The sequence below is a fragment of the Panthera leo genome, chromosome B1 (genome assembly GCF_018350215.1).
Source record: "Panthera leo isolate Ple1 chromosome B1, P.leo_Ple1_pat1.1, whole genome shotgun sequence".
NCBI classification, from domain to species: domain Eukaryota; kingdom Metazoa; phylum Chordata; class Mammalia; order Carnivora; family Felidae; genus Panthera; species Panthera leo.
In genome coordinates this window covers 65,025,258-65,097,346 of record NC_056682.1, presented here as the reverse complement: position 1 = coordinate 65,097,346, position 72,089 = coordinate 65,025,258, and positions in this window count along the sequence as shown.

Genomic DNA, 72,089 nt, shown 5'->3' with positions numbered 1-72,089 from the left:
AGAAATGTCTGTTCTATTGGGCAGAATTCCCTGTTTATAACTGTGACTCCTAATTTCCTCGATGTGATGCTTTGTGTCCCTAAGAATGAGAGCATGTCATGTCCTTTCAACCTATGGCCACAGTTTTCTTCAAGCTTTCCTAACTTCACCTAGATGTGGGCAGATCAGAGAGACAAGAGAAGAGGCAGATGTCAAACTAATTTTTCTAATGACTTTCTAGAATATAAGCTCAACCAAGAAGATTTTATTCCATCTTCCTCACTGTTCTCTCCATGACCTACCACATGCTGGCAAATAGTAGACACCGTAAATATTTGTTAAAGAAGTAAACTAATTAATGACTTAAAGGGATTGAGGAGAGTTATGGACATATGAGTTCCTAATTGTTTAGTACCATTTGGAGGTTTTAACTTTCCTCTGTTTCTGCTAGCATAGTTTGTCTGCATCTTGCAGCAGGCTAAGTGGGGACATCCATTCAAACCACCCCAACTCCAAAGATTTAGCCCCATTCTAGAGACTGCTTTGCTTCCAGCTTGAAGGTACTGCTGTCTGTCTTGGCTACTATAGCCTCAAGCACAATCTTCTTGTAGTCCCCTGATGAAGGCTGATTTTCTAAATTGGCCCTAGGAACTGCCATTAGATATATCGTAAAGTTGGGCATTTTATAGCTGTCATGTTTATATTGATGGCACTTAAGCTCAATCTCTTTAATTAATGAATACATCATTTGAGTAGATAAAGTAAGATTGAATTTAGTCTTTTCTGTGATGTTCAGCTATAACTTGAACTCAAGGGAATAAATGTGGAAACAACTTATCTCAATTTTCCTGTGATTCCTTTTTCTAGCCTTCAAGTTCAGAAAACTACACATAATATGAAAGCATTAACCTCCCTTCAGAGCTTCAGGCAGGTGAGGTCATAGGCAGTGGTTTCCTGTGAATTATGCAGTTTCTTCAACTCTTGAGTAATGGTGGTAGCTTTCTCTGATTTCCACTCCCCCTTTCTTTCTAAAGATTCTGTAGCTATCCAATTCCTTATATTAAATTCCTTTCCATTTAAAATACCTTGAATGGTTGCTCTTGGACTAACTAAACACTGTTAGTACAATTTGTTAGTAGTTTGGTCAATGTATATGGTTACCCTGTGGTCAGAATCCACTTAATTTGCAAATATACTGCCTCAAAATCTAGTAAAAATTTACTAGATTTTCACACCAGGAAAGATTATTCCATCTGATATATAAGAAACTGCCATGCAACCTGAAATAGCTCTCAATTCATCTCACCCTTTGGTTCCAAGGATTATAGCTATGGCCATATAAGTTTTAATTCAGTCTCTACATAATCATTCTGAGTTGTATAATTTATTTCAGTAATCAATATCTCTGGTATATAAGAAAATAGTAAAACCTCAAACCAGTATTAGAATTGTTGAGTACTTCCCCACCAACAGAGGTGGGTCTAACATGGTACTCACAGTCCCAAAGAGCAAAACTAGGTATTTTTTCAAAATCTTCTGTGAATCTACTCCAGAGTTCTTGAATTAAGCTTGAAAGTAAACTCAGTGTGAATGGGTGGTACACATCTGAACCATGCTAATAATTTCAGCAGTCCCAAATAAAATACAAATGTCGACAAAAAATCAAATCATTCCATGGCCAGGCTTTTTTGAAAAACCACCTCTTCATGAGACACCAGGACATGTTTAATTTTTCCCCAGATTTCTGTATAAGGAAATAAATTGTATTCCTGAATTCCAGTTCCAAAACATACAGGTGATGTAAAGTGGTATGTCAGTCTTTGAGCCATAAAAGCCATTATCTGAAGAAGGGTAGAAAGGGAAGAAAGAAAGATTTTAAAAAGAAAGAAAGAATTAAAATAAGGGAGAACTTAAAGGGAATTGTGGGGAGCAGGAAAGAAGGAAGGAAATACAGAAATAAAGTATTTTCATTGACTTTGACAGCAGTTATGAGATTGTTAAGTGCCACTGTGATAAATAAGTGCTCCCTGTGACATCGACTTCTTACCTGGAGCTCTTCCATTTTGGAGGGCTTTCTATATGAAATCTGATTTAAACGAGATAGGAACTATGGCTCCATCTCTGTGAAAAAGAAAATTGGTGCAGGGTCTCTTAAGCAGAACTGGAAGTTTCTTTTCATTTGCCCATCTGTCTGTTAGAGCCTAACAAAAAATTAAATATTTGCAGCCAAAAAGAAAAATATGAGATCTCATGTAAATAAAGGCAATTGTTTGATGTTTTAATTTTATTTTTAGACAAAAATCCAAGGTCTTGTGCTTTTATCAAAAGAATATAGAAGATAACTGTCTAACAAACACAATCATTTTACGGACAAATGGCTCTTTTTTTAAATAGATGACATAAGTAGCAACTCTAGAACAAAATACGTATCTTTAATACTGTTTTTTTTCTTTTTTCAGTTTTAGTGAGTTTATAACTGATGAATAAAATTATAAGATATTTAAACTGTGCAACATGATAACTTGATATATGTATACACTGTGAGAAGATACCTCCCATTGGGTTAATTAACACATCCATTACTTCACATATTTATCGTTTTTGTTTGGTTTGGTTTTTTGGTGAGAACATTTTAGTTCTACTCTCTTAGCAAATCTCATTCTATATCCTACCATGGTATCAACTATAGTAACCGTGTTTTACCTTAGATTCTCAGACCTTATTCATCTTACAGCTGAAAGTTGGCACCCTTTGACCAACATCTTTCTATTTCCCCTATCCCATTTCTCTTGGCAACCACTTTTCTACTCTCTTCCTCTGAGTTTGACTTTTAAAATTCACTTCATTTTTGATTCCACATGTAAGTGATACCACACAGTATTTCTTTTTCTTTAACTGGCTTATTTAATTTAGCATAATGCCTTCCAAATTCATCCCTGTTGTCATAATGGACTTCAATTTTCTGGGGTGGTCTTCAAAATCATGAATTTATTACAAGTTACAATTATAATATTTCAAAAAGACAAACTAATTTAAATGCATGATCTTATTTCATTAAAGTATCAGAAATCCAATAAATATCTTGTGATAGGTAACTCAGTTTTTAAAAGCACAGGAACTTTTAAGAGAGTAGCATAAAATCATAGTCATGCTTTGAAGTGTAGGAGAGGAAAGCAACTTTTCCTGTTTCTTCATATTTCAGTACCTGAGTGCCTGGGAATTAACCTGACAAAAAAATCAATATACAACTGATTAACAGGGGTGCCTGGGTGGCTCAGTCAATTAAACATCCCACTTTTGGTTTTGGCTCAGGTCATGACCTAGCTGTTTGTGAGTTCCAGCCCCACATCAGGCTCTGTGTTAACAGTGTGGAGTCTGCTTGGGATTCTCTCTCTCCCTCTCTCTCTGCCCCTCCCATCACTCTCTTTCTCACTCTCTCAAAGTAAATAAACAAACAAACAAACTTAAAAAAAAGAATGATTTTTAAAAAATGGGACACCTGTGTGGCTCAGTTAGTTAAGCATTGGACTTCAGCTCAGGTCATGATCTCCTAGTTCATGGTTTCTAGCCTCACATCAGGCTCTGCACTGGTGGTGTAGAGTCTGCTTGAGATTCTCTCTCTCTCCCTCTTTCTCTTTGCCCCTTCCCCACTTGTGCTCTAAAGAAACAAACAAACTTTTAAAAACTGCAGTATTATAGATAAGCTTTCCTGAAATAGTCCATTACCATTGTTTATCTCAATTTAAATAACTAGGTAAATAGCATGACTTCTATTGGCCCATTCTAATCTACTTGCAGGGGAACATATACCTGTAATTGAAAGTCCATGTGGCTGACATTTGAATCAAAATACTTGTAGTTCACTCTTAAGATTCTTTTTTACCGACTTGGAAAAAAAATGTTCCTGATATCTTTTCTGGGTTCATCAGAAACTCCATAGAGCACAATTCAGCTATTGATAGGTGATCCTTGTGGATTTTGATACCTATTGAATGCAAACATTAGGGATTCCATCAGAGTAAAGAATTGTCAATACTTTTAAGCTGTACAAGGATGGGCATTTAGAGTAGGCAATGTAGTCTGAGGAAAGCTGAAGAAGAATAAACTCTCTTTATTTCTTCAGAACTCTTAACGTGTATTTCATTTTCATCAACAAACTCTTTGTCCTCCATTCCTCTCTCCTAGTAATCTTTTTTCCTCATTCCCATTGCCATTTCAACTTCTCAGAAAAAAAATAATTCCTTCTAACTGGTTTTTAAAATATACAGTACTAAACTTGAGATGACTACCTAATAATAAACATATACTAACCACATTAAGCCTTTTAGGTGCCCTCTGGAGACCCAGAGCTAATTTGAGAATCTTTTCATCTCTGACGTAAACCTTGGCTACTTCAGTGTCCCAGAGTTTGATAACTAACAATGGCTGGGGAAAGAAAGAAAGCACTCTGCCTCAACTCTGCTCTGCAAAGACACTTCTGAAACTCTCACGGGGTTACTTCCAACAGACTGTTTGACAGTGTAGTATTTTCTGAGAAGTTAGAAATAGGAAATGACAGACATGTTACAGGAATTATTTAGGCTTATGTTAGCCACTTTAGTTGTGGGGACTATGAATGCGGTCTCCTTTTAAAAGTAAATTAGTGGGGAGCCTGGGTGGCATAAGCATCTGACTTGGCTCAGGTCATGATCTCACAGTTCATGGGTTCGGCCCCGCGTCAGGCTGTGTGGTGACAGTTCAGAGCCTGGAGCCTGCTTCAGATTCTGTGTCTCCCTCTCTCTCTGTCCCTCCCCCACTTGTGCTCTATCTCTCTCTCAAAAATAAATAAACATTTAAAAAATAAATCAATAAAATAAAATAAAAAGTGAATTAGCAATTGCAAGAGTCTAAATGTGAATAATACTGAGGGAAAGTACCAGCACATCTGATTTACTAAATCTTGGTTTCCAGAGTGATCTGTTTTCGTTCCACAGGAGAGTCTCATCCTTATGGTAACTTTAATGCTAGAAATAAGCAAGGGAAAAGACATCAGAAGCGAGAATAGTGAAGGCATGTTAAATTTTGAGGGAATCTCAGGCTGGAAACTGACATAGACAACCATCAGCCAAGCTTTGCTGAAAACAGTATGTGGTCAAGCATGTGATTCTTACACTGTCCCTCAAGGAGTTTGGTCTTTGCAAATGTTCTATTAAAAAATAATAATAATAATGCCTTTTTGCATTCTGTTGTTTTAAAATATCTTTAAAAGGAATTAAAATGTTTATTCCATGGATTTTCTTTGAAAGAAAATGGAAATTAATAATTAATGTAGATCATATATATAACTGACAGATATTTTTGCATATAATTATAATACATCAGGTTCATGCATCTAGCCATTTACCTAAAATAGAGGGTACCTTCTTTTCCTTATTCATAATATTTTTTTAAATCATATTTTCCTTAATAAAAGTAACTTTGCAGATATTCTATCCTAGAAGCCATTTTTATATCAATTTACAGCTGGTAAAACTAAAGCAGAAGCTACACGCCTTGTCCCAAAAGAATACCAGATTAGTTATAGTGTCAGAAATAGAAACCAAGTCTCATGACTCTCTCCAGTGTTCTAGTTCATAACGAAATTCTGAATTATTAAAAATAGTTCTGGGGAAGAAGCACTCTTATTTGGGCTTATCTAGTTGAAAAAGAACAATTGCCCCTGTGCTAATCTACAACTGAACAAGAACTCCATTCTCGTCCAAGGTAAACTGTAATTAAAAAATAAATATAAGTATTTCTTCTATATAAGGGTATTATGAAGTTATTTAAACATTAGGTTCAAGAGGATCCAATAAAGTTTTTTTTTAAAAAACCAAAACAGTTATCCTAGCCAAAGCAACTAACTATGTAATATCTGCAATAATATTATGCCATTCTAGCTTGTTAAAACTTACAAAATGCATTACATGAGATGAATTAAATGAATTCCCTAAAGCCAGGCTGTTGGAGAATGATATATTGGTGACTTGAACCTATTCTTTCAGCTTTGTCTAGGGCTCTTCTTAAGTAGAATACCCATTTCCTGGCTTTATGATTCAGATCATAAGATCACTATAAGACTTACTTATAAATGATCTATAAGTCATTATGGCAATTTATATGTAGATATAACGCTTGAAATTTTCCAATGTTTGTTTAATTTCTAACAGGAGGGGAAAAATGAAAAACTTCATACAACAATGTAAGATGTATAAAAAAAAAGTTATAGAAACAATCGTATGTCCAAAGGAAAATAAATTATGAGTGGAATCACTACCCACTGGGACATTTAAAGACATTTATCTCAACCAATATTTATTAAGCACTGTTGTATGCCAAGTCATAGCTTCTCATCTTCCTCCATCCCTGTTTTATCTTCAGAGACACAACCCTTATCAGGGCTTAGGTCTGTTTTAGCTGCCCTAATGTGAGCGTACACCTGTGCATGGTAATGTTAGCACAAATTATCACTAGGGAAATTGGTGCAAATGAAGCATCAAGTAGCAAAGGGACAGATGATTACTAAGTCGAAAATCTTAAGGTAAGAGCTTTGTCAGGCTGGCAAGGCTTCAGTGGATTTGGGCAACATCAAAAGCCTTCTTCAAAATGAGATAGAAACATGAAGTGGACTAGTTAATAGAAAGTTACTTAAAACAGGTATTCTCAAAAGAAAGATATACATATCCAATTTTTTTTTTTTACTTAACATCTATGTATTTACCTTTAGCAATAATCTTTAGATTGTCAGGCCACTTTTTTGGCAATAAACATCTGTGATCAGACTTTCAAGTTGTCTTTCTTGCATAAACCGTAATTATAATGCATTATCAAAGATTTTTAGTTTGTGGTTCCTAAACCATAAAGAACACTAAGACCTTTACAGGCGAAGTACAGAATCCCTCTGGATTTTGTATTTTTCATGATCTTCCTTTTATTACTTTAGAGTTGTCTGGCATATACCTAAGTTGAATGCATTTATTAAGTTTTCCAAGGTATTAAACTTAATGAATACCACAACTTTTTCCAATTCATATTTTACTATATTGTGTAATATCTAAATTATATCATTACAATAGCAATTTCACTGGCATAAGCCCGTCTAATTGTGAACACAATTGATTCATGGTAAGGCTGGTAGGAGAAATGCACAGGTATGCTTAGAAGTTGCATCCTATTGACAGTCAATATGCATGGTGATCGGTCAGTATGTACAAAGACAAAAAAAGACATTAGTTCAAATGAAGGATTCAACTTACAATGTCGAATGAAAAAAATATACACAAAGCAATGATTTCAATAGGGAAACTTAGTACTCGACAGTCTTCTCTCCAGGTCAATTCAGAACTATTTCATCTTTCCTGAGTTGAATGGATTAGAGTCAGCTAAATTAGCTTTGATATCCTTCAAAGGGAAATGGTTCTCATGAGTTAGGTTGAAACCTTCAGTCTACCCAAATAATCTCCTAGCTGCCTCAGGAATGTGCTTGGGGAACTTTCACAGCTATCCCTTATGTTTTCCAAAGAAATGTTCTTTTCATAATTATTATATTACTGAGTCCATAAAAGATAACACTGTTGTGCCTGTATTTAAGATGTTTAGTGGATTTTGGAATACCAGAATAGCAATATAATTTTAAATATTTGTAGAGATATTGTTCACAAAATCCTTCTGGAACATAAAAGTTATTCTCGTGTTCTCTAGCTCAGTAAATTAAACACCAACAGTGTTTTCCACTATGCATCCTGAAAGCTTTTCTACATGGCAAAACTTCCACGTTGCAGAAGGTTTTAGGTAGCAAATTGTTAAACAACATGTTTAGTATTTTATTATCCAGGAAATTCCCTAAGGAAGCTAGCAGTCATTCTGAAAGTTTTTTAATGAAAATATGTTTCATCTATAGTATGGTTCATAAAAGCTCATTAAACTCTTTCTGAAAAGACAATCAATCAAGTACATTGCACATAAAATATCCCACTTCTTCCTTAGTGCTCTGAATGACCTTATGTTTCATTGATTCTAAAATCAATAAATTAAAAAGATTACATATACCATCTTAACTTTGTTAATCAGACTTGTTGGTATTTTTAAATGTCTTCTTAAATATTTGTCTAGGTGGGTGAAATCTACCAATTTAGAGCCACTTTTGAATTGAAGCAAGAGAAAAAAAAGATGTATTTTCTCCTTTAAGCATTAAATTTTCCTTAAAAAAATTGAGTTCAATATCTACCATGTCATTAATAAACCATTTTATACTATTAAAAGTAAAACAGTAATTTTTAAGGCAATAATTGTATTCTGGATTCACATAATATAGAAGCTTAACTGTATAAAATGCTGAGTAAATGCCAGGATTGCTTTTGTTTGATACCTCTTTTTTTTTTTTGAAAAGTTTTTAATGCTTATTTATTTATTTATTTTGAGAGAAAGAGAGAGAGAGAGAGAGCATGTATAAGGGGCAGAGTTGGGGGGGGGGGGAGGTGGAGAGAGAGAATCCCAAGCAAGATCCACACTGCCAGCACAGAGTCTGATGTGAGGCTTGAACTCACAAACTGTGAGATCATGACCTGAGTTAAAATCAAGAGTCACTTACCCAACTGAGCCACCCAGATGCCCGATATATTTTTTAACATGTGTTTAAGTGCAGTAGAACAAAGGAATTCACTCAACAAACATTAACAGAATAAACATTAATTTAGGATACAGATTGCATTAAGTCCATTAGAAATCTTATAAAAAAAGGATGACTCTTAGCAATGTGTTCTAATTGCTGTATTCAAAGAATTATTTTCAACATTCTTTAACCTGCACATTTTGTGATGTTTGATATTGCTCATTAACACCCTCTTTAAAGTACTGCCATCCCTTCATTTTTATTACATTACTTTTTCTTGGTTCTTTTCTTAGACTTCTGACTGTTCATTATCATTTTCTACTGTATATTCTGTTCCCACACCTTTATTGCCGCTATTCTTAGGGTTCCCTTCCATCTTCAGACTTCTTCTCTTCTATGGCTTACTGGATGACCTAATGGATCTTAATGACGTCAATCACTGCAAATCCAAAATCTATATGTCCAGTTTATTCTTCTCCAGATATTATTCCCAGCTTCCTATTACATACTTCAAGTATCTCATCCAAATTGCTCCATTTTTTTTTTCTGTGATAAATACTGCATAATTCATGTGGCTTAATAAGCACAAACATTTACTTTTTGTTTGGGGGATCTGTGAGTCAGCTCTGGTGGCTCTGCCCCAGATTGTGTTGAGGCTTGAACCATTAAAGGATGGCTGAAGAAAAACATCCTAGGTTATGGTGTCCTCATGGTAGAGAGCAGGAAAGCAGAAACAGTCATGGAGAGTGAAAATATGAAATGTTTCTTAAGGCTTCTGCTTGGAACTGGCAAACTGAAGCTCCTACTCCCATTTCCTTGGTCCAAGAAAATCACATGGCTGAGCCCCAAATTAATGGGGGTAGAGAAGTATACTGGACCCCCATTAAGGCATGACAAAGGATAGAAAAGAATAAAAAATTGTAAACAGGAATGCCTGGCTGGCTCAACTGATAGAGCATGTAACTCTTGGTCTTGGGGTTGTAAATTCAAGCCCCATGTTGTGTGCAGAGATTACTTAAAAATAAAATCTTTAAAAAAGAAAATTATAAACAAATTTTTCAGACAGTTATATCTGAAAGTAATAGGTTCAAATTGATACTAATTATCTTATCAAAATATCTTATCCTATGAATCCTTGATAACCATTACCATTTTTACTCTTACCGTCTTCCAATTGTCCAAGCTGAGAAGCTGAAATTCTCTATTTCTCCATTTACTTTGCAGTAAATCAATCATATCCAATGCTACTTCTATCTGTCTAAACCTCTATAGTAAAAGTCCACTTCACTATTTCAGGATCTTGTCATCCCTTACCAAACTCTCTGTGGTTTGGTAATAATCTGATAATCTCTGTGTTATTTGAAAGAAACTGCTGCAACAGATTCACCTCAAAACCTCGGTAGCTTAACACAAATTTTTTTTTACTCAAAAAATACCCAAAAGAGCCATTTTAGTTTCATTGGGTAGCCCTTCTTCAAATAGTGACCTAGACACCCAGACAACTTCTACTTAGTGTCACCAGCATTTTCATATATCACTTCCTACAGGTAAAGAATATGCAGGACTAGTGTTGATGGGTCTTGGGTGCCAGGCCTCAAAGTGCCACACATCACTTCTGTTATCCACTTTCCTTTAGCCAGAAGCTACCATATGGCTCTACCCACTTTTAAGAGAGCCTGGAATATTCATTCAATCTGGTTGTGTGCTCAGGAGGAAAAGAAAATGGACCTTGTGAACAACTAACCAACGAGTCTCTGCTACAATCTTCTAGTGGATGTCTTTGCCAACAGGAATGGCCGCCATTGTCAGAATAATCTTCCTGAAGCATAAGTGTGATCAGGTTATTCTGCTGCTTAAAATCTCTTCATCACTCTGCAGTGATTGAAAATAAAGGCCAAACTTGTTAGTGAGATATTCAAGGTGTTTCATGTGAAGACAATCTACTCTTCAGTCACATCACGTTACTTCCAGTTCGGTGAAAATAACATGCTGAACCCTTACTCCGCAGTGCTGTTGCCATAGTCAGCTCCTTCCCTGTGGGCCACGCAATGAATGCTTAATCGTATTTAAAGCTTAATTCAAGCAGCAGCTTCTCTATAAAGTCCTTCATGACTGCTTTAGCTGTCATTTAGAAATGACCACTCTTCCTTTTATTTCATTTATCCCACACATTCTTTTGCCGTGTTAACTATAGCACTTTATATACATTCTGCCTCTCCTTCCCTGCCACTTCCTTATCACTAGGGAAAAAGACAAGGTGCAAAATACTCCTTGGTATAAAGATTTTTATTTATGAATCCGTCAAAAATGAACAAAACTAGGCAGATGCAATAATATTCTAATGACAGTGACAAACTCCAGCTAACTTTCTTGATGGAACCAAGTGACCGGAACCTCCAGACAACCACATGTACTCCATGATTTTACAGACCTATTCAATCAGGTCTAAGCTACTTGACTCCCTAGATTCTTATTTCCTGCTCATGAAAGGATGAGAGTGGCTGTACCATAATTCTAGGCATTTCCACATATACTGAGCACTTTTCATTTCATCAGTGAAAATAATCATAAACATTTACTGTGCCAATTACAGATAAGTAGAGTTAAAGAATAGGAAGGACGGCTTCTGATTACAGTGTTTCAAAGGTTATCAAACCACCTGTAGATTGTTTCTGCTAGAATTTATTTTTAAGTTTTATTTAAATTCCAGTTAGTTAACATGCAGTGTATAGTATTAATTTCAAGTGTAAAATGTAGTGGTTAAACACTTCTGTCAATACCAGTACTCAGAGGATTTTAGATAATTCAACTATTAATTAACTTCCTCAAAAGTCAGGATCACAGGGGCATCTGGGTGGCTAAGTCCATTAAGTGTCTGACTCTTACTTTCAGCTCAGGTCATTATCTCATGGTTTGTTGAGTTCAAGCTCTGCATCGGGCTCTGCACTGATAGGCAGAGGGCTCTTGTCCCTCTGTCTCTGCCCCTCTCCTGCTCGATCTCTCTCTCTCTCTCTCAAAATAAATAAACTCAAAAAAAATTTTTTTAAGTCAGGATCACAGGAGTTTTCTCCCAGAATGTGAACTAAAATTTTAGTTACAAGAAACTGTCTCAGTAAAATTTGTACTGCTAAATAACCGAGTGGTGATGAGGGTTACTATAAAGATTCAAAAAGGAGTCATAGATTTTGCTATGCTAATTCACAATGTGAAACATTCACCAAACTGCCACCTTATTAAAAGCATCGATGAAGATTCACATGCCTGTATCAGAAAACATGGGACCATTTTTTAGACTATTTTCAGTTCCTAATGATTCTCTCATGTTTAGGAAAATAGCAATGAGTTTGCAAGTCATTTTTGCAACTTGGTTTAAGGACGGATATGAATGAGCCTCAATAGTCCTTTCATGAGGTTTCAATTCTGATTTACAATTTCTTTCTCATCAACATGAAATAGACTAAAAGTTAGAAAACCACTTCTGCTTCCAGTTAAGATGAAAAAAGACAAGGACAAGAAGAATCTGGACAAAATTTTAAAAACTCAAACTTCTTTCTGCATCTAGTGAAAATCAGTGGACACAGGAAACACTTACAGAATGGAATTCTAGAAAGAATGATGCTTTTCAAAGATGAGCAGAGAATCGCAGCACATCTGTATGTTGGGACCGCTGGAGTACAGATAAACAGGGCAGCCATTGGTGGAGACTTTAAGGAACAAAAAAGATGATAGAGCAGTTTGGAGAAGCAGACTAAAATCTCAAAGATCCCCAAGTACAAAACCAAATTGTTTGGCCTAACAATTGTAAACTCTAACCCCCAGTTTTGTTCTGAAAATGACAGTGGAGGAAGGTCTAGCAGTGAGTCATGCGTACTCTTATAATGACTGGATTTGAGAGCCCTGTTGGAGGAAAAAAAGAATTAAGAACATAATACTGACAGTGCAGCTCTGCCATCTTGAATCCTGCCAAGATCAGAAGTTCAGTAGGTCAGAAATCTGTGGGTCGGACTGAACACTAAACACTGGTGAACTCCATTTAGTTGAATGAAGGGCAGCTCTTTAGAACTAAAGCCTCAAACTTGTCATGGGGCCTATTGTTCGTAGAGAGTCATCAGATGAAGTAACATTGGGATATTAAGGATTTATGATCACTTATTGTGTTATGTTCTCAGAGGTGAATATACCTTTAACATAAGACAATACCATATCCTAGAAAATCAGCTCCAATTGTTAAATTAAAGATACTACTGCAGGACCAAAAGGGAAATAGATTTGAATTCAAGAGGAGGGGAGATATCATTCTTTGGAATGTCCTTGAAATCCCATTACATATGTTCTTACAGAAGGCTGAAGAAGGAACAAAGTTGGGAAAACACAGGTGGATGGTTTTCAACTTGCTATAAGAAAGAGCTTTCTAATAACACCAACTTCAAAAATACTAAGACCTATCATTTACTGTATGGTTCTATATGCCAGTTACATTCTGTGGATTATCTCACTAAATCTTCAAAACAGCCCTTTGTGAACCATTGGAGAGGAAAGGAAACTGGCACAAGGAAGTTAAATAAATTGCCTCACATTATATCTGAAACCCACACTTACATAGTCTGATCCTGGAACCACAGTTTTAGTAACCATGTCATACTATCAGTACCTGAAATAATTAGATATAGTCAACAATGGACTCAGATGTTTTATGAAGCTCTCTTATTTTTTTTAATTTTTTAATGTTTATTTATTTTTGAAAGAGAGACAGAATGTGAGCAGGGGAGGGGCAGAGAGAGAGAGATACACAGAATCCAAAGCAGGCTCCAGGCTCTGAGCTGTCAGCACAGAGCCAGATGTGGGGATGGAATCCACGAACCGGGAGATCATGACCTGAGCAGAAGTCAAACGCTTAAACGACTGAGCCACCCAGGTACCCCAAAGCTCTGTTATTAATAAATCATTTCTCCATACCTGCCATGAGCAAAAGATATAGTGCTTTTCACTTAAAAAGCAAATGATTTAAAGGCATTTGTTCTGTGACAATGTTTACTTTGTACTGTATTTAACTTTTTTTCTTGGTTTGGTATGACTGTTCACATAAAAAAAGATATGACTTATGATAGTAAAAATGAAGAAAAGATAGCCTTTTATCATTCTTGGAATGAATAAGATAGAGTGGACATGATAACATGCAATCGTTTTTAACTAAGATGATAAATATATTTTGAGAGACCAAACAATAGAGACTGAAAATTGGTTATACCAATGCTGTTTTCTTATAAAATCAGAAATGTTAATGTTATACCTACAGCTATACTTTGATATCAATTTGTTGCCTTCTCTACAAATTGGAATGAACTGGAATTCAGAATATCTCATATAGCATTCACTGTACTCGATCATATAATTAAGAATGGAAATCAGTGTTGCTTTACTGAACCATCAGTGAGAAAGAAATCAAGGGAAATCAATGAAAGCAAAACTAGAATTGTAGAAAGGAGCTCTCAGACACTAGGAGCCTGAAGTAAAGTATGCAACTCACCAATCGATTATGGAGCTTATCCTTGAGGGTTGTCAACAGCCCCAAGGAAATCTTGGAGAAACTAAAAAGCATTGTGAACCAAATGGAAAAAAGTCATTGGAAATGGAACATGGGCGATAATGCTGCTTTTACATCTAAAAATCTTAGTGTATGAGTTTTCATACCATTTCTTCATTTTTTAAAATGTAGTTGTTGCTTAATCTAAAATATGTTCTTTTAAAGGCATCTGCATTTTGCTGAGCTATCATGAATAACTGACTCAGACCTTATAAGTAGACACTCCAAGTGGACAAGAAATTTTAGAATTTGCATCCATCCTCCATAACACAAATGCACTGAATAATATGTTAGGTTATTTAGATAGACATAGATCTCTTTGCCAGCTTTTTTCTTCCCATAAAGCTATATAAGCAAAAAACCTGACTCTGTAAGCAGTGTCGTGCAGTTATATGGGTGGCATTCGGTGCATTAACAGCACTTTCCAAATAAATGTTAGAATTCAGTTCTGAGGGCAATTCTGTTGCCGTGCTGTCACTAGTAGTTGGCAGTGCTAGGCAATGTCAAGATTCAAGAATAACTTCATCATACCCATCTCTGAAGTAACCACAGAATTTAACCTGCCAGGATCCTGATGTGCCAATGAGTGCAGCTCAACAGAAAAGCTTGGGTTAAATGAACGATGCCCCTTGGGGTGCCTGGGTGGCTCAGCCAGTTGAGTGTCCGACGTCAGCCCATGTCACAATCTCATGGTTCACAAGTTGGAGCCTCATGTCGGTCTCTGTGCTGACAGCTCAGAGCCTGGAGCCTGCTTCAGATTCTGTGTCTCCCTCTCTCTTTGCCCCTCCCCTACTCACACTCTGTCTCTCTCTCTCGCTCTCTCTCTCTCTCAAAAATAAATAAAAACATTAAAATAAAAAGAATGCCCCATATTCATATCCTTAAAACTGAAGGAAGATGAGGGTCCCAAGAGATTGTGCTTATATGTGTAAAAAGCTAAAGAAAACATCCTTTTCTAGATTGTGAGGTATAATATGTACTTTATGAGTTTAAGAAAAATTACAGAATGTAATTCCGATATTTACTTATGAGTAAATGGCATATACTATATATTATCGACAATAGTATACACACTATAAATCTTATATTAAATGTATATTTTAAAGTGATTATGCTTTTTAATTTTAATTATTAATTGTGTAAAGCATTTACTTTCTCTGAAATTCATTATGGTATTTATATGCTCAATGATAGCAATGTGGATAACTATATTTCCTTATTTTTTTAATATTGGTTTGCTAATTTGTGATTTTGGATATGCAAGTCAGTTTCTAAGTATAGTTTACTTAGATACTGGGTTTTAATAGCTCTCATAGCTAAAAATGTATGCGTATCTCAAAAAGATTCACCAATTCACAAATGGAAGAGAAGCATCACTGGCTGTATTTTTCTACATCATAATTTAAAAAAAAAAAACATTTAATTACAAGTTTTCACTAAAAACTATTATTCATAAGGATTTAATTATGAACAAAGTGTTTTCTGTTTATGAAAACAAAAACATTTTAAAATTATTTTTCTCTCTCATAATTTTAATTTGTGTTTTTATATATAGTTTATTAATAAAAGCATACATAGTTTATAAATTGTAATCAATCCATAAATATTTAGAACTCATTTTGAAAAAGTTTAATGTTTGGTGTGTTAGTTATCTATTACTGTATAACAAATTACAAAAACTCAGTGACTTAATATAACACACAATTCTCACTTGTTACACATCCCGCAGTTTCTGAGGGTTAGGGTTTTGGACACGGCTTATCTGGGGTCCTCTGCTCAGGATCCCATAAGGCTGCAGTCAAGATGTCAGTCAAGCTCTGTTCTTATCTGAGGCTTGACTGGAAAAGAATGTACTTCCAAGTTCACCCAGGTTGCTGGCAGAATTTGCTTTCTTGAGAATAAGGATATAGCCATAGCAATAAAAAATAAAAACCATAGATGAATGAGGCCCCAGTTTTTTGTTGGCTATTGACTGGAGGCTGCCCTAAATACCACCTTCATCTTCTTGCCACATGGGCCACCCAATGGGGACACAAACTTCTTCGAAGTCAGCTAGAGAGAAAAAGTCTCTAACAAGAAGGGTGCTACAATCTGATACAATGATAGATGCGCTGTGCCATCACTTTTGTCATATCTTACTGGTTAGAAGCAAGTCACACATGCCACCCGCACTCAGGGAGCGTGTATTATATAAAGGTGCAAACACCAGAGGCTGGAATCTTTGTGACACCTTAGACTTTGTCCCTCGCAGTTGTGTTGTTTAAGAAAAAAATTTTTGAAGGTTTGGAGATCAGTAGTTTAGACCAATATGAGACGATCTGGATATGCCTATTAAAAGTACTTGAGAAAATCATACTGAATAATTCAATTAACTTTTCTTTCCATATTTTAATAGATTTTTAAGTTGCTAAATATTTAAGTTCATTGGTTTTAACATTCTTCGGTGACTTAAACAACCTCTTCATTCTTCCCTATACGCGTCTTTAGCTTGCAAGATTATTAATTAATCCAATGTGATTCTACTAAGAGCTCAAATCATATAAAAAATTATAAATGCCTTCACTACTTTGTCAGTTATCTACTGTTATGTAACAAGTCACATAGAACAAGAGCAATTTATTATTCTTCATCATTGTTTAGGTTGTCTGAACCCATCTGAAGGGATTTTCTGCTGCTTATGGCTGTTGCTAGACTGGAGTTGGAAAGTCCAAGATAGCCTTTCTCATATGTCTAACACCTCAACTGGGGATATTATTTAAAATTATAGATTTATTATTTTTATTATTTATTTTATATATATTGTCTCATAAAATGTTTTTTTATTTCATTGTGGATATATCTTTTCATGAAAAGAACATAGCCATAGTAATAAAAAATAAAAAGAAAATAGAATTTTTGGAGAATAACACTTAATTTAAAAACCCAGAAAGTAAAAATTGGTTAAAATACACAATATTTATGTGCGTTTATATAGGAGCCAATGTGTCATGAATGACAAGAGCTAAGATCCTTTCTTAATCAATAGGTATAAGAGAAAAACAAATTAATTTTTTCAGGATGCTCAAAAAGCATAAAAATCCCATGGCTTAGGGAAAAAAGAAGAGAAAGTTAAAGAAAATTCTACACACTAGAAAAGAACTCTAAGAAATGCTCTATGCCCTGCCTCCCCACCTTAGAGGCTTAAGCTCCAAGAGAGGAGAGATAATGAAGGTTTTATTTGATTCTTGGATTTCCCAAAGTGGAGGAGATCTATATAAAATTTTCTGTCTGAAACACTGGTAATGAGAAGCCCCACAGGAGCTCTCCACCATAGCATAGCCTAGTGGAAAAACAGGTAAATCTTCCCGTGTTCCTGGAGTGTCCAGAATTTAGTGAGAAGTTAAATACAAGCCTAATAGTGTGTCTCCACAATGAGGGACTTCGAAGTGGAAATTGGCATGGATCACACAGTCAGATATAGCTGCAAATGAGAATGCTTTAGAAATTGACAGTACAGAGAGTAATTTTGTCTGAGACAGAGGGTATTGTCTATTTCAGAGTGGAAAGTTACTCATCAAAGACCAATCACTTCACCCAATGCTAGCATACCATTTAAGCCCCCTGTGACCAGAATTCAGGTGGTCTTCCAAAGGAAAGCCTGAAGGACGCACCTTGAATTAGATATGTTTTTTTATCTTCTAAACATAATTTATTGTCGTTAGCTAACATACAGTGTATACAATGTGGTTTGGGAAGTAGATTTCCATGATTCATGGCTTACATACAACACCCAGCGCTCATCCCAACAAGTGCCTTTCTGAATGCCCTTCACCTATTTTCCCCTCCCCCCCATCTCCCCTCCTTAAGCCCTCAGTTTGTTCTCTGTATTTAAGAGTCTCTTAGTTTGCCTCCCTCTCTGTTTGAAACTATTTTTTCCCTCTCTCTTCTCCCATGGTCTTCTGCTAAGTTTCTCAAATTCCACATATGAGTGAAAACATATGATATCTGTCTTTCTCTGACTGACTTATTTCACTTAGCGTAATACCTTCCAGTTCCATCCACGTTGTTGCAAATGGCAGGATTTCATTGTTTCTCAAACTTGAAATGTTACTGTTTTCCTGGAAGCTGCCTTCAGATAGAATAGAAACTCAAAAGTAAAGTTAAATTAAGTGTAGAAAAATAAAGAATATTATATTCTTCATGTACCTCAGTTTATGGCCTGTATAGGTCAAACTCACTGATCTGTTTATTCACAACATTAAAATTCAAAGCTGTGAGTCTTCTGAGACAATTTTTTGATTATCTGTTCAACTCTGAAAACTGCTGATTTATGTGTCATGTTTAACTTTGAAGGCTTAAATTAAGAGGATAATCCTAAGAGTATAATGATAAAATAAATAATTTCAGTTATTGATTCTATAACTTTAGGGCAAATAAGTGTCACATGCAGAACATGTGGGGGTGGGGGGGAAGCTCACATACCTGAGCCCCACTCCCAGGAGACTTTGATTTAGTGGCTCTGGAGTGGAGCATGGCAATCTGCATTTTTACTACTTTAATATTTCAGTCCAAGAGAACAAGTATTGGAAAGGATGTGGAGAAAGGGGAAGGAACCCTTGTACACTGTGGGTAGAAATATAAATTGGGGCAGCCATCATAGAAAACAGTATGGAGGTTACTCAAAATGAAAAATGGAACTACCATATGATCCAGCAATCCCACATATGAAGAAAATGAAACCACAATCTCAAAGAAATATCTGTGCCCCCACATTTATTGCAGAATTATTCACAATAACCAGGATATGGAAATAGCTTCCATTGATGGATGGGTAAAGAAAATGTGGTATATATATACATATATACATATACATATATATATATGTATATGTATGTATATAATATATATATATATATATTCAATGGAATATTACTCAGCCTTTAAAAAGAAGAAAATCTTGTCATTTGAGACAACATGGATAAAGCTGGAAGACATTTTATTAGGTGATATAAGACAGACACAAAAAAGATAAATATTGTATGATCTCATAGAAGCAGAAAGTAAAATGGTTGTTACCTGGGGCTGGGAAGTGGGAGAAATGGAGAGATATGGTTAGAGGGTACAAAGTTTCAGTTATGCAGGTTGAATACATTCTAGAGATCTCACATCCAGCATGGTGACTATAGTTAATAATACTGTCTTGTATACTTGAAATTTGCTGAGGGTAAATCTTATTTGTTCTCATACACATGGAAAAGATAACTATGTAAGGTGATGGATATGTTAGCTTAATTGTAGTAATTGTTTCACAATGTATACATATATGAAAACATGATGTTGTATACCTTAAATATATACATACACATGCACACACACACAGACACACACACACACACACACATAATTTTTATTTCTCAATTACATCTCAATAAAACTGGGAGAACAAAAGGCCAACTTAACTTATCCCCACACAAAAAGGCCAACTGAGCCCAAAAAAAAGTATAATTGAATGTTTTGAGATATTCATATGACTGTGCAACCATCAGCAATATCTAACTCCAGAATATACATTCTTAATCTTATAAATACATTACAATAAACACACATGTGAAATTTTTAAAAATGATGCCAAGCTCAGGAGCGCCCAACTCAGCAATGACCTTTATCTGCATCCAGGATAATTCCAGATGCCAAAGGCAGCACATGAAAAACATCTTCTGGGATCTTTTTTGGGAATTTCTCTAGATTTGCCTTCCTTCTATGTCTTTACAAGCACTCTTGTCTTTAGTTCCCAATCTCTATGGCCTTACATTTGGCTCCTTTTTAAAATATTGCCTCACTTAGGTCATGAATATTTTTTGGAATGTTGGTCTTGATTCTGACCTAGCAATCCATATGATGCTATATATATAATTGCCCCAAGCTCCACATAGTACAAAGTCCCCAAATGCTGACTTCACTCCCTCATTCTCCATTCCAGGGAGATCAGACAAGATACTTCTCTCTAAGCCATCTGAAAATAATATAGACACATGGGGAGAGTTTTTGTTTGTTTGTTTGTTTGTTTGGTTTTTACTGATTTATGCCTTAGACTTTCTGAATAAATCCTTCAGTGATTAAATGTCTGTCAGCAATAAACTAGTCTCCTCACACTCAGTCTCTTAATTTCTCACATCATTTAGTGGGCAAGATATTCAGGTCTTCTTTGGAGCACATAGAAAATTGAGAAAAATAAAATTTTGCTAACAGTGTGGCATATCTATTTTTCTTAATCAGTCACTTATTAAGTTATTCATTCATAAATATTTCTTTATGCTAAAGCATAAAGAATAAACATGAAGCAGAGGAAGAAAGGCAGATAATAACTATGCAGCATGCCAAGAACTGAATTAGAGAAATAGGAAAAGTGATATGAAGTGTTCTTTTCCTCATTGCTCCTGTGTCTCTGAGATATCATTAGGTGAAGATGGAGAACAGGCAGTGGTAATTAGTCATGTTATATACCTCTGTTTCTGAAGGATTTTGTGATTACAAAATCATCATTTACTATTCACCAACTTTCTTTCTATTCCATTCTTTCAAACTACATTCATATGCCTAATGGAAAATTAACACTTGCTCTTGTGTACTTGATCCAGAGCAAGACACAGCTCCTCAGTTTTTACCTTAAGAGCTGTTTGGGGGGACTTTTTAGATTCCCTATCATTCACTGTATGATTCCTCTCTTTGGTTTTGCTCTTAGCACTAACTGATAGACATAATGATCAATGTATTTCTTCTTTTGTCATACAGCAAAGAGTCATTTATTTTGCTAAGAAAAGACATGTTGTTTGGAATGAAGTCCCATATCTACTTACTTGGCCTTTTTAGCCATGAATAGTAGCATACTGGGGACTCCCAAGCTGAGAGACAGCACAGATATTTTGCATTTTTTCTTCAAACTTAAAAAGAAAAGGAACAAATGAACCAGGAAAGAGAGATAAGTAGCTTGCATTATTTCTGAAAATCAATCACTGGATTTCACTGTTGTCTAAAAGGAATAGAAAGAGCAAACCCACTAACAGGAATCCTTTTTTCGGTGTAAAGTAGATCATAGAAACAAACACTTTCTCTTAAATGTTAGTGGGGAACATGTGACCATAGGGAGAAAGAATAAAATTGACTTTGGTACAGGAGCTGAGTATTGTATTATGCTGAGCAAGGTTGATGTAACTATCCCCATTCCTAAACTCACTCCTATTCATGTCCAGATTGTTATGTCAATAAAGAACTTAGTGAAAAATCTACAGAAATGTGATACCAAGGCACAATAATAGTATTCCAAATGTGGATCTTTGATTGCACAGAATTGTAATATACCACTGGAAACTCTTTTTAAATCAAATCAGACATTACAAACCATTTAGACCAACCATCTCATTTTGTAGGGGGAAAAAAAAATCAAGGAAAGCTCAGAAGCTAATGTCTTGAATTATACACCTAAAAACTACATAATATAAACCTTAGAACCAGATGTCAGCTTTCTATTCTTTCCCTTCAGTGATTTTTTCACATGTTCCACACTGGGGTAAACTGACAGGTTACAGACTAAATAATATATATTAGCCATATACTTAAGGTATCTTCTTTAGCTAGTAATTATGATATAAACTAAAATCATTAAAGTATGGCTTTATTTAGCTTAACACTTATCCAAAAATAAGTATTAGTTGTGTAATATAATGAAAAAGTATTATAATAATAAGTATTTCCCACAAATTCTGCTGCCAAATGTTGGTTAGTTACATTCTCTCAAAACATTAGGAAATTCTAAAAATATTAATTTAAAAATTTTGAAATACTTCACAATGCAAATAATTAAATGTCCATAAATAAGAATATTTTTAAAATATAAGATATAAAATAAGAATATTTTTAAATATGCCACTGCTAACAAGATGTTATTTATATTATAGCAAGATATTTGCTACTTATATTGTAAAAGTTATTAAAATTTAAACTGTAGAAGATGCGGACCCACGTATTTATTTAAATGTTGTATAGGCAAGGAAGAGTGTCCAGAAATACAGATAGTTGTTTTTAAGCATAGCAATATAGGATTATTGTATATAAAAGAAATAAAATAAAATAAAATAAAATAAAATAAAATAAAATAAAATAAAATAAAATAAAATAAAATATTTGGAGATCCATAACATCAAAATAACTACCTACGGAACATGAAAAATAAGTAAATTATCTCACCTTCTCCTCACCTATGAGTTCCAATTCATCCATTTGTATACTACTTCCAGGTTTCTAAAACCTTTCATTTTAATATGTAATTCCTCTTCTGAAAAACATTTGTTGATTCCCTATTTCCCACAAAGCAATCCTACATAATCTTAACCTCTACAACCAGCACCTTCCAATGTTTCAGTGATATTTCTCCTTCCCACCCAATCTACTCCAACATGTTGGTCTTGTGGGAATGCATGTCTCCATGCCTTTTCTATGGTTATGTCACTCACCTACCTCATCAGGATCGTCCTCATCCTCTTTGGTCACTTCCACATCATGTCTCTCTGTGAACGTTCAGCTTCCTGGAAGCCCCTCCTGACCATATTATTGACTTGCTTTAGTGATGTTATCAACAATAATGTTACTTTAGTCATCATACATAGCTATCCTGGTGGGTGTCACACCTGTTTTGGGACAAGAACTGTTTTTACTCAGTCTCAAAGGATGCCTTGTGTAGCACTGTGAATATAATAGTCATTCAATAAATAGTGAATACATAAATAATATGTTTTCAAAAGGAACATATCTTCAGGTGACCAGAGAAATAATCTTTTCAGTTGTCAATTTCACAATTGAAGCCCAGCATTTATCCTGATTTGTAAATTTTAAATTCTCATCTCTTCGTATGGGGACTGTAACATAGGCACTAAAACACTGAATAAGCCAAGGACAAGAGATCTAAACTGTATCTAAATCTAAAACTAAGATGTTGGAGAAAAATATCTTCTGGGTCTTAAATCAAATCTAAAGAAGACAGGTAATATGACTCAATGGAGATTATTTGCACAAGAAACAAGGTAAGAATACACAAACATACAGACCACCGTTAAGCTTTTTCAGATTTTTACAAATTGTTCTTCACAAGAGAAGTAGCTAAACTGCCTTCTGATCTACAGATATCAAATGATTTTTAAAGTTTTGCATATGAACGTTAATTCAGTTTTTAAAATCAAAGCAATTTATGTGGGAATGCAAGCTGGTGCAGCCGCTCTGGAAAACAGTATGGAGGTTTCTCAAAAAATGAAAAATAGAACTACCCTACAACCCAGCAATTGCACTACTAGCTATTTATCCAAGGGATATAGGCATGCTGTTTCAAAGGGGCTCATGCACCCCAATGTTTATAGAAACACTATCAACAATAATCAAAGTATGGAAAGAGCCCAAATATCGATCAATGGATGAATGGATAAAGAAGATGTGGTATATACATACAATGGAGTATTACTCAGCAATCAAAAAGAATGAAATGTTACCATTTACAACTACATGGATAGAACTAGAGGGCATTATGCTAAGCAAAATTAGTCAGAGAAAGGCAAATATCATATGACTTCACTCATATGAGGAATTTAAGATACAAAACAGATGAACATAAGGGAAGGAAAGCAAAAACTATATAAAAACAAGGAGGGGGACAAAACACAAAAGACTCTTAAATACAGAGAACAAACTGAGGGTTTCTGCAGGGGTTGTGGGTTGGGGCAGATGGGCTAAATGGGTAAGGGACATTAAGAAAGACACTTGTTGGGATGAGCACTGAGTGCTACACATAGGGGATGAATCACTAGAATCTACTCCTGAAATCATTATTGTACTATATGCTAACTAACTTGGATGCAAATTTAAAAAATACATAAAAATAAAATACAATAAAATAAAATAAAATAAAATAATAAAAAAATAAAATAAAATAAAAGCAATGTAATCAAATATTATAAAACACTAAACAGGGCAAAGGAAGAGTCACCTTTCCCACCTTTTCCCACTCTCCCCTCCCTTTCTGCACCCATGTGCAATCACTTATCCATTTCTGTTTTGATTTTTCTAGCGATCATCTCCAACATTCTACACTTCTCCTGTTTCTTTGTTTTCAGTTTCTGTTTCGGTTTTTTGGGGTTTTTTTTTTTTTTTTTGAGAGAGAGAGAGAGAGAGAGAGAGAGAGAGAGTGTGTGTGTGTGTACGTGCAAGCAGAGGGAGAAACATCGGGAGAGGGAGAGAATCTTAAACAGGCTCCACGCCCAGTGCAACCCTGAGGTGGGGCTCCATCTCTCCAACATGAGATGGTGACATGAGCTGAAATCAAGAGCCCATCACTTAACCAACTGAGCCACCCAGGCACCCTCCCCTTCCTTTTTTTTCTGTTTCTTGATTCATAAACTTTCAACTTTCTATATTAGTATCCTAATATAATAAATGAGTTTTTGCCACTAGTAAGGATATTCCACTTCTATACCCCTTCTCCAAATGTGAGAATAATACTCAGTCTTAATTGATTAGTACCTAAAAATTTTAAAATATGTTCAATTTTATATTTCTTGTTCTATTGGCCATACACATTTTTGTCCTGACTCCCTACTTTGTGAAACCTACTGGTTTCAGCTTGTTTCTAAGTGTGCTTAACATAAGAAATTCAAACGGACATGTGGAAAGATGCTTCAAGGTGAATGGAGAATAGAAAATTAAGTTGAAGATGTCTTAACGCTCTTTCATAATTGTATGCTTTTTATTCTGATTTCAAGAAATTGTATTTTTTTATGATTTCAAGAAAATGGGGTTTGAACATTTGCAATAAAGGAAATATGTTTGTTTACTTACTATGCTAACATCCATGAAAAATGTAATTTTTATAGCTGTGAAAGCCTGAGATAAAAACAGTAAAAGAACTCATCATTACTTTAGTGGAAAGAAACTATTTCTTTGCTTTTCTCTTTGAATATTCTATCAATGGCAGTGAGTTCACACATAATGCATACTAAATATAATACTTTTTATTATCTTGCCTTTTTTCAAAGATAGCTACTCTGGAACTCAGTAGAAGAAATATATAAAAAATAGTGGAAACATATATTTAAGTCTATCAGTTCGGGGGGGGGATAGATTTATTTGGTGGCAGAGTATGATGCTGGATCAACATCAAGTGATTCATCCATCACATGACAAATATTATAAAAGAAAGAAAACTGTGAGGAAGTGGTCTACATTTCCATTTCATTGGTCACTAATAACTTGTTATAAAACTTGAATGAAAACTAAGCAATTTCCAAGCTTCTAAAAGTGGAAGATGTAAATCATCACCTGATTTCACAGTTTAATGTGTAAAAGTGAACTTTACCAGTTTTCTAGGAGACTGTGCTAAAGCTATCTTTGGAGGAATGCCACTTGATAGCCGCATGACTTTATTTGATATTTGGTCTATTTTAAAACCTGAATGGGGATGGGGGAGGGAATCAAAAGAGATGTTGTGAAATTTTATGCCAATTACAACACATAAAGGCAAACAGATTGGTAGACAAATAATATACAATTGTCAGAGATGGGTTTCCAAGAAGCAAACTTAGATGTAGAGTGGTGTTCAAGAAGTATATTACCATATACGATGTAATCTCAGGATGAACTCTTGGTATGGGAAGAAAGTAGTATTTGCAGAGGGAGAAGTTCTGCTGTGGTACAGTCATAACTTCCTAAAGTTGGAAGCTGGGATAGCCCTTCAGAAATTGATTTCCTCAATTGAAAAAAAGACATGGAGTTTTTATAACCCACTCCCCATCCCCCACCTCCATATCAACCACAGGTTGGATTCTTCTTACCCCAAAAAGGGGGTGTTATTGTGGCAAGCTGGCAGGAGAGGGCTGAGAATTGAGAATGTTGATAGGTGTCATTCCTAGCATCTTGGAGAATAAGCTCTTTGGTTCTGAAATGGGAATCAGATGGGGCACCACAGCATCCCAGTACTGTTTACCCTTCCACCATACCCACACAGAGCAGCTGAAATTGGGGCTACCACTTGTTTGCAATAGTTTAGTGTCATCCTCCAGGATACAACTGTTTTTTTTTCAAGTCCAGAAAGGTGAATTAATTGAAGATACGATGGGACCACTACCATCTTTTGGGTCTTTAAGGCACTTATCTCTGCCATTGCCCACTACATGCATGATTGTTCTTGATATACTAATTTGGCTATGTGTGTGAGGGAGGGAAGGAGGTAGCAATTTTAAAAATTTCAGTGTAATATTTTAACACAAAAGCTATTATACTACCAACCCAGGAATCAATGGTAGGAATATTATGCCAACTACAAAAAGTATCCATTCCAATTATACATTTTGAGACTGATGAAATGACCAGTGGATGGATCCATCGATCCAATGACAGTAGACCCACTGTGAACTGGCCCTCAAATGACTTCACTATAAGAGAGAGCTTAAAATGATTCAGGTGTCTTGGTATCAGTGGCAATTTAGACCCTTCGACCAATAATAGTAAAAATGTTAAGGCATTCTCTTTTCTCCAGTCTAAAGCTTTAAGAGGAAATAGATATCATCCCTTTGGGAAAAATGAGAAGAATTATTACTTTGAATATTTGCTGTGGTATTGTGTGTCCTTCCTTTCCAGGACTTAGTAAGTATCTGGTATGAAAACTGACTTGGGTATAAAAATTAAGCAGTGAATTATGATTCCTTAACTGAGATGTTTACACTCAACCTCATAATCACCTATTATTGACCTTTTCTGGTTAAATAGATTAAGAAATACCCTTGCTGGTTAAAGACAATCTATGTAGTCCCCAGAGATACCATGTACTATTACTTACCTTCAGGACTCTCTGTGGGGCAGGCCTCCCTGGCTATCACTGAGACCTCACCACTCATTATAATTATATCTGCCTGGCTTCTATATGCCTCTATTTTTTCAGAATCCTATCATTGCCTTTGCTATCAGAGAACCTGCTTCAGTGACAGCATCTCTTACCTTCAGCCCTGACTTACGGATGATGGCTACTACTGAATTTCTCAGTGATAACAATGCCTTCTCATCATCCCATTCCTTTTGATATGGTAAGCAGAATGTCCTCTGGGCCTTCCCGAGAAACCTCTTGTATAATATACCCATTTTGGCATGTGCATTTACCTACACTCTTTGACATTTCTTTCTATTGTCTTCCATGGCCAGTGTCACATTTTTACTGTATTTAACATAAACACTTTTTTTTGATGCAAAAAGGTGATTTTATTAAAGCATGGGGACAGGACTTATAGACAGAAAGAGCTGCTGACAAACACTTTCTTTAAGCTTCTAAGATGCATTGTAGAAGCATGTTAGCATCATCTCTTACACAGCTTTTTAAGTCCTATATTCCCAAAAAATGTTCTTATATTAATAAATTTCTCCTTTTATATCTTTGTATTCTATCAACCTTGATCCAAGACTCAAGTCCAGTTCAAATGTCCTCTCCCAGTTCCTTCTAATAGATGATTATAAGTCCTTCATCTCCTCTGGAGTATAGTCCTTTTCCTCTCTAACCAAACTCAGCATTTTGACAGTCAGATGACACTGTGACTCAACCATAGTTATTGGCACAGTGACCAGGAGAGGAGACAGGGAAGATCTGGAGAATGGCACAAAATACCTTTGGGGCACTGCCATATGTCTCATCTTTGGGGAAGGTGAGGGAAGCAATGGCCCTTAGCAGAGGAGTGGGCCATGTCTTCAGCTCAAAGTTTCAGAAGCAACAAGGATTGAAGATTTTCACGTTCATCACTCAGATATCCCCATCCCATGTCCCAGAATCCCATTCTGTCTGAACCAAGAGCCTGCCTAATTTGGGAATTTAACCTTATGATACATTTGTATTAAGTCCTGTGCCTAGTCTCCAGTTTTCTTTGTCCTCTGGCTCCTCATTCTATGCTGCCAGGGAGGCCTTTGGAGTTCCATAGTCAATGCTTAATTGACAGTTAACTGTCCTCAGTATTTCATTGTCTCTTTCCAGAGCATCAACCATCCCTAGCAAATACCATCCAATTTCATTTTCCTTATAATTGCTCTTTCTTCCATATTTCTAATGTGTCTGGTACATCGCTCCCACTAACTCATTTCCTTCCACTGACATATCATCCCAACTTGCTACCAGTGAAAGTTTTAACAATTCCACCACCACCTTGTGCCAAGAGCCTCATAGAGTCCACAAATCCCACACCTACTGATGAGATAGGTCCTCACTGACAGTGAGACAAGGAGCATTCCAGCTTCCCAATCTCATCACAGAGTTTGCTTTTTCAGACTCCTCCTAGCATCAACTGTCACAGGTTGGGTTCCCCAGCAAGGAGACTCTGTCGTAGGGATTTGTGGGCAGAAAGTTTACGAGGGAGTACTCTTGGGACTAACAGCTTCAGTGAAGGGAGAGGAAGTGGGACTTGGCAGCAGCAGGAGTGGGGACCCAGCATACTCACAACTAGGCCTCAGCCACCTTTGGAGGAAGTGCTGGAGCTGAGAAGGCTTCTCAGGAAAGTGCCCACTGCGGTGGGTGGGCAGGGTATTTATACCCCACACCAACTTTCTTCTGGAAGGTTTTTTTTTTAATGTTTATTTATTTTGAGAGAGACAGAGCATGCTCAAGAGCCAGTGGGGGAGGGGCAGAAAGAGAGAGGGAGGGCAAGAATCCCAAGCAGGCTCCACACTGTCAGTGCAGAACCCCATACAGGGATCAACCCCACACACTGTGAGGCCATGTTCTGAGCCAAATCAAGAGTCAGATGCTCAACTGACTGAGCCACCCAGGTGCCCCTCTTCTGGAAGTTTTGGGAACTTACCCATGGCAGTTTTCCTCAACAGAGGATAATTCCCAGAGAAAATTGGCAGCTGAAGGTGCCTGGCATTTGGCAGTATGCTCTGGAGCTGGGGGAAGTTTTTCAGCCTGGAAGGGGAATCTAGGCTGTACATCACAGTATCTGCTTCAGCTGACACCAAAGTATAGACTGGAGGAAAAGTAATCACAGGACCCAGTCCTGCTGCTTCTACTTCTCACTTAAGATGATTTGGGGTAAAACACTAAATAATGAAATTTAATGCCTACATATTTCTCTTATATTTTCCATTGCTTTCCTCTTCTGCCATTTTTGCCATGGCTTCATCATCTTATTTTCCTTACTAAGCATTACTACTGGATTCATGTCACTCAAACACTGTTACATTTAAGTTATCCTCCTCCATCAAGAGGGTCTCCCTTTCTCCTAAATAAATAAAACTCAATCTTTGAACCTGCTCTAACTGAAATCCACCTAAACACTCTACTCCATACACAAAACATCCACTCAAACTGGAATGGTCTATATACCTTCCTCCCACACTCCTAAAAACCCAATTTGAACTGCCTCTTTCATGTTTTGCTCATACCATTCTACCCTTTTGAAAAGTCCTTCTTTCTCTTATTCATCCTTCAAGGTGATCTAGACCAAAATTCATATGGCAATTTAAGGGCATGCAGTGAACTCTCTTTTGGATTTTATCACTTGCTACATAGAACACCCTATTAGAAATCCTTTACCTATAACCTCTCATCAGCTTTCATATTATTGTTCTGCTTTGTAATTTACCTTTTCACAAAATTAACTCTTTTCTCCTTGTCTACAGTGTAAATAATTTTAGGGCAAGTAGTGCTTTGATGCTGTATGCCTAGTATCAATAAACCTTTAATGAATGAATGTGGAAAAGCACCTGCCACAAGGGAAACATCTGTGCCACTTTCTCATGAAGAAAGAAGTCTTCCCAAATTTAGCGTTTCTTAAATTTAGGATTTGTTTTGTCCTAGAAACTATAGGCTTAACGTGATGCCAAATTATATTTCGTAACCACTAGGCCTATTTGTACCAACAGGGGGGGGTGTTGGTGCATTTACTATGTGAAAAGGATAATCATTCTTACATCGTGGAATTCATGCAGGTCCTTCTTTGTGTGCAAAATAAAGTAAAACCTAACATAGCACACGTATAATAGCTATGAAAGCCTTTTGTAGCACGTTCCCAGTTAGAGGCACCAGGTAAAACACACCAAGCAGTAAGTAATTATCCAATGAATAAAAGACGAACACCAAGCACTTAAGGCAGCATGCTAATGGATTTTGTGATTATAGCAATTATTCATGTTGAGTACCATAGTGCCTCAGGATCAAGTAATTCACACTGAAGAATTTTCTCCTTTCTTGATTACCAATAAAGTTGTGGATTTTAATGTCTTTTTTAAACTTTCATCTCTAAATTTTCTAGGAATTGGAGCAATTAGGTTGATTAAAATCCATATTTCACCATTCAATAGCATTCTCTTAGTGCTGCTATGATCTCAGATCACATCATCCTAAAGAAGAGTAGCAAAGGACCAGAATCCAGAGAAGGGATTCTCAACTGGGGGCAATTTTGCCCCCAGCAGACATTTGGCAATGTCTAACAACATTTTGGTTTTCATAGCTGGGTTGGGGAGATGCTACGGGTATCTACTGAGTAGAAATTAAGATGTTGCTAAATACCTTAAACAGGACAGCCCCCACAGCAAAAAAGTACTCAGTCTAATATCACAGGGCTGAGACAGAGAAATCCCGATCCAGATGAAAGTGCTTTTTTTTTTTAGGTTACTTTAGCCATAAACCAAACAAAAGGAAGTGCTTCTTCTTCTGAGTAAGAGATTATACTGTAGCTTCAGTTTATTTTTTTTTTTTTAATATATGAAATTTACTGTCAAATTGGTTTCCATACAACACCCAGTGCTCATCCCAAAAGGTGCCCTCCTCAATACCCGTCACCCACCCTGCCCTCCCTCCCCCCCCCCCATCAACCCTCAGTTTGTTCTCAGTTTTTAACAGTCTCTAATGCTTTGGCTCTCTCCCACTCTAACCTCTTTTTTTTTTTTTTTTTTCTTTTTTTTCCTTCCCCTCCCCCATGGGTTTCTGTTATGTTTCTCAGGATCCACATAAGAGTGAAACCTTATGGTATCTGTCTTTCTCTGTATGGCTTATTTCACTTAGCATCACACTCTCCAGTTCCATCCATGTTGCTACAAAAGGCCATATTTCATTTTTTCTCATTGCCACGTAGTATTCCATTGTGTATATAAACCACAATTTCTTTATCCATTCATCAGTTGATGGACATTTAGGCTCTTTCCATAATTTGGCTATTGTTGAGAGTGCCGCTATAAACATTGGGGTACAGGTGCCCCTATGCATCAGTACTCCTGTATCCCTTGGATAAATTCCTAGCAGTGCTATTGCTGGGTCATAGGGTAGGTCTATTTTTAATTTTCTGAGGAACCTCCACACTGCTTTCCAGAGCGGCTGCACCAATTTGCATTCCCACCAACAGTGCAAGAGGGTTCCTGTTTCTCCACATCCTCTCCAGCATCTATAGTCTCCTGATTTCTTCATTTTGGCCACTCTGACTGGCGTGAGGTGGTATCTGAGTGTGGTTTTGATTTGTATTTCCCTGATAAGGAGCGACGTTGAACATCTTTTCATGTGCCTGTTGGCCATCCGGATGTCTTCTTTAGAGAAGTGTCTATTCATGTTTTCTGCCCATTTCTTCACTGGGTTATTTGTTTTTCGGGTGTGGAGTTTGATGAGCTCTTTATAGATTTTGGATACTAGCCCTTTGTCCGATGTGTCATTTGCAAATATCTTTTCCCATTCCGTTGGTTGCCTTTTAGTTTTGTTGGTTGTTTCCTTTGCTGTGCAGAAGCTTTTTATCTTCATAAGGTCCCAGTAATTCACTTTTGCTTTTAATTCCCTTGCCTTTGGGGATGTGCCGAGTAAGAGATTGCTACGGCTGAGGTCAGAGAGGTCTTTTCCTGCTTTCTCCTCTAAGGTTTTGATGGTTTCCTGTCTCACATTCAGGTCCTTTATCCATTTTGAGTTTATTTTTGTGAATGGTGTGAGAAAGTGGTCTAGTTTCAACCTTCTGCACGTTGCTGTCCAGTTCTCCCAGCACCATTTGTTAAAGAGACTGTCTTTTTTCCATTGGATGTTCTTTCCTGCTTTGTCAAAGATGAGTTGGCCATACGTTTGTGGGTCTAGTTCTGGGGTTTCTATTCTATTCCATTGGTCTATGTGTCTGTTTTTATGCCAATACCATGCTGTCTTGATGATGACAGCTTTGTAGTAGAGGCTAAAGTCTGGGATTGTGATGCCTCCTGCTTTGGTCTTCTTCTTCAAAATTACTTTGGCTATTCGGGGCCTTTTGTGGTTCCATATGAATTTTAGGATTGCTTGTTCTAGTTTCGAGAAGAATGCTGGTGCAATTTTGATTGGGATTGCATTGAATGTGTAGATAGCTTTGGGTAGTATTGACATTTTGACAATATTTATTCTTCCAATGCATGAGCAGGGAATGTCTTTCCATTTCTTTATATCTTCTTCAATTACCTGCATAAGCTTTCGATAGTTTTCAGCATACAGATCTTTTACATCTTTGGTTAGATTTATTCCTAGGTATTTTATGCTTCTTGGTGCAATTGTGAATGGGATCAGTTTCTTCATTTGTCTTTCTGTTGCTTCATTGTTAGTGTATAAGAATGCAACTGATTTCTGCACATTGATTTTGTATCCTGCAACTTTGCTGAATTCATGTATCAGTTCTAGCAGACTTTTGGTGGAGTCTATCGGATTTTCCATGTATAATATCATGTCATCTGCAAAAAGCGAAAGCTTGACTTCATCTTTGCCAATTTGGATGCCTTTGATTTCCTTTTGTTGTCTGATTGCTGATGCTAGAACTTCCAGCACTATATTAAACAGCAGCGGTGACAGTGGGCATCCCTGTCGTGTTCCTGATCTCAGGGAAAAAGCTCTCAGTTTTTCCCCGTTGAGGATGATGTTAGCTGTGGGCTTTTCATAAATGGCCTTTATGATCTTTAAGTATGTTCCTTCTATCCCGACTTTCTCAAGGGTTTTTATTAAGAAAGGGTGCTGGATTTTGTCAAAGGCCTTTTCTGCATCGATTGACAGGATCATATGGTTCTTCTCTTTTTTTTTGTTAATGTGATGTATCACGTTGATCGATTTGCGAATGTTGAACCAGCCCTGCATCCCAGGAATGAATCCCACTTGATCATGGTGAATAATTCTTTTTATATGCTGTTGAATTCGATTTGCTAGTATCTTATTAAGAATTTTTGCATCCATATTCATCAGGGATATTGGCCTGTAGTTCTCTTTTTTTACTGGGTCTCTGTCTGGTTTAGGAATCAAAGTAATACTGGCTTCATAGAATGAGTCTGGAAGTTTTCCTTCCCTTTCTATTTCTTGGAATAGCTTGAGAAGGATAGGTATTATCTCTGCTTTAAATGTCTGGTAGAACTCCCCTGGGAAGCCATCTGGTCCTGGACTCTTATTTGTTGGGAGATTTTTGATAACCGATTCAATTTCTTCGCTGGTTATGGGTCTGTTCAAGCTTTCTATTTCCTCCTGATTGAGTTTTGGAAGAGTGTGGGTGTTTAGAAATTTGTCCATTTCTTCCAGGTTGTCCAATTTGCTGGCATATAATTTTTCATAGTATTCCCTGATAATTGTTTGTATCTCTGAGGGATTGGTTGTAATCATTCCATTTTCATTCATGATTTTATCTATTTGGGTCATCTCCCTTTTCTTTTTGAGAAGCCTGGCTAGAGGTTTGTCAATTTTGTTTATTTTTTCAAAAAACCAACTCTTGGTTTCATTGATCTGCTCTACAGTCTTTTTAGATTCTATATTGTTTATTTCTGCTCTGATCTTTATTATTTCTCTTCTTCTGCTGGGTTTAGGCTGCCTTTGCTGTTCTGCTTCTATTTCCTTTAGGTGTGCTGTTAGATTTTGTATTTGGGATTTTTCTTGTTTCTTGAGATAGGCCTGGATTGCAATGTATTTTCCTCTCAGGACTGCCTTCGCTGCGTCCCAAAGCGTTTGGATTGTTGTATTTTCATTTTCGTTTGTTTCCATATATGTTTTAATTTCTTCTCTAATTGCCTGGTTGACCCACTCATTCGTTAGTAGGGTGTTCTTTAACCTCCATGCTTTTGGAGGTTTTCCAGACTTTTTCCTGTGGTTGATTTCAAGCTTCATAGCATTGTGGTCTGAAAGTATGCATGGTATAATTTCAATTCTTGTAAACTTATGAAGGGCTGTTTTGTGACCCAGTATATGATCTATCTTGGAGAATGTTCCATGTGCACTCGAGAAGAAAGTATATTCTGTTGCTTTGGGATGCAGAGTTCTAAATATATCTGTCAAGTCCATCTGATCCAATGTATCATTCAGGGCCCTTGTTTCTTTATTGACTGTGTGTCTAGATGATCTATCCATTTCTGTAAGTGGGGTGTTAAAGTCCCCTGCAATGACCACATTCTTATCAATAAGGTTGCTTATGTTTATGAGTAATTGTTTTATATATCTGGGGGCTCGGGTATTTGGCGCATAGACATTTATAATAGTTAGCTCTTCCTGGTGGATAGACCCTGTGATTATTATATAATGCCCTTCTTCATCTCTTGTTACAGCCTTTAATTTAAAGTCTAGTTTGTCTGATATAAGTATGGCTACTCCAGCTTTCTTTTGGCTTCCAGGAGCATGATAAATAGTTCTCCATCCCCTCACTCTCAATCTAAAGGTGTCCTCAGATCTAAAATGAGTCTCTTGTAGACAGCAAATAGATGGGTCTTGTTTTTTTATCCATTCTGATACCCTATGTCTTTTAGTTGGCGCATTTAATCCATTTACATTCAGTGTTATTATAGAAAGATATGGGTTTAGAGTCATTGTGATGTCTGTATGTTTTATGCTTGTAGTGATGTCTCTGGTACTTTGTCTCACAGGATCCCCCTTAGGATCTCTTGTAGGGCTGGTTTCGTGGTGACAAATTCCTTCAGTTTTTGTTTGTTTGGGAAGACCTTTATCTCTCCTTCTATTCTAAATGACAGACTTGCTGGATAAAGGATTCTCGGCTGCATATTTTTGCTGTTTAGCACACTGTAGATATCGTGCCAAGCCTTTCTGGCCTGCCAAGTTTCAAAGGAGAGATCAGTCACGAGTCTTATAGGTCTCCCTTTATATGTGAGGGCACGTTTATCCCTTGCTGCTTTCAGAATTTTCTCTTTATCCTTGTATTTTGCCAGTTTCACTATGATATGTCGTGCAGAAGATCGATTCAAGTTACGTCTGAAGGGAGTTCTCTGTGCCTCTTGGATTTCAATGCCTTTTTCCTTCCCCAGTTCAGGGAAGTTCTCAGCTATAATTTGTTCAAGTACCCCTTCAGCACCCTTCCCTCTCTCTTCCTCCTCTGGAATACCAATTATGCGTATATTATTTTTTTTTAGTGTATCACTTAGTTCTCTAATTTTCCCCTCATACTCCTGGATTTTTTTATCTCTCTTTCTTTCAGCTTCCTCTTTCTCCATAACTTTATCTTCTAGTTCACCTATTCTCTCCTCTGCCTCTTCAAGCCGAGCCATCGTGGATTCCATTTTGTTTTGCAATTCGTTTAAAGCGTTTTTCAACTCCTCGTGACTGTTCCTTAGTCCCTCGATCTTTGTGGCAAGAGATTCTCTGCTGTCCTGTATACTGTTTTCAAGCCCAGCGATTAATTTTATGACTATTATTCTAAATTCACTTTCTGTTATATTATTTAAATCCTTTTTGATCAGTTCATTAGCTGTTGTTATTTCCTGGAGATTCTTCTGAGGGGAATTCTTCCGTTTGGTCATTTTGGAGAGTCCCTGGCGTGGTGAGGACCTGCAGTGCACTTCCCCTGTGCTGTGGTGTATAACTGGAGTTAGTGGGCGGGGCCGCAGTCCGACCCGATGTCTGCCCCCAGCCCACTGCTGGGGCCACAGTCAGACTGGTGTGTGCCTTCTCTTCCCCTCTCCTAGGGGCGGGATTCACTGTGGGGTGGCGTGTCCCGTCGGGGCTACTTGCACACTGCCAGGCTTGTGTTGCTGGGGATCTGGCGTATTAGCTGGGGTGGGTGGGCAAGGTGCACGGGGGCTGGAGGGGCAGGTTTAGCTCGCTTCTCCTTAGGTGATCCACTTCAGGAGGAGCCCTGTGGCAGCGGGAGGGAGTCAGATCCGCTGCCGGAGGTTTGGCTCCGCAGAAGCACAGAGTTGGGTGTTTGCGCGGAGCGAGCAAGTTCCCTGGCAGGAACTGGTTCCCTTTGGGATTTTGGCTGGGGGATGGGCGGGGGAGATGGCGCTGGCGCCTTTGTTCCCCGCCAAGCTGAGCTCTGCCGTCCGGGGGCTCAGCAGCTCTCCCTCCCTTTGTCCTCCAGCCTTCCCGCTTTCCGAGCAGAGCTGTTAACTTATGACCTCCCAGACGCTAAGTCGCGCTTGCTGTCGGAACACAGTCTGTCCGGCCCCTCCGCTTTTGCCAGCCAGACTCGGGGGCTCTGCTTGGCCGGCGAGCCGCCCCTCCACCCCGGCTCCCTCCCGCCAGTCCGTGGAGCGCGCACCGCCTCGCCGCCCTTCCTACCCTCTTCCGTGGGCCTCTGGTCTGCGCTTGACTCCGGAGACTCCCTTCTGCTAATCCTCTGGCGGTTTTCTCCCTCACTTCCTCTTTTAAAGGGCAGTGTCCTCTGATCAATATGAAGACCTCAAAGCTTTGGTCATATTGCCCTTCAAATTTATCCTCTCTGCTAGGCTATCTGTCGTTGTGGTTATTTCCCCCTGCCCTCAGCGTAGCCTGTCACCACCAGCTGTAGCTTCAGTTTAAAACCAGCTTATCATATATCCATGAAGGCAAAAATAGATTTATGAGGTAATGATAACAAAGTTTCACCTAAAATTTTGTCTAAAAATCTTTTACTGTAAGCATGGGAAATCATGCCACAAAGCAACGTGGAATCAAAACCACAGTGAATTTTGCTTTCGTTTCTTTTATTCTAGGGACTTCAGTAGTTCCATAATGACTTTTTGTTATCATGGTTGAAACTCCATAGCAATTTCGAAGTCCATCACTTTCCAAGACTGGATATTATGCAAGACATTGTTACCATTACCATCAGGGTCCTTTAAATGTATTCTAGACAAATGGTCTCTACAACCTGCTGCACTGTAATTCTTCCTTTTCATCTTAACTTGCATCTTCCATTCACCACAAGTGCTCTTAGCTTGGCTTTGTGCTTTCAGTGTGTCTCAAGTACACGAATGTAGGCTGAACATCTGCTCCATTCCATGAACAAAGTATTCTCTGATGAAGTGACAGCTCAGAGGATGACTGGCATTACTTAGCTTCCTAACAGCCATTCACTAGGGTCCCTTCAATAAACAGAGCTACATATTGTTCTCACAATAAGAAGTGATATTTCTTCAATAGCTGAACGGAAAAGATAAGTGGAGTCATCTGTTTCCATTATACATTTCATTGCTAGCAAATTTCCTCAATATTTATAGTCGTAAGATTTCTAAAGAGGAAAACAAAAAATGAAAACCAACAAAAGAATTGTATGATGTGACTCACCATACATACAATGCTCAGTATTACTAATAATAATTAATGAATTAATGACAGTAGGTAATAAACTATTTCATAATATGTTTCATAATACTTTTTTATATTATAAGAAAGTTTTAGGGAATAGAAAAATAAATGCGTTCTTGCATTTTTTCCTCTGGTGCAAACAATAAAAAAGTTATAGTCAAACTAATAACATGTTAATTTGTACACAAATTCTTCATGCACTCTTATTTCATGCCAAATAAGGTGACATGGTATAATGTATTGGATTTATTAATTAAGAATCTGTGCTTGGAATGTATATTGCTTGAAACTGATAAGCAAAATGTGACTATGAAGAAACTAAGAAGTCATTTTATTTACATATACCTATAACAAAGGAGAAAGAGCTAATTTTCACCCAAATCAATATAATATCAGCTTCTGGTCATACGGTTTGATGAATTCCTGGATATTGATGATAACTAAAATGGATAATGAGATATTTTAGTAGGCCAGCATCTGAACTTGGACACAGGTGTACCCATGAATATTAGCAAGATTTTTTTTTTTTTTTGTGCTTGCTTCATTTATAATGGTTCAAATTGCTAAAAGAACTTCAGCAAAATCAGAGACCTTGAATTTCCCTATTGGAAAGGCTTCCAAGGATCCTAATTATACTGCAGGTTTCAGGTGATCATGTAAACTACCTTAGAATGTCACTTCCAATGGAAAAGAATTACTGTTAACTTAATAGACAAATTTGTAATCCTTAATCCATTACAAACTAGATAAATTACTTTGAAGAACTCACATGATTTCTCTGGTTCCAGTTTCTCCCTATGTAAAATTCCACAGTATATAACAAATATTTATGGAGTTCCTAAGTAGCACACATTAGCAACACAAGAGAAAAGAAATATCATGTCTTTCTGCTCTCAAATTATGAGAAAATCTATTTATTTTTTGAATATTGCAAGATGGGGTAGTTGATTAGAAAATCATCCTAGAAGTGTCAAAGGGAAAAGACAAGAGTTGAAACAAAGACAGGAGTGCTCTGATATCAGAGTGGGATCCATTTATGTAATTAACTATTAAATCAAACATAGACATTCCTGTTGGCTTATCATTCATTGACCAGGTTTGAAGTATACCACCATAAATTCCCTAAGATACCACCCTCAGTGTATGCCTCATTCAGCATATAATAGAGCAACAAGGAAATGAAAATGGAGTGAATATTAATTCTCTGCCTAATATGAATTAATCTTCATGGCTAAAAAGGATCAAGGACAAAAAAAGGCAAGGGGTAGAGAAAGAGGGAACAAGCAATTTCTGGCTTCTCTCCCTCACATCAATGCACTGCTCCTTTATCCAAGGTTTATGAATCAATCCTTGATCATTGCAAGTGTATGATTGATTGCCATCTAACACTTGTCAAAGGTTGGCTTGGGACATCTAATAACAGAGAGAAAACCTAAGCAGCCTCTCAATTATACATTCTTCCAGATTCTGTAAGTTAATCTAGGCAAATCATCAGGAAGGAAACATTAAATTATTTTCTCTTCACTCTCTATAAGAGTTCAATTTATGGGATGCCTAGGTGGTTCAGTTGGTTAAGCATCCTACAGGTCATGATGTCACAGTTTGGGAGTTCCAGCTCCATATGGTGCTCTGAACTGATAGCATTGGAGCCTGCTTGGGATTCTCTGTCTCTCTCTGCCTCTCTCCTGCTCACATGCTTTCTCTCTCAAAAATAAACAAATAAACATTTTTATTTAAAAAGAGTTCAGCTTATGAGTTAAAATAGCATATACTCTCAATATATGTACACAATAAGTATTGATGTAAGAAAGGTCATTTAGAAGCTTTTTCTCTATTTTCTGTGATCCTCATGGACTAATCTTCTCTCCCCAAGCCCTAAACCTCAGATTCTTATTAACCTGGGATATTTAACTGCATTTCAGTGAATCCATGAACTCCCCAATATTTAATGCAAAAAAAAAAAAAGTATTTTATTCTGGCCTGGATTGGGAACAGATCAAGTGCTTTTATTATCTTCCTTTAAAAGTCTGTAATCTTTTAAAAGCAATGAGAACCACTCACTCACTGCTTTACTTGGAAGTCCTAGATTTAGAAGAGGGATATTATATTCTAAGCACAATTTGTCCCTAAATAATCTTCCTCATGATTCAAAGTCATAAATATCACCCTACATTTCTTTCCACAGTGAAATATACCTGAAAAAATGTTGGCTCATACAAGATATCCCTAATAGTTCGTGGCACCAGCTTTTTTCTACAGGTTACTTCCCATTTATATCTGTACTTAGTTTACAATAACTTTAAATGTTCTTCTTCTCAAGTTACTGGCATAATTCAATTATAAATGTTCCAGGTTTCCTTCCAAATACTTAGAAGGATTCCCCAAAGGGCTCACACACATGAATCAGTTGATAACACCTACCAAGGTAATGGAGGAACAAATGTTCTCTCACCTCTATTTCCAGATCCCACAACGTATAGCCTCCTTGCTGGGCTTGATTGCTTTTACAACAATCACCCTGTGTTTGATAGTGAGGCACCACTGTCACTGCTGCTGGTGCCACCAGCCTACTGGGGAAGATGGAAAGGCAATTTCATGTAATACTCAATTGGGGGGCGGGGGGGAGCGGATCTTACAGCCAAATTCCCTGGACTAAAATGCCATTGCTCTTTGAATTCATGCACATGCTACTCTAGTCGTCCTATATCTTAGATTCACACATCTTTGTCTTAGGGTTGCACTACATTTAATAAACTCAGATGGATACTAGAATGTAGTTGAAATCAAAGAATATTAAGAGCATGCAAATAAAGCCTTCCTGTTATCATTTACAAAAATACCCTTTTTACTCCTACGTATGTCCCTTATTCTCTACAGCTATTCCAAAATGTCCTTCTTCAAACTTTCTTTTAAAATTCTTTACTCAACCAGAAAATTATGCAGTTTGTTTTCTTTCTCTTCACTAAATTTGCCTCTCTGTGTTTTCTTATGGAGATTGATTCAGTCTCTTTCCCACCAAGAAGGACTCATTTCTCTATAAAAAGAAGAAAGACTGGGTCACCTAGGTGGCTCAGTTAAGCATCTGACTCCAGCTCAGGTCATGATCTCACAGTTCATGAGTTCGAGCCCCTCATCTGACTCTATGTTGACAGCTCAGAGCCTGAAGCCTGCTTCTGATTCTGTGTCTCCCTCTGTCTCTGCCCCTCCCCCACTTATTCTCTCTCATGCATACTCTCTCTCAAAAAAATATATAATAAACAGTTTTTAAACAAAAAAAAAAAAAAGAGGAAAGAGAGGTGACTATCAATGGCAACTTTCAGATTCTCTTTGGTGGCTGCAGAAGAAAGATTTAATTTTTGTACCATAACCACAGGCATTTTCCTGAATGTGAACCTCAGCATTGGGGTGAATACCATGAAAGTATGTAGCAACTTCAGAATAAGATCACACAAGACATATGTGTCCCTCCTATAACACCTTTCCTACAGCATACCATTGATTGGGACTATTTCAGCTTACAAGATATGTCGTTAAGTCTTTTAATTTTATGGCAAAAAGAATTTAGGGTCCAAACTCTTTTTTTACTCTTATGTAAAAATTGCATATTCAAATTAATACATGTGGGGGAAGATCCAAAATATTACTTTCAGGCACAACAAGGTCTTAAATGAAGATGGAGATATCAATTAAAGGATGGCAATGCCACCCACTGACAGTTCTATCTACAAGTAATTGCCCAACCAAAGTATCTGGCTATATCTGGAGCAAAAAATGGTTGTCTCTCCACAAACCCAGGCATGCTAGAAATGCAGCATTATTCATCTTATTGTATTATTCAAATTTCTTCCTTTTAATACCCCATTCTACTAGAATGATTGGAGACAATTTCTTTCCATGTGCAGTTTTCCTTCAGGATTTTATCTAACTTCTGAGGAGGCTTACAAAATGCCAGGGAACCAGAATGTAGACATTCAGATTTCAATGTCCTCTGTGTAAGTAGCCATTTGCCAAGACCTTCATCTTCATGTCTGATCCACAAGGCCCCTTAAGTCAGAGGATTTCTACATTACTTCTGCCTTACTAAAGTCCTTAGAATGAAATTCTGCTTCAGTGCCATTCTAGTGCAAGAGAAAGTATACAGGGTGATCTAACACCCCCCCACCACACACACACACACACACACACACACACACAGGCAACTGCCTCTCTAGTGCCCTGCTGCACCCCTGAGATTCTGACCACAGCTCAATCCCCTTTGCAAATTCTCTAAAACTCCCAAGCATCTTGCAGCTCCAAGAATGCTAGGGCCCTCTGATATCTATCCATCGTCCTCGGCACAGCATTTTCAAATGGAGACAATAAGGAAAAGAGTCATTCTTGTTCCCAGGTTGCTTTCGGTATTCTGTGTATCTTTCTCACACGCTGAGAGCCCAATAAGGGACAAGAGTCCCAGAAACCTTAGATATATTCTCTTTTCACAAAACCTTATTCAGACAAAGAAATCACAATGAATAATATAGAACTTCAACAAAGAGAGTCAGAGTGGCGTCTAGGGGAATCCTGAACTGGTGCCATTTGCCTGCTCTCCTGATGGAAATCTTTGTATTGCTTTTTCCCACTTCACCTGGTATTCACAAAACATATAAGGAAAAATAAAAATTTTCTTTCTATTGAACTCACAAAGTGGATGAGCCAGCTCTGTATAAAGCTGCCTTTTCCTATATTTTCTATAGAACTTTTTTTTTTTTTGGTACTGTAAAAATGTCTCAGGAAGGATTGAAACTTTCTATAGATTTTTTTTTTTTTAGAGAAAGTTAAGCCAGAAGATAGTGAAGTATGAAAGATGCCTCCTCCTTCTTTTTTGAAATTACATCTTAAGACAATAGGGAGAACATGAAATAGAAACACCATCTTTGATGGAATGAGGATACACTCATAGCCAAAATCCATACCAGTTGGGTTACTGGGGGCGTGGAAAAGTTGACACTGAGAGAACACATGGAGAGGATTCCAGCAGCTAAAATGTCAGACAGGGCACAGGATTCTCCAAAGTTGAGGCACACCCTAAGGGACACAGTCAGTGACCCCTTACCTGGAACTACAAGAATGGGATACGTGGACTCCCTACAGATGCCATTCTAGATGCCTTCTTATATTCCTCTGACATCATGATGTGGTGGAAGCAACAGCTAAATTTAGAAATGTACAGAAAACATCATTTCTGCAAATGTGCTGTGACGCAGAGCTGTGTGAATGAAACTCTGAAGCTTCTAATTTTCCTCTGCTAGGCAGATGGAAGACTTCACAGTGAGCCAGGAAAGGTTTCCATGAGCCCAGACAACAGCCCTGGCTCTCCACCAACGATCCTTTAATAAATTCCTGGTCTGGGAAGAATCACCTGTTTGAATGTGATCTTTGTAATTGCATAAGATTTATAAAATACATATTTAAAAAAGGAAAAAATGAGGGGTGAAAAATACACAGGAAAATGATGTCCTTAAAAAATGAAAATATTGAACAAAAACATTTCTAATAACTCAAAAACCATAACAAAACTATCGTACCTAAAAAGCAAGAGATCAAGAAAGATACAAAATTTGATTAAGACTTGAGAAGGCAACAAAAGAAAATGAAAAATGACACATGGAGTTTATGAAAGAAGTAGAAGAGAAGGGTGCCTGGGTGGCTCAGTCATTTGAGCATCCAACTTCAGCTCAGGTCATGATCTCATGGTTCATGAGTTTGCGCACTGCATCAGGCTCTCTGCTGGGAGTGACGAGCCCACTTCAGATCCTCTGTGCCCCTCTCTCTCTGAACTTCCCCCTCTCATGTTCTCTCTCTCAAAAATAAATATTTAAAAAAAGTAGAAGACAAAGGAACAGCATGGAAGCTTTTTGTGTGTCTCGCGTCCATGAAATACAGCCAGACCAACACTAAACCATCCTGCCCACCTAGAAAACTGATTGGAGGATTAACACAACAATATGCACAACCTGAACCACACAATTCAGCAGGTACGCGGAGCAGAAAGGTGAACTTGGGGAGCAAAAAGCCACGGGAAAGGAGGTGCTTTTGTGGGCAGAGAGAGGACAGAGACAGAGGGGGGTGTGGGGGAGGGGAAAATACTGGAAAAGCACCCCTCCCCAAAAACAGCTGGAGAGAAAATGGAAAATTGGAAACAGCCACAGGGACTAAACTAAAAAGGAACAAAGGAGAAAGGAGAAAGGAGAGGGTTTACATTCCACTAAGACTGTAAACAAGGGGAGCACAAAGGCTGCAACTCCACAGCTCCATACCTGGTGGTGCTCTGGTGGGAAGGGCAAATCCCCAGGAATAGAGTGGGGTCCAGGAAGATCTCGGGTCACACGGGGAAAAGCGGTTCCACTGCTGGAAGGACATTTGGTAGAGACTGTTGAAGCCACCTGGTCCCAGCAGACCCCAGAGGGCGGCCACATTTGCTGGTGCTGGAACAAGGTCGTTAAGGGTGAAGCCTGGTGTTAGATGTGTGTTGTGATTTTCCGTAATCCCTGAAAAGCTGCTGCTATACTATCTCGCGAACTTTTTCTGGGGTGGGCTGGCACCTGGCCGCAGTCTCAAGGCACCAGCAGCAGGGTCCAGCAAGCGTTCCTGGGTGCAGCCGACATTCGGCCATTGGTCATTCGGCCATTGCTCGGTGAGACCCTCCCGCAGAGGGGCAGAATGGTTCAAAGCCGCAGTCCTTCAGAAGTAAAGGGCCCGGGAAAACAGCCGCATCTGAGACAAAACTCAGGAGAGAGGTACTGCCTGGGGCATGGTAACTGACAGTGAGAAAGCAGGGAGGGGAGGAAAGCTGAAGACAGAGGACAGGTGCCTGATTGCTGATCTGGTCAGGGAGGACAGACTGGATAGCTGGGAGGGGCCATTTTCACCACTCCGTGCATGCGCATACGCACCTGCGAGCCCCACAACACCTCACCCCAGTAGGCTAGCAGCGCCATCTAGTGGACAGCAGAGCCATTACACTGAACCCCGCCCAACTGGGCTAACCTTGCTCTTCAAGAACACAAGTCTCACCGCCCACTTAGTTTATGGACTATAAAGCGCTTCATAGCCTGACTTCTACAGGAAAATGAAGTAATTTCAGACATATTTCAATCTGTGAGCAGGTCCATCCATTCAATTTTTTTTCTTTTCTTTTTCACTTCTTTTCTTTTTCTTGAATACAGAAAGAGAAAAAAATTTATTTTTATTTTCAATTTTTATCAAAAATATTTTTCTTTCATTTTTCTTACTATATTTTTTACTTTAGTGTAAATTTTTTGAAATTATATTTTACTTCCATCGTTTTATTTTAGTCTACTTCAGTGTATTCACTTTTTCAAATTTCCGAACAATTTCCTTTTTCTTTTTCTTCTTTCTCTTTTTCGTTTCTTTTTTTTTCTTGAATGCAGAAAGAGAAAAACGTCATTTTTACTTTCAATTTCTATTAAAAATATTTTTCTTTAATTTCTTTACTATATTTTTTGCTTTTATGTAAATTTTTTCAAATTCTATTTTACTTCCATCATTTTATTTTAGTCTACTACAGTGTATTCACTTTTTCAAATTTTCAAATGATATCTTTTTTTCTCTTTTTCCTCTTTTTCGTTTCTTTTCTTTTTCTTGAATACAGAAAGAGAAAAATTAATTTTCATTTTAATTTTTATTAAAAATATTTTTCTTTAATTTTTTCTACTATATTCTTTACTTTTGTGTAAATTTTTTCAAATTCTATTTTACTCCCATCATCTCATTTTAGTCTACTTCAGTGTATTCATTTTTTCAAATTCTCAAATGATTTCCTTCCCCCCTCTTTTTTTCTCTAATCTGTCAAACCACTTTCAACACCCAGACCAAAACACACCTACGATCTAGCATCATTTATTCGATTTGTTTGTGTGTGTTTTTAATTTTTTAATTTTAATAATTTGTTAATTTTAATTTTTTTAACTTTAATTTTACTAACTCATTAATTCCTTTTCTCCCTTCAAAATGTTAAAACGAAGGAATTCACCCCAAAACAAATAGTACAAAGAAACAACAACCAAGGATTTAACCAACACACATACAACCAAGATGTCTCAACCAGAATATGGAATCACGATAATAAGAATACTAGCTGGAATTGAAAATAGATTGGAATCCCTTTCTGCAGAGATAAAAGAAGTAAATCTAGTCAGAATGCTGTAACTGACCTGCAATCACAGATGGATGCCACAGCGGCAAGGATGGATGAGGCAGAACAGAAAATCAGCAATATAGAGAACAACCTTTATTATAGAGAATAATAAAGCAGAAAAAAAGAGGGAAATGAAGGCAAAAGAGCACGATTTAAGAATTAGAGAAATCAGTGACTCATTAAAAAGGAACGACATCAGAATCGCAGGGGTCCCAGAAGAGGAAGAGAGAGAAATAGGGGTAGAAGGGTTATGTGAGCCAATCATAGCAGAAAACTTTCCTAACCTGTGGAATGACACAGACATCAAAATCCAGGAAGCACAGAGGACCCCCATTAGATTCAATAAAAACTGACCATCAACAAGGCATATCGTAGTCAAATTCACAAAATACTCAGGCAAGGAGAGAATCATGAAAGCAGCAAGGGAAAAAAAGTCCCTAACCTACAAGGGAAGACAGATCAGGTTTGCAGCAGACCTATCCACAGAAACTTGGCAGGACAGAAAGCAGTGGCAGGATATATTCAATGTGCTGAATCAGAAAAATATGCAGCCAAGAATTCTTTATCCAGCAAGGCTGTCATTCAGAATAGTAGGAGAGATAAAAAGTTTCCCCAACAAACAAAATTAAAGGAGTTTGTGACTACTAAACCAGCCCTGCAAGAAATTTTAAGGGGGACTCTCTGAGGGGAGAAAAAAAATATATATATATATACATATACATATATACATATATATATGTATATATGTATATGTATATATATATATATTTATATATATGTGTATATATATATTTCTACCATATATTTATATATATACATATATCTATATATGTATATATATCAAAAGCAACAAAGATTAGAAAGGACCAGAGAACACCAAGAAACTCCAACTCTACAGGCATCATAATGGCAATAAATTCATATCTTTCAGTGCTCACTCTAAACTTCATTGGACTCAATGCTCCAATCAAAGACATAGGGTAACAGAATGGATAAAAAAACAAGATCCATCTAAATGCTGTTTACAAGAGACCCACTTGAGACCTAAAGGTATCTTCAGATTGAAAATAAGGGGATGGAGAACCATCTATCATGCTAATGGTCGACAGAAGAAAGCCAGAGTAGCCATCCTTATATCAGACAATCTAGACTTTAAAATAAAGACTGTATCAACAGATGCAGAAGGGCTTTATATCATAATCAAGGGTCTATCCACCAAGGAGACCTAACAATTGTAAACATTCATGCACCAAATGTGTCAGCCCCCAATTTATAAATCATTTAATCACAAACATAAAGAAACTCATCAATAGTGATACCATAAGAGTAGGAGACTTCAACACCCCACTCACAGCAATGGACAGATCATCTAATCACAAAATCAACAAGGAAACAATGGCTTTGAATGACACACTGGACCAGATGGACTTCACAGATATATTCAGAACATTTCATCCTAAAGCAGCAGAATATACATTCTTCTCCAGTATACATGGACCGTTCTCCAGAATAGACCATATACTGGGACACAAATCAGCCCTAAGTAAGTACGAAAAGATCAAGATCATACCGTGCATATTTTCAGACCACAATGCTATGCAACTCGAAATCAACTACAAGAAAAAATTTGGAAAGGTAACAAATACTCAGAGACTGAAGAACATCCTACTAAAGAATGAGTGGGCTAACCAAGCAGTTAAAGAGGAAATTAAAAAGTATATGGAAGTCAATGAAAATGATAACACCACAACCCAAAACCTCTGGGATGCAGCAAAGGTGGTCATAAGGAAAGTATATACCAATCCAGGCCTTCCTAAAGAAGGAAAAAAGATCTCAGATACACAACCTAACCTTATGCCTTAAGGAGCTGGAAAAAGAACAGCAAATAAAACCCCAAACAAGCATAAGACAGGAAATAACAAAGATTAGAGCAGAAATTCATGCTATCGAAACCAAATACACAGAACTGGTTAATGAAACCAGAAGCTGGTTCTTTGAACGAATTAACAAAATTGATAAACCCGTAGCCAGTTTGATCAAAAAGAAAAAGGAAAGGACCCAAATAGATAAAATCAAGAATAAAAGAGGAGAGATCACAACCAACACAGCAGAAATAAAAACAATAATAAGAGAATATTATGAGCAATATATGCCAATAAACTGGGCAATCTGGAAGAAATGGACAAACTTCTAGAAACATATGCACTACCAAAACTGAAACAGGAAGAAATAGAAATTTGAACAGACCCATAACCAGTAAGGAAACCGAATTAGGAATCAAAAATCTGCCAAAAACAAGAATCCAGGGCCAGATGGCTTTCCAGGGGAATTCTACCATAGATTTAAGGAAGAGTTAACATCTATTCTCTTGAAGCTGTTCCAAAAAAATAGAAATGGAAAGAAAACTTCCAAATTCTTTCTATGAAGCCAGAATTACCTTGATTCCAAAACCAGACAGAGACCCCACTAAAAAGGAGGGGAGTTTTGACTGATTTCCCTGATGAACATGGATGCAAAAATCCTCAACAGGATATTAGCCAACCAGCTCCAACAATACATTAAAAAAATTATTCACCATGACCAAGTAGGATTTATACCTGGGATGCAGGGCTGGTTCAATATCTGCAAAACAATTAACGTGATTTACCACATCAATAAAAGAAAGGACAAGAACCATATGATCCTCTCAATAGATGCAGAGAAAGCTTGGACAAAATACAGCATCCTTTCTTGATAAAAACTCTCAAGAAAGTAGGGATAGAAGGAGCATACCTCGAGATCATAAAATCCATGTATGAACGACCCAGTGCTATATTATCCTCAATGGGGAAAAACTGAGAGCTTTCCCCATAAGGTCAGGAACAAGACAGGTTTGTCCACTCTCACCACTGTTATTCAACATAGTATTGGAAGTCTTAACCTCTACAATCAGACAACACAAAGAAATAAAAGGCATCCAAATAGGCCAGGAGGAGGTCAAACTTTCACTCCTCACAGATGACATGGTACTCTATATGGAAAACCCAAATGATTCCACCAAAAAACTTCTAGAACTGATTCATGAATTCAATAAAGTTGCAGGATATAAAATCAATGCAAAGAAATTGGTTACATTCCTATACACCAACAATGAAGTGACAGAAAGGGAAATCAAGGAATAGATCCCATTTACAGTTGCACCAAAAACCATAAAATACCTAGGAATAAATATAACCGAAGAGGTGAAAAATCTATGCACTCAAAACTATAGAAAGCTTATGAAAGAAATTGAAGAGGACACAAAAAAATGGAAAAATATTCCATGCCCCTGGATTGGAAGAACAAATATTGTTAAAATGTCAATACTACTCAAAGAAATCTACATATTCAATGCAATCCGTATCAAAATAACACCAGCATTCTTCACAGAGCTAGAACAAACAATCCTACACTTTGTATGGAACCAGAAAAGACCCCGAATAGCCAAAGCAATCTTGAAAAAGAAAACCAAAGCAGGAGGCATCACAATCCCAGACTTCAAACTGTACTACAGAGCTGTAATCATCAAGACAGTATGGTACTGGCACAAGAACAGACACTCATATCAATGGAACAGAATAGAGAACCCAGAAATGGACCCACAAACATATGTCCAACTAATCTTTGACAAAGCAGGAGAGAATATCCAGTGGAATAAAGACAGTCTCTTCAGCAAGTGGTGCTGGGAAAACTGGACAGAGACATGCAAAAGAATGAACCTGAACCACTTTCTTACACCAGACACAGAAATAAACTCAAAATGGATGAAAGGTCTCAATGTAAGACAGGAAGCCATCAAAATCCTCAAGGAGAAAGCAGGCAAAAACCTCTTTCATCTTGGCCACAGCATCTTCTTACTCAACACGTCTCCAGAGGCAAGGGGAACAAAAGCAAAAATGAACTACTGGGATCTCATCAAAATAAAAAGCTTCCGCATAGCAAAGGAAACAATCAGCAAAACTAAAAGGCAACCGATGGAATGGGAGAAGATATTTGCAAATGACATGTCAAATAAAGGGTTAGTATCCAACATCTATAAAGAACTTATCAAACTCAACATCCAAGAAAACAAATAATCCAGTGAAGAAATGGGCAAAAGACATGAATAGACACTTCTCCAAAGAAGACATCCAGATGGCCAACCGACACATGAAAAAATGCTCCACATCACTCGTCATCAGGGAAATACAAATCAAAACCACCATGAGATACCACCTTACACCTGTCAGAATGGCTCACATTAACAACTCAGGCAACAACAGATGTTGGCAAGGATGCGAAGAAAGAGGATCTCTTTTGCATTGTTGGTGGGAATGCAAGCTGGTGCAGACACTCTGGAAAACAATATAGAGGTTCCTCAAAAAAATTAAAATAGAACTACCCTACAACCCAGAAATTGCATTACTAGGCATTTATCCATGGGATACAGGTGTGCTGTTTCAAAGGGACACATGCACCCCCATGTGTATAGCAGCACTATCAACAATAGCCAAAGTATGGAAAGAGCCCAAATGTCCATCAATGGATGAATGGATAAAGAAAATGTGGTATATATATATGTGTGTGTGTGTGTGTGTGTGTGTGTGTGTATATATATATATATATATATATATATACACACACATATATATATATATATTGGAGTATTACTTGGCAATCAAAAAGAATGAAATCTTGCCATTTGCAACTATGTAGATGGAACTGGAGGGTATTATGCTCAGTGAAGTTAGTCAGAGAAAGAAAAAAATCATATGACTTCATTCATATGAGGACTTTAACACACAAAACAGATGAAAATAAGGTAAGGGAGACAAAAATAATACAAAAACAGGGAGGAGGACAAAACAGAAGAGACTCATAAGTATGGAGAACAAACTGAGGGTTACTGGAGGGGTTGTGGGAGGGGGGATGGGCTACATGGGTAAGGGGCACTAAGGAATCTACTCTTGAAATCACTGTTGCACCATATGCTAACTAATTTGTGTGTAAATTTAAAAACATGAAAAATAAAATTTAAAAAATGTAGAAGAGAAAATAAAGTATACCATGACATAAATGAAATCCACAGAATTTAAATTCAAAAACACTTTCTTGAAATAAAAATGCACTTAGAATTACAGATTATAAAAAATAATAGATAATAAAAAATAGCCAGGTGCCAGCTTGCCCCAGAAAGTGTTCGTGCAATCACATAGTGGCAGAAGTTCAGAGAATAGGGCAAACCACAACACATAGACAGTGCCAGGTTTTGTGGCACTCTGGCACCTTTGTCCTAAGACCAACAAACATGGCTGCTCTTCGGGGTCCGCTGGGACCTTTGCCTGTGGGGAGGCCACATGGCCTTTACCAAATGCACTCCAAGCAAGGGAACCACTTCTCCCTATGTGGCGCACGGACCCCTCAGGGTCAGAATTGGGCCAGAAAATATTGATACAGAATTTTCAGCTGTAAGACATGTCCTAGAAAAGTTATTGGCTTTCCAAGAAAAGAAAGAACTTTTGAAAATTGAGAAAAAAAAAAAAGGCACCATTTCCCTTCCAAAAGTCAGAGCAGCCTCTCTTTTCTTACAGTAGTAGTTATTTCTGGGAAAGAGTAGAACAATGCATACAACATCTTTGCAAGAAAAATCATTGCATGAGAAAAATTTACGTGGCCAACCTTTCTCATAAGTTTAAATACCACAGCAAAATATTTTTAATATATAGAACTCAAAAAATGTGATTCACACGATCTCTTTTTGAAAATATATTGGAGGGGTGCCTGAGTGGCTCTTTCAGTTAAGCGTCTGACTTTTTTATTTTGGCTCAGGTCATAATCTCATAGTCGTGATATCCAGCTCTGCATCAGGCTCCACTTACTGGGCACGGAGACTGCTTGGGATTTTCTCTCTCCCTCTGCCCCTCTGCCTTGCTCACTTTTTCTCACTAAAATAAAAATAAATAAATAAAATTTTAAAATTTAAAAATGTATTGGAAAATGAATTACAATGAAAAAAGAAATGAATGGAGGCACTATGGTAAAAAAAAAAAATTCTTGGGGTGCCTGGGTGGCTCAGGCAGTTAAGCGTCCAACTTTGGCTCAGGTCATGATCTCACAGTTCATGGGTTGGAGCCCCGCATCAGGCTCTGTGCTGACAGCTCAGAGCCTGGAGCCTGCTTCGGATTCTGTCTCTCTCTCTCTCTCTCTCTCTCTGCCCCCCACCCCTGCTCATGCTCACTGTCTCTCTAAAATAAATAAACATTTTCTAAAAATTTTTAAAAATTGCTGACACTGAGCATTGAATCCACTTAAATAAGAGACATAGGTTAAAACCTTTAGAGAAGCTACAGTTATAGAGGAGAATTTTAATGTTGTAAACTGTGGCATAATAGAAATAGTAATGTAGCTGATAAAATTTGGCATGGCAAAGTACAGAGAGCACATAAAGAAGCCTAAGTAGGCTGCTAGCTTTATCTTTTTTGCAACTTAGACCAAAATATATAGCTGTTAAATCAAGTAAATAGAGATATACTCACAGGTATGAAGATTAAATACAAAAGAAATAATAAGATAAAATCAAGTAACATAAAAACAAAAATCAGACAGTGGAGGCAACAGAGGTATGAAGATATCAAATTATGTTAATTTTATCATCATTCATAGTAGTCAGTAAGTCATTGCTGATGAAATAAGAACTAAAATCATATGAAATAATAGTAATAAAGGTAACTACTCGAGAAACTAAAACCAAATTGCAAAAAAATGCATAGTATCAAAAGAATAAACGTTATGAAGGCACATATATTCTAATTGTGGAATGATAAACAGGAAATCGGTAATAAGATCAGGGGAATGGGAAATAGGAAATGCTGACAAGATTAGACATTGGCCAATAAACATAATGTAATAAAAAATTGTGCCAAATATAGACATAAAAAAATTTTTGATGATAAAATTTAAAATTCTGAAGGAATAGAGAACGTCTCTAGCAGCTGTTTACAGTGTCATTTAGCTATCTGGAGCCAGGTTCCCTTCCCTGTACAGTTCTAGGCAAAGATTGGCCCAAAGAACAAATTTTTCTAAATGTTTATTTAAGGGGCACTTGGGTGGCTCAGTCAGTTTAGCGTCTGACTCTGGCTCAGGTCATGATCTCAGAGTTCATGGGTTCGAACCCTGCCCCGCGTCAGGCTCTGTCCTGACAGCTCAGAGCCTGGAGCCTGCTTCGGATTCCCTCTGACCCTCCCCCAGTCACACTCTTTCTGTCTCTCAAAAATAAATAAATGTTAAAAAAAATTTTAAATAAATGTTTACTTTTTTTTAATTTTGAGCAGGGGTGCAGGGCAGAGAAAGCCAGAGAGCAAGAATCCAAAGTGGGCTCTAGAGCTGGATGCAGGGCTTGAACCAAGAACTATGAGATCACGACCTACGCTGAAATCAAGAGTCAGCTGCTTAACTCACAGAGCCACACAGGCACCCTAGCCCAAGGAACAGTTTTCATGCAGTTGTTAAGGCAGAAGTGAAGCAGTAGCCATTATACTTAGTAGCTTCGCATGGGGCTTCCAGCATGGCTGCAGGGCACGTGTTGTCACTGCTCTTCTGGTTTTCCTTTGATGATAGAGGGTTGCTGCCAAGCCTGTAGCTCTTGCAGCCCCCTCCGGAGTTTCTCTTTCAGCTTCTCCAAGTCCTGGGCCAGGTGACTGTGGATCTTAGTGTCAAAAACTACCAGGTCCTCCTGCAGCTCCTTCTGCTTTTACTTTGAGATTGGAAGAGGTGAAAGCCAGATGTGGTTTCCAGCTTGTCCTCATGAATTCCAGTGTGTCTTTGCTTTCTCCCTCTTCATATCTAGGTTGTCTTCCTGATTGATGGCCCTGCCAATTCACAGTAACTTCCGCAGCCCCCCACTACCCCCCACCGCCAAAACAGACTCAGAGGCAATGACCTTCCATAGACTTCCTCATTGGAACTCACAGCTACATAACATCTAATGCCTACAACAAATCCTTTTTTCCCTATCACTCAGTGGTTCTGCTTCTCTGAATGAATCTTAACAGATATGAAAAAAAAAAATGGTAACATAAGAGGTTTCAGGGAACCAGAGACTTAAAGATGGGTTCTCTGAAGTGGTCCTAGGGTTTCTAGAACTGGTTCTCTGTTCTCATAACAGGTCATTAAAGGCCTTAATGTTCCTTTTGCCAGGGAAAAAGGAATTAAAACCAGACCATGACATGCAGTGAAAACAGTTACTTAAATTAGCACCTTCAGAAACCTCTATTATTAGTATCCATAGATGCCAGGGCTTAGGGTGATGAATATTTGCTATGATTGAGCATTTTAGAAAGAATAAAGAGTTCAGTGAAGTTGGTTGGTTGGTTGGTTGCTTTAAAGGACACTGGAATAGGAAGGGGGATGCATCATGGATCTTAAAACTTGAGCCTTTAAATTCCAAGCTGAAGGTCTAAGTGGCCAGATTGTTTCTATGATTTTTCTCAAACAAACAAACATACATACAAGCAATCCCCTCTTATTTTCTGTTGCTGAAGGGCTGACATTTCGGAAAACAAGTCCTAAAAACTAAACCTGCCACTGATCAAATTACAGTGTAAATTGAATTCCCAAGCACACAAGGTGGCTAATGCTTAAGTTAGGTCACTGATTAGGAAGGACTTGGACCCCAAATATCAGGGCAGGTTCTTGGAAGATTATGAAGCTGGAACACTTGAAACCCTAAATTCTGCTTCCTCCTTTGCCGGTAGAAGAAATTCCCATTCTTATCTGGAAGATTAGTTTTCTGTTGCTTGAAGACTTTTGCAGCCTCCCCTGAGGCAGCTACCTTACAAAGAATTACTTACTAACCCTTGACCTATCCTCACCATCTTTCATTTTACAACCAGACAAGTCTTGGAAGGCACCAGAAGGTAAAGTAAAAGTGTGGCCACTGAAGAGCTACAAAAGATATCAGGAATTATAGGATTTTGCCATTTTATGTCAACAGAAATCTGGGGAGTGTATAAGAGAATGGATCCTAAAAAAACTGCCACTGGGAAATAAATGTAATGTTGGTCCAAGTTCAGATTATCAATGTGGGCTCACAAAGGAGAGATTCCAGATTGAATGTGTCAGTGAAGTGGCTCTAACATTTTACTAGATTGATTGGCAGAAACCTGAACCTAATGGTGGCTGCACTAAATGAAGTTAAAATGCTAGAGCTTTCTTAGTTTACTGTACAGCAATAGTTTTCAAAGTGTAATTCACAGATGCCTATTTCAGATAAACCTTATATGAGGCTTCATTATCTAATGTATTATTTACTTTTTTCACTGTCTTGACATTTACACTGATGGTATAAAAAAAAACTAAGTAGAAGTGTTTACATCTTACCATGAATCATGGCAATGACCCTAACTATAGTAGCAGTTTATTGTATTCTTTAGTAAATTTTTCAGTTCTGTTATTGCGTTCTTAAGTTCCATGGTTTCTGGTTTGTACATTTTTAGTAATATCTATCTCTTTGTTGAAATTCTCATTTTGTTTATGCATTGTTCTGTTTATCATGATGAGCATCTTGATAAGAGTTGTTTTTAATTGTCTATTGATAAATCATATAATTTTATTTCATTGGATTTGATTTCTAGAGATTTATCTTGTTCCTTTGTTTGAAATATCTTTGCTAGATTCTTCATTTTCCTTTGTTGTCTGTGTTGGTGTCTGTGCCTTAGACAAAGAAGGCACCTATTTCAGTCTTCATGAACTAGCTCTGTATAGAAGACCCTCCTCAATCATCCCAGCCAGAGATTCTGGAGCTTCTATCAACCCTTTCCCTCTCCAGGGAGAAGCACTCAGCTGTGTTTTGTCTGATCACATGGTTGAGAGAGAGTGGAAGCTGTGGCACCTACCAACCCAAGATGTTGCTTCCATTCTCCTCTTTGGCAGCTATATTGTGCTGGATTCATCAGAATTTCAAAACTGGCAAGACAGATGCTAGTTCTTTGGGCAGCCTTGGAGAAGTTAAGATACTACATGCACAGATCAACATTTTCTCTCCCCAGAGGGAAGCGAGTCTTGGAGATACTTCACCCACTCACTCTGTATTGAGCTGGGGGAGGATCAATGGCACCTACCAGCCCAAGTTACCACCTCCGCTCTTGCCGAGGCAGCTAGACTATGCCAGACCCATCAGAGCTCCACGTTTGGCAAGACATAAGCCAGTCCTCTGAAAAATTGGGGTACTGGGCATGCAAATCAACTCCATCTCTCCCCTGGGTGAGGCTGGGAGCTAGGTGGTCTCTCCCTGATCACATGGCACTAAGTTGGTTGCAAGGTCTCTGGTAAGAGGATGTCTGAAATCTCCCCACCAGCTTTGGAAAGCACGTTCTCCCAGAGGGCAGAAACTCTTCAATTAGTTTCTGATTTCTCACATACTCACTACTATGACTAGTGTCCTTATAAAGAGAGGAGAGTAGAACACAGACATAGACAGAGGGGAAACCATGTGGACATACTAGAAAGATGGACATCTATAAGCCAAGAAGAGAAGCCAACACACCCAACACCTTTTTCTCAGACTTCTAGCCTCCAGAATTGAGAGAAAATAAATTTCTACTGTTTAAGCCACCTAGTCTGTGGTATTTTGTTATGGTAGCTCTAGCAAACTAATTACCTATTATCACCACATCTATTCTATGTGGCATTGAAGATACTAAACAGGACAATGATGATTGGTAGATGACAGATAGATAGATAGAATATAAGGATAAGAGAATAAAAAATAAAATTGTCACTATTTGAAAATTTTATTATTGTATACACAAAAATCCAAAGGAATCCACCACTAAATTACACAAATTAGTAAGAATTAGAAAATTTGCTGAATACAAAGTCAATATATAAAATTTGGTGTTGGGGCACCTAGGTGGCTCAGTCAGTTAATTAACTGTCCACCTCTACATTTCAACTCAGGTCATGATCTTGTGGTTTGTAAGATCGAGCTTCATGTTAGGCTCTGTGCTAACAGCATGGAGCCTGCTTGGGATTCTCTCTCTCTCTCTCTCTCTCTCTCTCTCTCTCTCTCTCCTCTCTGCCCTCCCCCACTAGTGCACTTTCTCTCTCTCTCAAAATAAATAAATAAATAAATAAATAAATAAACATTGTTTTAAAAAGTTGATCTTTTTTACCCAAACCACAAGTAATTAGAAAAAATACTTTTAATAAGTATAACATTTATATAATAAAAAATAAATAAGACACTCAGAACAAATTTTTTAAAATGATATGTAAGACCATTATAGAGAATATAATTTTTTAAAAAAATTAAATAACATGAAAGAAAATCAAATGCAAAAAAAAATATTGTGTTCAGAGCTAGGAAGATTTAATATTATCATGTTTTGATTCTCCCAGATTAACACAGAAAACCAATGCAATTGAGAAAGTTTTCTGTGGAACTTCACAAACTGATTGTAAAACTTACATGAAAGTGCAAATGGCCAAATATAGCTAAAACACCCAAGAAGAAGAAAGACAAGTAGAGTAGGAGGTGGCTACCTTTCCAGAAATCAGTATTTCTTATAAAACCAATGTAATTAAGAAAGTGTGGTACTGGGGAGAGAGAACACAGAGCCAACAGACACACCCTTGCATCTGTGGAAATTCAGTCAATGACAGAGCAAGATTGCAGGCCAGAGAGGAAAAAGTCGACCATTAGGTAAGTATTGTGGAGCCATCTAGTTATCGCATGAGAGAAAAAGAGAGGAAGAAATTTGACCACTCTCTTACCACATACACAAGAAGAAGAAGCAATGGAAAAATCCAGACCCTTGGTGTAAGAGTAGCGTTATATCACCCCAGCCCTCCTACTAGTTACATTTCTGGAACTTAAAAAAAAAAAAATTTTTTTTCAGGTTTTCCTTCTAAGTCTGTATTGTTTTCACAACACTGGAGAAAATTCAAAGATAAAGCAAATATTCACTTACGAATATTCACTTGAAGAAAAAATGGAATTAAAAGAAATGGAATTTAAAAACAAGAACTTGAGGAACTATCAGTAATTGACACTAGAAATTTTATTCATTGTAATAGGCAGAATTTTAAGATGACCTCCAGTGACCTTTTCCCTTGTGTGGTCCCCTCCCTTTTATGTGTAGGTGGAATCTATGAATAAGTGAGATATCAGTCCTATGATTAGGTGACCAGTTACATAATAAAGCAGCTCATTCTTGAAAAATACACCAAGAAAAGCACTCAGGTAAAATTGCTGCTCTCATTACTTGTTAACAGATATCCATTCAACCCAGCCCTAATCTTCATGGATTTCATTGTTGTTAATTTGCAACTCAAAAGCCTGGTGCATGCATGAGTAAGTGAATATGTGAGTGTATGTGCATGCCTGGGTGCATGTGTGTGTGTGCGTGCGTGCGTGTGTGTGTGTGTGTGTGTGCACTTCCTCCACATCAGGAAACTCCAAGGTTAAGATCGTGATTTTGCCTTTGTCAGTTCTTACCCAAGGGTGTGGTGGGTGGGGGTTGGTATTCTGATGCCCAACTTCACAGTTCACAGCTGAAAGATTCCACACAGGCTCCAATCTCCCTTTCTTCCAGAAGAATGAAAAGGGAAAAAGAAGCAGAGCACTTTTATGTTCAGAGGACAAAATTTCCTCTTACTTTTTTTCACTAATTCTCAGAAATCAGCTTTCCACTTTATGCTGAAGGACTCTGTGAATTTAAAAGCCCAAATCTGAACTTCTATTGAAAGGGCGGGCCTACGCTGGCCGACTCCATCTTGTTCTGTGTCCTTCACCTTGACCACACCTCCTCCCTTTGAGTAACCCCCCCCCTCACCTGCCTAACAGGACTCGGACCCTTCCCCAGCCAATCGGCTGAGGCCACAGCCATTACCTCGCCAACTGCTCCTAGGCCCCAATAAAACCTTTGTCCTTTTGAAACTCGATGTCTCTCCCCGGTGTCTCACTGCTGCGTTGGTGCAGGTAGGGGATTGAGCTCAAGCTAGCTCGAATAAAGGCTCTTTTGCTTTTACATCGGACTCAGCTCCCTAGTGGTCTTTGGGGATCACGAATTCTGGGCATAACACTATCAGTTTATTCAATAAACACATGTTTTTCCATCAACTTTTTAGTGAGAAATTAACTACATATAATCTTAAATTATGTAAGGTATAAATATCTATTAGAACCATTTCAAAATCTCAAACATTAAGGCTCTCTCAGTCAGAATTCCCCAAAATTTGTTTTCAGAGGTCATCGCAGAATAGCTTGAGGAATGAATGAATGAATGAATGCAGCAACCTGGGGACAGACTGAAGAGTGTCACATGACAACTTTGCATATACACAAGCACAAACACAATAGCTCACCAGTTTCTTTATTAAATTGCCTGGTGACACAAAGATGTAAGTCCCTCCTCTTCCAACCTCAATGCCTATGGTGTTACACAAACCCAAGATCCCTCGAAATCCTCAGTCATCTCCTGCAGCCCATGGAGGGTATATGGAGTTGTACCTCCCATTTGTCCAACTTTCAAAACAAAAACACTTTTTTCCCAGTTTCTAGGAGGGTTGAGCTGTCAGGTCCCATCTCCTAAGTGACTGCCCCTCAGCTAAACGCAATTGCCTTGCCCAAGGTTACACATCCTTCCCAGGGCAGCCCTCAATTTGGTCTATGGGCTTTAAAAAGAGCTAGAAAGACCCAGGTCTCCTGCCCCAATTCAGGATCACTTTGAAAAGTTCTCTTACCCTCTGCTCCTTGTAGAATTGACTAATGCTTCCATGATGATTCACTCCACCCAAACCTGCTTTTTTCTTTTCCCATCTGTTATGATCTAGGGAATCTCCTGTCTGGGCACAAGCCAGTCACTGTCCCACAGTTGGCTTCCCAGGGAACCTCACCTGTGACTGCAGCAGTTTCTTAGTAGGTGAAAGGGCTGGCCTACGCCGCCGACTCCATCTTGTTCTGTGTCCTTCACCTTGACCACACCTCCTCCCCTTGAGTAACCCCCCCCTCACCTGCCTAACAGGACTCGGACCCTTCCCCAGCCAATCGGCTGAGGCCATAGCCATTACCTCACCAACTGCCCCTAGGCCCCAATAAAACCTTTGTCCTTTTGAAACTCGCTCTCTCTCCCTGGTATCTCACCCCTGCGTCGGTGCAGGTAGGGGATTGAGCTCGAGCTAGCTCGAATAAAGGCTCTTTGCTTTTGCATCGGACTCGGCTCCCTAGTGGTCTTTGGGGATCACGAATTCTGGGCATAACAGTAGGGAGATGGTATAGAATCCTAAAACCTGCTTATCTTGGGCTCCCTGGTTTTATAAACCCATCCAAAAGGTGAGAGAGAAGGAAATTAATGAGTTTATTATGGCAAATAGCCAAAACATTACATAGAAATGCATTTTGTTTTTATCCTAATCAGTTCAAAGACATTTCTATACTCCACAGTTGTTGTTCCAAAAAAGACAAATTATGGGTTATTTTTACTATCCTTTTGAATAATCTGGGAGAAGGGGGAGAAAGGAGTACTTCTATGTAGCTAATTTCCCAATAAGAGAAGCACAAGCCTCTAAGTAGAATTTGTACCTGAAATCTCTTTTCACTGTCCATTCCTGTCCATCAAGACATCTTAATAAAACTTTGTTCTGTTTTTTAAACCCTTTATGCCACAAAAAAGACATTGCCAGCTGGAGAGTTAATAGGAGCCATTGAGGAAGCTTTTTGATCATTCAAGCATTCTTTAAATACATTCATTTGTCTTTGATGGCTCCCACAAATTATAAGGCAAGAAAATAGACTGATATTTTGAATTCTGAGTTGCAGGTATATTACAAAAAGAAAGAATTTTGCCCAATTCTCATCTGTGTTAAACTCTCAAGGCAGTTTTGGAGCACATAAGGGTTTAATAGTACTTGTTAAGTAAGCAACCTAATGACTGAGCATTTGTATCACCATTTAGAGTGTATTTTCCCCATTTTTAACAAAATCAAGATTATTTTCCACCTTATTTTTCTCCTCACTTTCAGCACGATTGCAAATAGGTGATAACGCCATATTCCATTTGCAAACCACACTTTCTGCCCTTCCCGTTAGAAGCGAAAAACCGAGAATGAGAGACCATGGCTGCCATCCTCCAAATGAAATTTTAAACAGTTTCTTGAGACAATGAATTTATTTGGCACTAGTTTCTGTCACAATTCTCTCACCCTCTATTCTTTCATCATAATAGAAATGGTAACACAGATGAAGAGATGGAAAATGCCCTTATATTCTTCCATTGTTAAAAAAAAAATTCACATACTTCTATTGTGAGTCAGACCTGATGTGGGGAACAAAGGCAGAAAAAATGTAGATAAAATTAAATTTCCTTATAACCTGCAACCCATTGATAAATACTTGAGACAAGCAGAGGAGGCCATTCCTCCAGGAACTCCCTACTGTCTTAATGCTGATGCTTTGCTAGAGGGAAAAACAACCTTAGCTTGACAATTGCTAAGCCTCCAGAATCCTGTGTCTTCTTTAGCATATGAAAATCCCATTGGAAACTTCCTCTTGACTTTACCTCCCCCAACTCCCAAGTATATAATCAGTCATTCTTCACAATCCTGAGGCAGCTCTTTGTGCCCCTAGGTCCTGTCCCCACTTTAATAAAACCACGTTTTTGCCCCTAAGACATCTCACAAATTTTTTATTGACCATTGGCTCCAAACCCCAACATTTCCACATCAGGACACTGCATGGAAGATACAAAAATGAATAAAACAAGGCTCAAAAACCAGAAAATATGTAGGGCCCAATAAGTTCAATAATAACAGGAATGCAAGTGAGGTGCAGTGGTCCTGAGCACAGAAGAAAGAGAGGTCAAGACTAGCAAAGGAAAGAAAGGCTTCCTGGAGAAGGTGGCCCTGTGATGGAGTCTTGAAGAATGACTCAGGATTCACTGGATATGAGGTCAAAGAAGCTATTCCAGACAAGGTTTATGAAAATGGTGGTAGTGGGAATTGACCAGAAGAAGTACACAAGGGAGATATTTCAGTATATGAGATCAATAGGACTAGGGTTGAAATGGAGAATAGGTGAGTTGAGGAAAAAGAAAATAGTTACAAGGGAGAAAAGGGAATGATGGACATGAGGAAAGGTGGAGGGCGAGGGTCAGCAGATTGCTATGGGACAAATCCAGCCCAAGGCTTGGGACTGACAATTCCAACCCTTTATTCATAGTTGCTTCCCTGCTAACCAGCAACATCCTTAAGGAATTTCCATAAGTCACCTCATTAACACAAACCCAATTTGGGCAGAAAGGGGCTTGTTATGAAAAACAAGATATCCATCTCACCTTTATGGCTCTGAAGTGATTTCAGGAACTGAGGACAAGAGACCAAATATTATGACAAAAGATGCTCCCATTGCTCTTATCACCCAGGAAATTCCAAGGGTTCAGGAGCTCTGCGCCTGGGGTTGAAGACCAAATATTTATTTCTTATTATAAATCATGATATCACATTCCCCATAAGCTGCTTACAGGATTTCCCACTCTTCCTCTGCTTCTCGTCTTTCTTTTCCTCCTAGACCTCTCTTTCTCTGCTATTCCACTTGCCCCCTTCCAGCTCTTCACCATTCCCTGCAAAATTTAGTTAAGTAATAAGACTTCTGCTTACTTAGCAGATATGGCTACCTAAAATGCATGTGGCTAAACATTAGTTCAATTCTTTCCTTTTAGGAAAGGGAATGGTGTCGATATTAACTTAAAGCCTCTGGAAGCGATCTATTGGCAGCCATGATTGAGATGTACTGTTTTAAAGGAATAATATGTTTAAAAGGGAAGGACATTCTGAAAGAAATCAACAAAATCAGCAAGGAAGAAGCAAAATGGAGGCATGAGTCCAGCTAGAATTCTAACACAGAAGAAAATGTGAGAGATGGTTGTGGTGGAAGTGAGAAAAGGGAATGTTGATGGATTTTAGAGTTATTTGTGTATACACACACACATACATATATATATATATATATATATACATACATACATATACATACATATACATATATATATATATATATATGTATATACACATTTTTTTAGAAAGAGAGAAAGACAGAGTGGGAGAGAGGGGCAGAAAGAGAGGGAGAGAGAGAGAGAGAGAGAATGATGCAGGGCTTGATCCCATGACCCTGGGATCATTACCTAAGTTGAAATTAAGAGTCTAACACTCAACCTATTGGGCCACCCAGGAGCCCCAAGAGTTATTTAAGACACTCAGGAGAGTTTGCTAATTGGTGATGAGAAGAGCTAGTAAAAACAAGATAAAAGGGGCCAGCCAGATGCCTGAGGCTGAATACTCCCCTTGCATACTTTTGACTTCTGTAATTTTGTTTGCCTCCTGTGTTCACCAACTGCCAAGATAGCACCAATGATAAGTTCCCCCTCCCCTTTTTCTTGTCTCTCAACCCCCTACCATCCCAGCCATAAAAGGAGGCCGATGCCAAAGTTTGAGGCTCAGCCTTTGGAGGTGACTCTGCTGGGCCGGCACCGGTGCGCAATAAACAGTGTTTTCTGATTCCCCAAGTGCCTGTGGCTTGTCTCTTCCTGGGTGAGGAGTATGTGCTGTAACAGTGGAATGTGCTGCCTAAAGATAAAGTATGCAGGGATGATGCCAACTTTTCTGGCTTAGGCAACTAGATCTATGGTTGTGAGGAAAAAAATTAGTATCCCAGTTACTGTTGATAAAGGAGATTTTCATTCAATCAATCATTCATTCATTCATTCATTCATCTTAAGAGAGAGAGAGCTTGTGTGGTGCAAGAATAGGGGAGGCACAGAGAGATAAGGAGAGAGAGAATCTCAAGCAGGCTTCATGCCCAGCGAGGAGCATGTGGTAGGACTCCATCTCATGACTACGCGATCATGACCTGAGCTGAAATCAAGAGCCAGAGGCTAAACCAACTGAGCCACCCAGGGTCCCCTTTAAAGGACATGTTCAACATTTAATGTTTATGGTCCCTGCTCATGGGCTCCCAGGGAAGCTATACTTTAGCATTTACCAGGGTCACAATGACTCCACAAAACCTAAAAACATGGGCTCTATTTCTTCCCTGAGCACATATTGTATGTCTGCTTTGTTACAAATAAATAAATAAGTAACCAAAACAGAGCATTCCAAACATAAAGCAAAAAACAAAAAAACAAAACAAAACAAACAAACAAACCCTCCCTGGTTCCAATAAGATTAAAGTCATACAGCCTCGCACATTCTAAAAACATAAGATAAAGTCTGTAACTTTGTGGAATGTCCTTCTTCATGATGATTTACAACTCTTTGTGTAAAAAAATCATATATAACCCTGCACAAAATGTTCCTTCCCTGAAGTAGTATCTTCCTTATGAAGATTGTGTTTTGCGGGCCGATGTCCTAACTTGGGTTGAAATAAAACTCTCTTCCTTTCTCTTTAACATTCTTTTATAATTTTTTAAAATGTTTACTTATTTTTGAGAGAGGGAGAGACAGAGCATGAGGAGGGGAGAGGAAGAGAGAGGAGATACAGAATCTGAACAAGCTCCAGGCTCTGAGTTATCAACACAGAGCCCAATGCGGGGCTTGAACTCACAAACTCTGAGATCATGACCTGAGCCAAAGTCAGAAGGTTACCTGACTAAGCGACCCAGGCGCCCCCTCTTTGACATTCTTTTAAAAGGTTTGTTCATTTTGCATCAGAACTATTGCCGAGTAGCAGGCCATGGTGTTCTATTGAACAAAAAGGATTGCACAACATCAGACAAGTTCATTCTGTGATCATGATGGTGCAAGACAAAAAGAAGACCCTCTGTAATCATGACTGAGCACAAATAAAATAAGAACAGCATGCTGATAAAGTTAATTCATATATCAGGACCCACGAAATAGAGCCATCCCAGTGGCCCAGTCCATGTCACAAATGTAAAGCGAAGTCAGCCTGCACTTATGAAAAACACCCGGTAAAGAATGCTGACATAACTAATCATATCCCCCAACTCAGCTTTCGTTAGCCTACCTTACCCTAGAAAATTGAGCTGGCATGGGGCGCCTGGGTGGCTCAGTCGGTTAAGCGGCCGACTTCGGCTCAGGTCATGATCTCATAGTCCATGAGTTCAAGCCACGCATCGGGCTCTGTGCTAACAGCTTGGAGACTGGAGCCTGTTTCGGATTCTGTGTCTCCTTCTCTCTGACCCTCCCCCATTCATGCTCAGTCTCTGTCTCAAAAATAAATAAATGTTAAGAAAAATTAAAAATAAAATAGAGCTGGCTAGCCTTATGGGGAAATCTGTGACCTAGCCAATTACACCCTGTGTCTGTGTTGCCTCTTCTAATGCTCTATAAAACTCATTCTTGCACAAAATCCATCAGGAAGTATGCTCCCTTGCTTGTGAGGTGCTGTACTCTCCCCATCCATGGATTATTTTCCTGTGAATAAAGGATATTGAACTCAGTACTAAATTGTTTTACTTTTGTCACTTGACAATGCAAACCACAAAAATGACCAAACATTACTCTCTTTCAGCAAACGTGAGCAACTGCTTCTCTACCACAGAATTTACCCCACTCCTCTGCTTCATTCATCCATTCCTCCCACTTGATAGATAAAAAGAGTTAAGGTTTCCAATTACAGAATTGCCCCTAATAGGTACACCCAATCCATAGCCAGTCCTGTCTCCCAGAAACCTTCTCCAAAATCACTTATTAACACAAACCCATCTTCTATATCAATCCCCTTCAAACACTCTCTTCCTGAGATGCCCCACATTCCCTGAATGAGCAATCTTCCTCGCTGTGGTAAATAAGCACAACTTTGTTTGACTACACTGTGTCCTGGTGGCTTTTGACTGGTGACATTTACTGAGAAGAGAAATATTGAAGTAGGATAGGACTGTTTGAAGGTAAGAGGATAATCTTGTTTCATGCATGTTGAATGTGAGCTACAGATTTGGGGAGGTAATTAGATTTATTGATCTGGGACTCAGAAAAGGAGTTTGTGCTGAGAAATAGATTTGAGAGTCATCAGCATAGAGACAGTACGGGAAACCAGAGGGAGTGGGGCAGATAAGTTCATCTGGAGAGAATCTGCACAGCGAGAGAATAGGTCCAGTACAAATCTTTAGGAGAGGGTGGAAGAGAAGGCAATATCAGAGAAGAATCAAGAATGACCAGAGACTAAGGAGAAAAATACATCTTGTAGAAGTGATGCCACTGAAGACAAGTAAAGAAACTCCTGCAAGAGAAAGTAGTTAACCAAATCTGTACAATGTTATATCTTATGCTTTTATTATTATTTGCATCAGACCTTGCTTACCTCTTAAAATAATTTTATCATAAAAGTGATGCATGCACATAGTTTCTAAAAAAGTACACACAAATGCACTTTATCCATTCCTCAAGTATAACTACTCTTAGCAGTATGTGTGTTTGGGAAAGGTCTTTGGTGAATAGGCAAGCATTCATATACTTTGGTTTTTGCACAAATAGGATTATATTATAAATAGTGTTTTGTACCTTGTTTTCTTTAAAAATTAAATCTGCATCATAAATACGACCACATAAATATCATTCTTTTCAGTGTATGTTTGATGTCCTATTGTACAATGTACCATAAATTATTGTGCCCTTTTAAACCAGTTCTTTGGTTATTATGGACATCTAGGTTGTTTCCAGTTTTAGAAACAAGACTGCAAGGAAGACTCTCATACCTATCTAACTGCTTGTGCAAGTACATTTGAAGGCTACATTTCAGACTAGAACTTCTGGGATGATGGGTTTGGTATCCAATTTTTAATAGTTAATTATTCACTTAAAGAATTATATGAAGTAACATACTCACAACAGTATGTGAGTTCTTATTTCCCCAAACCTCAGCAAATACCAGATATATTTTTCTTCGCCTCCAGATGAATTTCTTGTTTTGCTCACCTCAATGAGCATGACCCAGTATGTGTGGACACAGCATCGCTCTGACCTCTGTATGCAATTTTGGTTCCCAAATGCTCGGTACTTTCGTTGACCTTCCAGCCTGCTGAGACTGTGCCCAAAAATTAGGAATCAAGAGCATATTTCTGTTAGTATTTGGTGGTATTATATCCCAAAATAGAAAAATGCCCCAAACCTGTCAATCATTCCTCCCCCTCCCTTCTTTTCCCAAGTTGCTCTATAAAGGGAAATGTAGCTCAATGGAAAATAAAGAACCACTTTAGTAACCATGGAGTCACTGACCAAGGACCACAAAGTCAGGTTTCTGGCAGAGGTTTTGTGTCTTTGGCCAAGCATGACCTTTTCCCACACTGCCCCAGTATCTTAGGAGGACCCCGCTATCACACAAGCTATTAAGTGAAAAGAGAAACAAAAACATAAAAAAAGAAAAAGAAACAGAAAAAAACCTGGGAAGGGAGCAGCTGAAATTGTCAGTGAATTCTCTAACCCAGTCACATAAAATTTAGAAGAGAGAGAGGTGAATATTGCTGGACTACCATGTATTTTTAACTTCAAGCCATCTCACCTCTGGTGAAAGAAATGGCGTGTCTGCACTGCAGGTGGGAATGCAAGCTGGTACAGCCACTCTGGAAAACAGTATGGAGGTTCCTCAAAAAGTTAAAAATAGAACTACCCTATGACCCTGCGATTACACTCCTAGGTATTTATCCAAGGGATACAGGTGTGCTTTTTTGAAGGGGCACATGCACCCCCATGTTTATAGCAGCACTATCAACAATAGCCAAAGTATGGAAAGAGCCCAAATGTCCATTGACAGATAAATGCATAAAGAAGATGTGGTATATACATATACAATGGAATATTAATCAGTGATCAAAAAGAATGAAATCTTGCCATTTGCAGCAACATGAAAGGAACTAGAGTGTATTATGCTAAGTGAAATAAGTCAGAGAAAGACAAATATCATATGACTTCACCCGTATGTGGAATTTAAGAAACAAAACAGATGAACATTGGGGAAGAGAAGCAAAAGTAAGATAAAAACAGAGAGGGAAACAAACCATAAGAGACTCTTAAATACAGAGAACAAACTGAGGATTGCAGGTGGGTGTTGAGTGGGGGGATGGGCTATATGAGCGATGGACATTAAGGAGGACACTTTTGGGATGAGCACTGGGTGTTATATGTAAGTGATGAATCATTAAATTCTATTCCTGAAATCATTACTATACTATACTTTAACTAACTTGGATTTAAATAAAATAAAACATTTTTAAATTTAAAAATTAAAAAAAAAGAAGTGACATGTCTGGGATTTACAAATCCAAGCAGCAGCGCCTCTGCCTTGGATGAGCATAGAAGGCAAGTGAGGAGAACAGAGAAGAACCCACACTGTGACCTAAAAGAACAGCCACACTACATCAGACTAGAATACATTTCCTGCAAACTGTCTCTTCCTGGGCAGATTAAAGTGCATGCCATAATAAATGCGTACCTACGTGAGCTTCAGCGTCCTAAGGCGTTATTGCCACTTAACTGCAGTTTGTCGTTCTTTTTACAGAAGCAGAAGGACAATATATTGTAAAATATTTGGATGAACTTCTGAATTTAAAGAATAAGAATAAGACCATTCATTGTATGAAAACATAAATATTCCACTGGTTCCAATTTTTAAAAGATTAAAAGGCAAAGATTTATCAAAGATATAAAGATAGGGGTTGCCTGGGTGGCTTAGTCGGTTAAGCGTGTGACTTTGACTTCAGCTCAGGTCATGATCTCATGGTTCATGAGTTCGAGCCCTGCGTCAGGCTCTGTGCTGACAGCTCAGAGCATGGAACCTGCTTCAGATTCTGTGTCTCCCTGTCTCTCTGCCCCTCCCCCACTCGGGCTCTTTCTCTCTCTCTCTCTCTCCAAAATAAATAAACATTAAAAAAAAATTTAAAGATATAAAGATATAAATACTGTGATTTTGCCCTAGAGTCAAGCCAAATATAACTAAAATAAAGATGTGATTTCATAGTCAAGCTTTTCACTGCTCTCTGTCTTAACACATGTTCTGTGTGCTCTTCCCTCCCTTTGCCAGCCTGGAAAGCCCCTACTCATCCTTCAAGACAAAACACAGTGCATCTGCTCTGTGGCGCCTTCTCCCTACTCTCTCCTTTATTATCTCACTGTGTCCCCTAGTTATTTCTAAGACACCCATCTCACTGAATGGAAATCGTTTTTTCTTTTCTCCACCATCCCCATTAGATAGTGAGCTACTTATAGTTTGTGTTTTGTCATTGTATGTTTCCAGAACGTAAAGCAATGCCTGGAACATGGGTACTCAATAAATACTTCTGGAATAAACACATGAAAATGTAAATCTTCTGCTTATGCTTCTTGTTCATTAATGAGAACCAGAAATGATAAGGAAACTTATCTTAAGGAATCTCTCCTCCCATAAAGGGTCACCTGGGGGAGGAATTCCAATAACTAGGAAGTCTCATAAGCACAGAGAGCTCAAAAAATGTAAAAATTGATGCCTAAATAAAAATTTCAGAAATATTAGTGGCTTCTGGACACCTAGTAAGGACTTAGGAGGACAGGAATAATTTTATCTTCCGGATTCATCTGAGAACCAGTTCCAGTGCCTTTTAATGAGTTTCAACAATTTGCTAACAAGGTACGTAAGTGTACTAACAACACTTTCGTCTTTCCTTTTAATCATCTCCAAGCCTTACTGGCAATCAAAGATGATTATATAAGAAGAAAATCAGCACTTCTGCATAAGAGCATTCCTGTAGCTCATTCAACATACTCTTTTTTGGTTTAACTCCTCCCTGCATGCTGATAAGTACCCACACTTAGCTAGTAATAGGGAGGTCAAGAACCTAAATGAAAAATATTTCTTGTTCCATAAAATAGAATGATTTGAATTCTAAATCCTGCGTTACCTTGTGCACATATAAAATGTTTTATTTCTTCTTTTAATTGTTTCTCTTTTTTTAAACTTTATTTTTAAGTTTATTTATTTTGAGAGAAAGAGAGAGTGAACATGAGCAGGGGAGGGGCAGAGAGAGAGAGAGAAGAGAGAGAGAATCCCAAGCAGGCTCTGCACTGTCAGCACGGAGCCCATGACAAGGGTGGATCTCACGAAACATGAGATCATGACCTGAGCCCAAATCACGAGTCAGAGGCTAAACCGACTGAGCCACCCAGGAGCCCTGTTTCTCTTTTTCTTTTTTTAGTCACACATATAAAATGAATCAAACAAACACAGCGTATATTACCTGAGAAAATTATCTCAGGTAATAAATAATAATAAAATAATAAAATAAAAATAATAAAAATAAATTTATTATTCAAAAATAGGATTATACAGCAAGATAATAAACACACTGACAGACCTGAGAGAAAATTTTAAAAATTAATTTTGTTTTTGGTGTGCCTGGTGTCTCATTCGGTTCAGCATCTGACTCCAGATTTCGGCTCAGGTCATGATCTCATGGTTTGTGAGATTGAACCCCACGTCTGGCTCTGCACTAACAGTGCAGAGCCTGCTTGGGATTCTCTCTCTCCCTCACTCTCGACCCCTCCCCCACTCAGGCACATGCATGTGCATGTTTTCTCTCTCTCTCTCTCTCTCAAAATAAATAAACACATGTAAAAAAATAATGTGGTTCTTTTTACTAGCATATCAACACCAGTTTTCAAGAACTCAGTTTATAGACATGTTTATAGTGTACAGAAAGAACTGCTATCTATCATTAAATTTTAGCTAGAGTCAGAAAGAGGAGGACAGAAAGTTAGAAGAAATGATGTAGAGAAAAGCCTTTTCCTGGGGATTGTGAAGAGGAGAGAGAGAGAGAGAGAGAGAGAGAGAGCGAAGGAAAATGCTGGAAGCCGAGCTATCCAACCAGCCTGATGGCAGGGCCCGGGTGGTGGACAGATCGGGACCGCAGGGCGGCCCTCCAACAGTGAAGCTTCTTGTACTCCTGGTTTTCTGTAATGGCTTTAGCGTTGGTCAGGGCAGCCCCCCTACCAATGAAAGTACCTGGGGATTTGTCGGTTGGGGAATTGCCCACAACAGGCCCCCTGGGAAAAGAACCATTGGGGAAAGAAGTAAGAGTCCGCAGGGAAATTATGTGGCCCTACATCCAGCCCTTGTCACCCCCTATAAAGACTCCTCCACCTACAGGAAGGATAGCCCCATATATTTCCCAGCCAAGGAGGGGGACAAATGGGTTCGAAACCCCCACTCCGGCAACAAGGGAATGTATCTATGGATACAAGTTACTCCAACCCTAGGCCCACTTGGCCCCCAGGAGGCATTCCAGATGATGATTGGACCTGGTGGGTTAAGGTACAGAATGGTTCATTAGTTCCTAGGTATACATTGTCTCTCTGGGAATGCATAAGGCGTGGGTTCCCAGGGCCCTCTTGGCTCCCTCCCGGCACCCCAGACCAAAGCGAATACCTTTGCTCCTTGTACTGCCAATGGTTCAAAGGAACAATTAAGAAGACATATCCCTGTAAACGTTACACTTGAGGTATTGAGAGATAGATGACCTTTCATGAAAACAGCAAAGCAAATGCTTTATAGACTGTAAATAAGCGTAGATACATAGTGAAAGTAGTATGAAGAAATTAATCAATAAGCAAAGGGTAGGAGGGAACGTTACAAGAAAATAACCATGATGTTCCTTAATGGGTGGTTGCACAAAGGAACGTTTTTAGAATTAGGTAATGCTGAGAAACATAGATGACGCACGCTACAAGGAAATTGCTAACAAATGCAATGCCGCGTTTGCCACAATAAAGCGGCCAGTCTAACACGCTGCTGTTGTCTGTGTCCATTTGTTATTTTCGCCGACGCCGTTCATCCTTCGAGAACCCCTGGACCTGCTGGGGCTGGAGCTTGGCAAGTGGTGCTCTTACGTGTGTCAAATTTTAGGTTCTCTAGACTGAAAGAGGGAGGAGGGAGATATGTTCATCAGATAAGACCAAGAGAGAGAGCTCTGGGAGAAGGTGACTTCACAAGCTGCCCAGACAAACTTGGATGCAGCCCCATCAGAATAGACTTGGCAGTATAGCATCATCAGGTAGATGAAGGATGTTATGGACTGAACTTTGTTCCCCCAAAATTTATATGGTAAAGCCCTAAACCCCAAGATGACAGTATTTGGAAATAAGATCTTAAGGAGATAAGGTTAAAAGAGGTCTTAAGGGTGGGGACTTAATCCAATAA